Source organism: Chiloscyllium plagiosum, chromosome 3 (genome assembly GCF_004010195.1).
Source record: "Chiloscyllium plagiosum isolate BGI_BamShark_2017 chromosome 3, ASM401019v2, whole genome shotgun sequence".
NCBI lineage: Eukaryota > Metazoa > Chordata > Chondrichthyes > Orectolobiformes > Hemiscylliidae > Chiloscyllium > Chiloscyllium plagiosum.
In genome coordinates, this window is record NC_057712.1 from 4,390,346 (window position 1) to 4,456,232 (window position 65,887).

The 65,887-nt window shown below is 42.5% G+C and overlaps 1 long non-coding RNA gene across 1 annotated transcript; it reads left to right on the forward strand.

The window, feature by feature from the left end:
* The first annotated feature begins 36,291 nt into the window (after positions 1–36,291).
* LOC122548610 lies at positions 36,292–47,339 on the forward strand. The gene is made up of 4 exons (XR_006311267.1): positions 36,292–36,361; positions 36,785–36,982; positions 41,311–41,353; positions 46,602–47,339. It is a non-coding gene; the product is annotated as an uncharacterized LOC122548610 (long non-coding RNA).
* Positions 47,340–65,887: the final 18,548 nt, after the last annotated feature.

The following is a 65,887-nucleotide window of genomic DNA, read 5'->3' on the forward strand; positions in this document are numbered from 1 at the left end:
GCATTTGAATTAAATGGGAGATAGCTGCACTTAGCAGCACCAACCATCGTGCTTTGGGCAAACAATTGTGACTGGTGCAGTAGTACTTCCAGATTTTCTTTTTACTTTGCTTCAAAAACAACTGCAGTTGGCCCCAGTGAAATACATTCCTGATCCAAGCGTTAGTCTGATCTAAGCATATAATTCCATTGTGCTAAATCACTTCCAGTTCACTCCCATTATATAGAATTCCAAATGTTGGTGTAATACTTTATTGTATAAAATTTCATCCAAGAATAATAGTTTCTCCCAAAGTTTTACCAGGTTGGTAGCACGTGTAAACTGTTTAATCCTTCACACAATGACATGTCGATTACTTATTGTTCATGAGCACCAGGTCCACCTTTTGAAACTTTTTATTTTTTCAACAGGCTGAGGATTAACATCAACTTAGAACACACTATTTTTGTTCACTCTTTTGACTGGAAATTATTTTGATTTAACCTGACTGAATGACTGTGTTAATACAAAAATGTTGCAAACCATTCACCTTTATATTTAAATAAGTAGTATAGAGGCACAGAGTTATATAGACTCTTCAGTTCAACTCGTCCATGCCAATCAGATAACCTAAATTAATCTAGTCCCATTTGCCAGCATTTGGCCCATGTCCCTATAAACCCTTCCTATTCATGTATCCATCCAGATAGCTTTTAAATGTTGTCACTGTACTAGCCTCCACCACTTCCTCTGGCAGTTTATTCCATACACGCACGACCCTCTGCGTGAAAACGTTGCTCCTTAAGATCTTGATTTTGTCTAAAACTTTAATCATAATTGAGCAGTCTTGAAAAAAACAACCACAACGTACCTTTTATTAACCATTACCATCAATAGATGCATGAGAAAGTGAGGACTGCAGATGCTGGAGATCAGATTCGAGAGTGTAGTGCTGGAAAAGCTCAGCAGGTCAGGCAGCATCTGAGAAACAGGAGAATTGACATTTCAGGCATAAGCCCTTCATCATTCCTGCTCTCGATTCTCCTGCTCTTTGGATGCTACCTGACTGGTTGTGCTTTTCCAGCACCACACTCTTGACATGAATAGATACAGCCCTCCTATCTGTATCTGAGGAGACTAGTGATGCCCTCGGGGCTGCAGGAGCGGTGGTGCTATTGTGAGGTCGGAAGTCAGTAATCAGATCATCTAAGGAGTGTATTCCTTCAGTCTAGAAGCTGTTTAGGTAATGTCTTGTTTTGCTGTTTAGTTCCTGAGCTGGTTGTGGTCAAGTTGAGGTGTTATGTGTATGCTCTGTTTAGCTAAGAACAAACATGGTTTCTGTGGCCAAGTAGTGGGTAGGCAGAGTGGGTTATTTTCCTCCCACTCTTGCATAACTTGCTATTGTATAATAAACTATGATCTGTTTAAGACAAGATCTTCTTGTTCAGACTTATTATGCATTTTCTTCGATGGCTGTTAACCAACTAGGCTGTTAGACCTGAATGTGGTGCTGGTAAAGCACATCCAATGCTGCCTAACCTGCTGTGCTTTTCTAGCGCCACATCCTCGACTCTGATCTCCAGCATTTGCAATCCTCACTTTCTCCTCGGCTGTTAGACCTGGTCAAGGAGAGATGATAGTGGCAGCAAATAGTTAATCACACCCTGATAGTCATTGGCATTCCATCAGATAAAATATAGCGACAACTGATGGGCCTCACAAATACTAGGAAACAACAGTGTGAATTCTAATACACCTGGGAATACAGAATTCGAGGGGATGCCCGATTGGTGCTGAACATTTACACTTGTGAATACATTACCATTTTAATAACTTCTCATGGGGATTGTTACCAGCTGCAGCAGTTGAAAGTCAACCAGCCAAACAGACACACCAGAAATATCAATAAGATAAAGAGTTGTTCCTATGGTAAAGCCATTTATTTCAGATCTGCAAAACACATGCTTGAGCTAGAAGCTAGTTACAGCTGACAGTTAAAATGAGGCAGCGTGGTGGCTCAGTGGTTAGCACTGCTGCCTCACAGCACCAAGCAGCTGGGTCCAGTTCCAGCCCTGGGTGACTGCCTGGGTGAAGTTTGCACGTTCTCCCTCTGTCTGTGTGAGTTTTCTGTGGGTGCTCTGGTTTCTTTTCACAGTGCAAAGATGTGCAGATTAGACAGATTGGCCGTACTAAATGCAGGAATACGGGGATGGGTATTCATGGGATGCTCTTTGGAGGCTTGGTGCAGACTCCATGTGCCAAGTGGTTTGTTTCTGCACTCTTTCATCGATTGCAAAAATTCCTTTGGAGAGTGAGGATCTATCGGAAAGCCCTAACTAAAGGTTTAACTGGGAAGTGAGCAGGCACTGGAGCTGAATGAGTAAAATTAAACATCCCAAGGGGAAAGGTTTAAGTGTTAATTGGAACGGAATGATTAGGAATTTTTTTTTTAAAATGTACTTACAGCTCACAATGTGCATTGCCCTCTTAATGAGAGGACATCATCGCATTGCACAGCCACAGTTTAAAATGTGCGGGCCATGGAAGCAGTAGCTGAAAACAGTGTTGCAAGGTGTTCCAGTACAATGACAAAACTGGCATCTACTCAACAATACACAGAATTGCCCAGGTATGTCCTGTACCCAGAAAGCAGGAGAAATCCAACTCAGCCAATTATCCGAGGAGCAGGAGAATCGACGTTTCAGGCAAAAGCCCTTCATCAGGAATGAGGCTGTGAGCCGAGGGGATGGAGAGATAAATGGGAAAGGGGGTGGGGTAGGGGGTGGGCCTGGGGGGTAGGTAGCTGGGAGTACAATAGGTGGATGAAGGTGGGGGTAATGGTGATAGGTTGGAGAGAAGGGTGGAGTGGATAGAGACATAGGGATGTACAGCACAGAACCAGACCCTTCAGTCCAACTTGTCCATGCCGACCAGATATCCCAACCCAATCTAGTCCCACCACCAACACCCGGTCCATATCCCTCCAAACCCTACCTATTCATATACCCACCCAGACGCCTTTCAAATGTTGCAATTGTACCAACCTCCACCACTTCCTCTGGCAGCTCATTCCATACACGTACCACCCTCTGCGTGAAAACGTTGCCCCTTAGGCCTCTTTTATGTCTTTCCCCCCTCACCCTAAACCTATGCCCTCTAGTTCTGGACTCCCCCAATCCAGGGAAAAGACTTAGTCTATTTATCCTATCCATGCCCCTCATAATTTTATAAACTTCTATGTGGTCACCCCCTCAGCTTCCGATACTCCAGGGAAAACAGCCCCAGCCTGTTCAGCCTCTCACTATAGTTCAAATCCTCCAACCCTGGCAACATCCTTTCTGAACCCTTTCAAGTTTCACAACATCCTTCTGATAGGAAGGAGACTAGAAATGCACACAATATTCAAACAGTGGCCTAACCAATGTCCTATACATAACCTCCCAACTCCTGTACTCAATACTCTGACCAATAAAGGAAAGCATACCAAACGCTTTCTTCACTATCCTATCTACCTGCAACTCTACTTTCAAGGAGCTATGAACCTGCACTCCAAGGTCTCTTTGTTCAGCAACACTCCCTAGGACCTTGCCGTTAAGTGTGCATGAGAAGGAAGATGGACAGATCATGAAGGTGGTGCCAAGTTGGAAGGTTGGATCTGGGATAAGGTGGGGGGAGAGGAAATGAGGAAGCTGGTGAAATCCACATTGATCCCGTGTGGTTGAAGGGTCCCAAGGCGGAAGATTAGGTGTTCTTCCTCCAGGTATCAGGTGGTTAGGGTTTGGCAATGGAGGATGCCCAGGCCCTGCATGTCCTTGGTGGAGTGGGAGGGGGAGTTGAAATGTTTGGCCACAGGGCAGTGGGGTTGATTGGTGTGGGTGTCCTGGAGATGTTCTCTGAAGTATTCTACAAGTAGGCATCCTGTCTCCCCAATGTAGAGAAGACTGCATCGGGAGGAACGGATACAGTAAATGACGTGTGGAAGTGCAGGTAAAACTGATGGATGTGGAAGGCTCCTTTGGGATTTTGGATGGAGGTGAGGGGGGAGGTGTGGCTGCCGGTTTTGCACTTCCTGTGGTGGCAGGGGAAGGTGCCGGAAGAAGAGGGTGGGTTGGTGGGAGTGTGGACTTGACAAGAGAGTCGCAGAGGGAATGGTCATTACGGAATGCAGATAAGGTGGCGAGGGAAATGTTTGGTGGTGGGGTCTGTTTGTAGGTCTGCACCAACTCCTCCCATTTACCTCACACCTTGACCCATAAGCCTCATTCCTGATGAAAGGCTTTTGCCCGAAATGTCGATTCTCCTGCTCCTCAGATGCTGCCTGACCTGCTGTGCTTTTCCAGCAACACACTCTTGACTCTGATCTCCAGCATCTGCCGTCCTCACTTTCTCCCAGCCAATTATCAGTCTACTCTCAGTGATCTGTAAAGTGATAGAAAGTGTCATCAACAATGGAGGAAAGGAACACCTGCTCAGTGACACCCAGTTTGGGTTCTACCAGTGCTACTCAGCGCCTGACTTAATTACAGCCTTGGTTCAAACATGGATCATCGATAGTCACAGGTGAGATACCGGAAGACTGAAAGCTGCCTAACGTGGTGCCAACATTTAAGAAAGGTGGTAAGAACAAGCCAGGGAACTATAGACTGGTGAGCCTGACATCGGTGATGGGCAATTTGTTAGAGGGAATCCTGAGAGATAGGATGTACATGTATTTGGAAAGGCAAGGACTGATTCGGGATAGTCAACATGGCTTTGTGCGTGGGAAATCATGTCTCACAAACTTGATTGAGTTTTTTTGAATAAGTAACAAAGACAATTGATGAGGCCAGAGTGGTAGATATGATCTATATGGTCTTCAGTAAGGCATTTGACAAGGCTCCCCATGGGAGATAGGTTAGCAAGATTACAAAAGATTTACAAGGATGTTGCCAGGGTTGGAGGATTTGAGCTTTAGGGAGAGGTTGAATAGGCTGGGGCTGTTTTCCCTGGAGCGTTGGAGGCTGAGGGGTGACCTCACAGAGAGGCTTATAAAATCATGAGGAGTATGTATAGGATAAATAGACAAATTCTTTTCCCTGGATTGGGGAGTCCAGAACTAAAGCTTTAGGGTGAGAGGGAAAAGATATAAAAGGGACCTGGGGGCAACTTTTTCACACAGAGGGTGGTGCATGTATAGAATGAGGAAGTGGCGGAGGCTGGTACAATTGCAATATTTATCAGGTATCTGGAAGAGTTTAGAGGGAAAGGGCCAAGTGCTTGCAAGTGGGACGAGATTAGGTTAGGATATCTGTTGGCATGAACGTGTTGGACTGAAGGGTCTGTTTCAGTACTGTACATTTCTATGGACAAAAGAGCTGAATTCCACAGGTAAGGTGAGGTGAGAATGACAGCCTTTGACATCAGGCCCACATTCGACTGAATGTGTCATCATAGAGTTCTAGCAAAATTGCAATCAATGTGTTTTCGGGGCAAATTCTCTCCTGGTTGAAGTCATACCTTACACATAGGAAGATGGTCATGTTTGTTGGGGGTCACACATCTCAGCTCCAGGACATCTCTGCAGGAGCTCCTCCGGATAGTGTCCTAGGCCTAATTAGTAAAGGGACCAAAGGTTACGAGGCAAAGGAAGGAAAATGGGGTTGAGAAATATCAGTCATGATTGAATGGGGGAACAGACTGGATGGGCTGAATGGCCTAACACTACTCTTGTATTTTATGGTTGCCTGAGTGGCTGTGTTTGGCAAAGGTTGATCAGGAACACAGAAACATGAGGGCCCCACTTATTTCCTGGAACCTGTTTTTGCTATTCAAGAAGTACATGACTGATTAGCAACCAAACTCAATATCCTTACCTCTATCTGATAGCTTGTCATGCCTGTTTGAAAGAAGACCAACTCAAAATTGATCCAGCATCGATTGGTATCTGTGAAAGAGAATTCAAAACTTTGATCATGACTCTGTCTGGAGAAACATTACACAGTTCCTCAGTCACAGGGAATATCTTTGTTAATACTGTTCCTCATGTGGCTATGCTGTAAGGTCGTTCTGTAGCAGGAAGCTGAGTTGTCCTTTTCTCTCTGGAGGTGATTTTTTTTTAAGTTTGGAGACCATAATTATGATTGACACAATCTTCACTTCATTGAACATCTTTGTTGAGAATTTCAAATAAAACAGTTTTAATGAAGTCTCATAATTATCCCTCAGGTAATTACATCTAATGTTGAGCAGTGTGCTTTGAGTTTTACGAGCAGGATCTGCTTGGCAGTCGGTACCTTGCTTGCTGCGAAACGCCAAAATGGCATACTGTTTGATATGACCTTCCAGTCTTTGGGAGGTACAGGTTAGGTACCTATCATCATACTTAGTTAAAAATCACACAACACCAAGTTATAGTCCAACAGGTTTAATTGGAAGCACACTAGCTTTCGGAGCGTCGCTCCTTCATCAGGTACCACCGAAAGCTGGTGTGCTTCCGAAAGCTAGTGTGCTTCCAATTAAACCTGTTGGACTATAACCTGGTGTTGTGTGATTTTTAATTTTGTACACCCCAGTCCAACACCGGCATCTCCGAATCATATCATCATACTAGGACTGAAATCCATCTCCTGCATTATTCATTTGCGTAATGTGCAGAATATGTTTCTTGGTTGTATTAGATGAGACCGTGATTGAACAGCATTTTCTGCATAACCCTGTATGTGTGAAGGATTATGCTGACATTTAATTTAGGTTTGTCAATGGGCCTTACAATGTGTAGCGTTTGAACTTACGGGAAATTTTCTTTATTAATACAGGGAGTTCAGGCCGCAAAAAATCACCTTACTTAATGTCTAACTTTTAACAGCCACAATCTTCTTCATTCCACCTCAATCAGAGGCTCCTGGCAGCTGCTGTGCATCATCAATTTTCCAGGGTCTCCCAATAGTTTCAATCTTCGCAAACTGCAGCTGCTCTACGATTGGTTCTTGCTCTGACATATGGAAATAGGGTCAAAAGGTTTTGCTGTGTGCACAGCTCATAGGAAGTCTTGAAAGGTGTGAGGAGAATTAGAAAAGCATTTTAAATGTGCACAAGAAGCAGAAACAAGTCTAACTTTATTTTCCTTACTAAAGCATTTCCTGTGTTTTTTATACAATGTGAATGCATTGAAAATGGTGAGGAATTTCCCCTCCATGCTCATGATTAGACAAGACAGGTTCAACTCACACGCCTTACTCCTGAGTTTGTTTTTTGACAGAATTATCCTTACATCAATTCTTGTTGTGTAAAAGCAGACGGAACGATATGTCAACTGACCATTAATACATAAAATCTCAAACAAATCTCTGTTTTATCTTGGGATATACAGAATTTTATACACTTTGGAAAGAACCCAAGTGACAATTTAAAACAAATAAACACACGAATAATAAAGACAGTAAAACAATGTCACTGCATGCTGGCTCATTTTATTTGGCAAACGATCCTTCATTTCAAACTCTCTTTATGTAATCATATCCTCACTGCTATGAACGATTTTGCATATTGTACAGCTGCCCATAGGTATTGAGGATTTTATCCCAGTGAGATCATTGCACCTGACTTAGAAATATGTTGGCTGAATCTTGCCAGGAATCAGCTAAAGTTCATTTTCAAATTTTATGGAGGATTTCTCTCTGCGAGGCCAAGTGAGTTTTCTCATGTTACTGTCTCAAATTCACCTTATTTTCAAGAGCCACACCCCTCAGTGTTTGTCTGGTACTCACCCATTCTGCTGCTAGGGAAGTCATCGAGCCTGTCAGGATAGCTGGGATCCCTGGTGCTGTGCCATGTTTGAAGCATCTGGCCAAGCACTGATGGTGCAGAGTTACCCTTCACCTTCTCAGAGAACATTTTTAGCATGGTTGACACTTCCTTGCGCATACAACTACTATATTTCCATACCTATCGCTGTTTAATCACCAAACCACCAATCTTACCTGTCCTTAGCTACATTGTTACATTGTTCTCTTAAGCCAATGCTCATTGTTCCACAATGCCCCAGCAGTTCAGCATCTTACCATTGTTCATGTTGGGATGATCACATACAGGAAGACCTTCAAACATTTCAAACCAGTCTCTTCCAACAACAGAGCTGAAAATGTGTTGCTGGAAAAGCGCAGCAGCTTATGCCCGAAACGTCGATTCTCCTGTTCCTTGGATGCTGCCTGACCTGCTGCGCTTTTCCAGCAACACATTTTCAGCTCTGATCTCCAGCATCTGCAGTCCTCACTTTCTCCTCTTCCAACAACAGCAAAAGCGAACAGAGAAGGCACAAACAGAAGCTGCATTTATCTTTGGAAGTGGAACAGACTACTTGCCTGTCATGTAACAACAGTTTTAGAGTCAATGAATGATCATTACACCCAGTTCTCATCTATTGGAAGTGGATGTCAGTTCAGTCCTGTGTGAATTGTAGTTCCTGAAACTGTGGTGCTCTGTTGCTCAGCAGTTGATGTTTCTCCTGCTCAATGTCCTCATCCCTCATCTTTATCTTTAGAAGACTGCTCCTGTCCTTCCAGCTTGTTAGTGTCCATCATATTTCCTCTTTGCCTGCTCCACTGTGTAGAGCACAGTCTGTACGTAGCACGCTCCATTCTGAGAACACTACAAGGCCTCCTGCAGGGTAAATCAAGCATCAGGGCTCCATCTTTGGGAGCTCTATTGTATGTTCCATCATGGCCCTGGTTGAAGAATGGGTTGTATTTTATCAATACTCAGCCTCAGTCAGGGTGCTGTGTAACGGAGTCATCAGCCATGGTCGGAGATGTTAGAGCTTGTCTCCCAGTAACTATTCTTGCAATGCATCTAGCCCCTCAAAGCAGCAGGAGTATGAGCATCCTCAAGGATATGGAATCTTGGCACCTCCCGGTGTACCTGGCACAGACTCCCAGGATGTGGTCCCAATGATCACAGATAACTTGTACCACATTGCTCCACTCCTAAACTCAGCTGTCATATGATATGGGTCAAGATTAGAGTAGTGCTCTGGCCCGAAACATTGATTTTCCTGTTCCCTTGGATGCTGCCTGACCCGCTGTGCTTTTCCAGCACCACTCTAATCTAGACTCTAAACTCCAGCATCTGCAGTACCCACTTTCACCCCTGTGTTATGATATGGATCAAGAGTCATAGAGTCACAGAGATGTACAGCACGGAAACGGACCCTTCGGTCCATCTTGCCCATGCCGACCAGATATCTCAACCCAATCTAGTTCCACATGCCAGCACCCGGCCCATATCTCTCCAAGCCCTTCCTATTCAGAGTGTGGTGCTATTTTCCAACACCCCACTCTTGACTCTGATCTCCAACATCTGCAGTCCTCACTTTCTCCTATGTTATGGTATGGGCCTTTCAGTGCAATGTGTGGAGTCTGTAACACATTGCACTCATATCACAAAGAGATAGCAGGAGATTGAAAGTGAGAACTCAGACATTGTGCTCCCATTCCCACTTAAGGTTGCATACAAGAGTGTCTTAATGAATACTTACAGCTCAAGGTGCCTCTGCAGCCTGTAAGATCTTGCTTTGCTTTGGGTTTTGTCATCTGTAAGTGTTACTTTAAAAATGCCCCTTCCCCGAGTCCTTGTGCTTCACAGAGATGACTATGTTCTGCCAAATGACATCGTTGAGGTTATTCATGACCAGCACTTGATATTTACACAGTTGGATATGCTGAGCACTCCATATACACAATGATACAAATGAGAATGGCTCTGCAAGTATGTGACTGAAATTGTTGCGCTTTGAAGGGACTCCTGTCTGCCAGAAGTGGAGCCAATGTACTGGGACAGAAAACAAAATACTTACTCCCCCAAATCGAGGTGCAGTCACAGACATGTTCCATTCACAGATCACCTTAGAAGTAACCAGCACATGAAAGGTAATGCACATGAAGCTTGGTTCAGTGAATCACAGGCTCCACAATGTCATTAAGGGATTTACCTAGGCCTATGTGTTCCTTTCTAGCTGGCATTCTCTGGATGCCCTTCCTGCTGATCTCCTGCACACCTCCTGGAATTATGAATGCAGTGGTCATCCTTATCCCTGAGTCCATCTCTACAGTTTTGCCCAACATCATGATGCACAATCAAGGTAAAGGCCACTGTTGTGGTAATTACCAATGATTGCTTCCCCCCCACCCCCCCAACCCTCCTGTGCACAACTGCCTCTTCACCCTATATGGATATCCTTCTATCAACATCCTGTCCTCTCTGTCTCTATTCCCCAGCATTAAACTCCCCCATTTCCCAATAACCGCAGTCTCCCCTGCTAACAACCCCTTGACTTTGATTCCTCTGGCATTCCCCAAGACTCTGACCATAACATCCCAAGCCAAACCTTGTTCAAGTCCTTCGACTGATTATGGACATGGCCCTTGCTAACTGTATTGGGACCTCCTGACAGACAGCAGCACCCCCATGACTCAACTGAGGACGAGTCCCATATGACTTTGGTGCATGGCCATCTGGTTGAAGCACTTGCAGTGTGTTTGCAGTGTAGGTTGTAGATATGAGATTAATACAGCACAGTGTGTACGGCAAAGTCTCTACTGATTAAATGCTGGCTTCAGACAACTATAACAAGCTGCCTGGCTTTTTGTCCACACTAAATGGCAAGATAGAAGGTGCTGTGAGATATTAAGGTATGGCTGAGGGGACACAAGGCAAGGCACAGTGGGACTGTCGTGAGGTTGAAGTAGGCACAATGTGAATGCACACTAAGAAAGTGGGTAAGCAACGCTGAGGTGCATCATTGTCCGAACAATGAGCTAGGTGTCTGTCCCTGCACACAAAACACCCTTACAGCAGCATTTCAAAGAGACGTACTAGTGCACTGAAACTGCAGCATTGAAATGTAAAAATACACTGTAAGTTGGTGCCATGATGATGTGGTGAAACTGGTACATGTCAATGGACATATCTCTACATGAGGCCATTGTCCATGGAATGGTGCCTTGAGATGCTGGTGCTAAGCATCCAAGATGTAAGTCCGGAGGAATAAGTCATGACCTGGAGTCACCAGGAAACTGCTTAGTCTTTCATATTGAGAATTCTCAGCATCTTATTTCGATTGTTGGGTAGGAGATGGGAAACTGCATGTTAGTGATAAAGAGATTATGATCCATGCAAACAGACCTCTCATCATCCATGAGTGAGCATTGCTTCTTGACATCTAGGAAAATGGAACTTTTTGGTCTCAACATCAAAAAGGAACTTGCTGAACATCACACCCAATTTTCCCAACTTTTTACCATGGACCATACCGTTCACGGTCCAGAAAGATTTCACTGGATATTTTTATCTGCTTTTCCTGAGTTTTTGTTTTGTTTGTGTTTATCCAGTTACAATGATTTATGGTCCATGATAATAAATTACGAACCGTAGTGATATTTTCCTGCACATGATTGGCTGCTCAGGATTGTTTGCTGCGATCTAACAGAGTAAACAGTAAAATACTTCAGTATAATAATTCAGAGTTTGTTGTGTACAGGTGAGGAGGGCTGAATTACTCCTCTCTTTCCAACACCTCTGGTTAGATACAACAAAAAGTTAATGATCTTTAGAGCATTTAACTATATTGCACTTTTAATTACCTTGTTCAGATGTGTTATGACATACCTCTGAAACAAGTGGGATTTAAATCCAGGCTTTCTGGCTCCAAGTTAGGGACACTGCCACTCTCTTTGACAAGAGTCCTGAACTATACCTCACTTACTTAAGATGTTGAGAACTAGTTTGCCTGAAACAAAAATTGTGCTAATTACAGGGTTGAGTAAATGAAAGGGGAATTTTATTGCTCCCAAACCTGAGGAAATTAATAGAGCTGCAATGTCAAGCATACTCACAAAGGCACATATAAAATTTAAATGGGGATCCTGTTCACTTGGCTTTGTCCACCCACAAGTCTTTTTGGCTTGAGGTATTTATCTCCAATCACGGTCTTAGCTCTCTTGGAGAGTGTATAGGATACGTGTTCTCCCTTATCATTGTCTGTGAGAATGATGAAAGCAGTGGAATCGGATGGCTGCTTCTCTGCAGAAAAGAACATTGTTGGATGTCAGCCATCATCCGTGATGTGGAGGTGTCAGTGTTGGAATGGGGGAGACAAGGTCAGAAGTCGCATGACACCAGGTTTTAGTCCAACAGGTTTATTTGAAATTACAAGCTTTCTGAGAACTACTCTTTCATCAGGAGTAGCGCTCCAAAAGCTGGTGATTTCAAATAAACCTGTTGGACTATAACCTGGATGTCATGTGACTTCCAACATCATCTGTGGGGAAATAGGTTTCTGAAGTGGAACTACAGGAATGAAAGTTTTCCTCAGCTGATCCTTCAGAGTGATCTGGGGTATTGAGATATGTCAGCAGAAGAGAGGCTTTTTCTCTCCAGCTGTATGTCTCTCTGTCATGTATGTCACTTGCATGTGAACATTGGCTGTCTTTGTACAGGATTTTCAGAAAACTGCTGTAACATTTTCTGTTTCAGTTTCGAAGGTATTATGCTGATAGTTGGGTTTTCAGGCCAACAGGCTTTTTAAGGTGATTAGATTGCTCCAATTCTTGTTGAACTCTGATGTCTTAAAGCTCCTTTGCTGCCTGAACTTTAGCTTTGTTAAGGCACTCACCATACCTCCAATGTCCTATAGCTTGACCTTTGAGCTGTTGAATGTGAAATGTCTTGAGTGTACTCATGGCATGTTTATGAGATTGATTTGGACACTCCAGTGGCCATTTGTGTAAATTAACCATGTATGAACCTTTATTGTTGACCTCATCTAATTTAAATGTAAGCATATCTTTTTTTTCCCTTGAACAGCTTTTTATTAGCTGCTTCTGTTGTTGAACTACATCTGGATGGAAGATTGATGAAAATTGGAGTTTATTTCTCAATGTTCATGTTGAGGTTCTCTGTCCAGATTTGTTTTGTAATACAGGTGGAACATTGTCACTTGGCTGGAGCTTTGTCTGAGAGGAGTGAGATCTGCCCTATACTTGATTGGAGATCTATTTTTAACTCTTCAATCCAAGACCTTTCAGATGTTGTTTGTGATGTCCTTGCTAGTTGTGGAACTTTTTGTAATTTCACTTGTTTTCATTTTGATTGGATTGGTAACAGGTTTTCTTCATGTTTCCCAGTCACGGTGAAGTACTGTAGCAGATAATTCACAATCAAGACTATAGCCAGGTCTAAGATCTCGGTCTCCACTAGATGGACAACATGAATGGTGGCTTCCTTCTCTGTCTCTATGCCCTGAAAAAGGCCAACTAGGGTCAAGAACTCCTTCTTTTGGATAATCAGCTTTGTCCTTGGTTTCATTTTTGTCCATCATTTTAGCTTCTCTTTCAAGAGGAACGAAAGGCTCAGAGTTGTTTTTTTGTGTTCTGAGGTTGAGTGTCGAGTGGTCCCTGGAGCACTGAGTTCACTTTAATATCTGTTAATGAGGAGTATTTAAAGCTAACTATGCAACTCTGATTAATAAAGATGTGTCATGATTAGAAAATAACACACAGGGTTTCTCTAAGTTCTCTTCTACTGTAGTGAAATGCAGAATACTTCTACACTTTCACTCTGACTTTCAAATCTCTGATGCCTCAAAGTTGAATCAAGGATGATCTGAAAATTTTTGAGCTTAACTATGATGGAACATCTGAAAAAAATAAATGCCTCTATATCCAATATGAAATTAGTTTTCTTGCCACCAACTATGAATTTCTGCAGACCATAATTAATCCTTTGGGACTGTGCCGTCAGGTGAGCCTAAATCTTGCTGTGGGTATGTCACATCAATCAGGAAGAATTCACTCCATCCTTCCTTCCCTGTCCTGCTGGGCCACCCACCTGCTGCTATGGTCTATATTCAAGTTGCTGCTGGTGCAGCATTGACATGGACTTACACTTGACCCTCACAATCTTCCATTAAACCCGGCTGGGTAGGATTACATAATGGCATTGCTTGGCATTGGTTCTTTGTGTTTAGTGAATATTCTATGTGCTCAGATTTCCCTTATAAGTCATTTGATCTCCAATACTATTTTACACAGAGTGGCTGATTGATTTGGTTGGATGGTTAAGGTGTTTCCTTTTGTAGGTTTTCTCCTGTTCTATCTGAGCCTCTAGATGGGCTTTCTATCTGCACAGTTTGCTGCCTAAATGGACCTTGCATCTGTTGCTCATAGCTTCTGGTTATCGGTGATCTCTTTATGCATCTTCCCCATTTCTCGGGTCAGATCATTCTTCACTAAAACACTGTCACTAGCCTTCAGTTTATAAAAGAAGAACATCGTCCAAAGCCCAGCAATCTCAGTGCCCAGTACTATTTGATCGGATATCAATAAAATATGCTCACACATTGTACACGTTTTTGGAGTATATTCCACAACGACCAAGAAAGGTTACATAACTTTGAGAGTGGAACATCAGGACTGGCTATCTGCCCTACACTGACCATGCCATATCAGTAGCTGAGCACAAGAAATCGAATACCTATGCTCTCATCTCCTCACTTCTCACTTCCTGATCTCAAAAACACCTTTTAAGTGAAACAGCAATTCAGTGCCCATTGTCCGTCTGCGTATAGTAGTAATAACTCACAGTGCTTCGCTGACCTCATGTAGATTAGATACCTGTCCTGCTGAAAACCTCCATTCAGTCCACAAGCATGACCCTGAGCTTCTGGTCACAAATTTAATTCCAATCCTCACTGACCCTGACTTTGGCTTTCTACTCTGTTCCAATCAATGGGGAAAGGCACCTTGCCTTTCCATGGGTCGCTTAACACCCATCTCAACGCTGAGACCAGCAGCTTTACACCACATTGACTAATCCTAATTCTTTTAAACTGATATTGGAGAACGAGTACACAAGAACCACTACAAGTGGAGGATTTGCAAGACAGTGCTTGAGGTGGGAATATCCATTGACATACAGCCAGTGCGGTGGTCCACCTCCAAGAGTCTAAATGCCTTTTATTCAGGACCATGAGAGATTTTACATCTTTACCGGGTTTTCTTTTTGTAACCGATTGTAACATGGTCAGCTAGATGAATCTCATAGAATATGGGTTCTCTGAGTGAGGCTGTTGACCTGATCCAACCAGGGAGTCCTGGCTGACACATAAAACCCAGAGTGTCAGAGGTTCTGTTCATTCTGAGAGCTGGCTCTGAGGGAGCTGGCTCAGTGTCAAGGACTCTCCATGTATATATAAAGAGAGGCTTGGCGATGGGATACTGGTCTCTGTGGAATTATTTCACACTTCCTCTTTGCTATTCATTTGTAAGTATTTACACATGCTCTTCATTCATATTTTATTTCACTGAAATCAAATTCTGATGAAACTTCCTTAAGCTGAAACACAGGGTGGAATCTTGATCCTTCAACAAGGGTTAGTTTAGTGGCTTAAAAATGTGTTGTTGGAAAAGCGCAGCAGGTCAGGCAGCATCAAAGGAACAGGAGAATCGACGTTTCGGGCATAAGCCCTTCTTCAGATTCCTGAAGAAGGGCGTATGCCCGAAACGTCGATTCTCCTGTTCTTTTGATGCTGTCTGACCTGCTGCGCTTTTCCAACAACACATTTTTAAGCTCTGATCTCCAGCATCTGCAGACCTCACTTTCTCCTAGTTTAGTGGCTTGGAGACATTTACAGGGTAGGGATCCTGCTATTTTCTCCCCTCAACTCTGATTGGGTTCACTGTGGGAAGGCTCATCTACAGCCTTTTTGGTTCATGACCAATGAGGCGTAAGGGTTAATCTTGCAGCCATAGGTATCACAATGTGAGATGGACAACAAGTTAATTCCACCCAGACATATGTGACATGCGGCCTGACTCTGTGGTGATCCTGGCCCTCTGGTGGGTGTGGTACCTACAGCAGTCACTGCCTCCCTGATGATGCTGCAATTCATTTGAGCTGCAGCGTCTGACTGGCCTGAATCTCACAATGGGGCAAGACATCCATCCATAGAGGCCTCTTGATCCTGGAGAAGACCTGGTGCTGGCCTGTTAAATGCCTGCCTGATTATTCATATAGCAACAGAAACTGCTGGAGAGTTCTGGCAGCATCCATGGGGAAAAGCAGAGTCAACATTTCGGGTCCAGTGACACTTCTTTGGTTCTGAGTTTCTCCAGCAATTTCTGTCTTGATGTAATTAATGTCAGTTAGCCATGTAACTAGGGGACCTGAAACCAACTGTGATTTCTCTACACAGATGCTGCCAGACCTGCTGAGTTTCTCCAGCAATTTCTCTGTTTTTGTTTCAGATCTCCAGCATCTGCAGTTCTTTGTTTTATTTCATGATTCATGATGTATCCAGCAAGATGGATCTCTCTCTGGGTCTCCAACAAGATCCTCTTTGTGTCTATTATACCCAGACCACTAACTCTGCTTCCTTCTCTCTTTCTGTAGGAGCTTACTGGCTGGCTGTGCATTTTCTGGTTTTATTTCAGATTTTTGCCATCAACAGCATTTTGAATTTTAAGAATATGTGATCCTATTCATATTTCATGATTGGCTGCATTTCTGGCCAACCATGATGACAAGTGCTAATTTTGGAGGATTAGCTCAAATGATGGAGTGCTCGCTTAGCATGTAAGAGGTAGCAGGATTGATGTCCACATTCTCCAAGCTTTATTTAGCATGGTACAGTGGCACAGTGGTTAGCACTGCTGCCTCACAGTATTAAGAACATGGTATTGGTTGCAGCCTTGGGTGACTGTCTGTGTGGAGTTTGCATGTTCTCCCCGTGTCTCTATGGGTTTCTCCCAGTTGCTTCAGTTTCCTCCCCTCGTCCAAAAATGTGCTTGGGCCTTGCTCAATTTCCCATCGTGTCCAGGGATATGCAGGCTAGGTGAGTTAGCCATGGGAAATGGAGGGAAATGGGTCTGGGTGGGATGCTGTTTGGAGTCAACGTGATGGGCTGAATGGCCTGCTTCCACACGGTAGGGATCCTATGATTGTTGTCAGAGACTGCATTGAGATGGGTTGATGCCCATTGCCTTGGTGGTGCTGACATTGTCAAGTTTCCCTGCAAAGGCAAAATTTAAGATATAAAGCCAATTCCCTTGCTGCTCTCCAGCAAGCTGCTGTTTATTTAGTTTTGTAGATTGTGCACCATTGATTACACCACAGAGTCACAGCCCTGTAATGGGAACCACCATTGTTATCCTGAATTGCAATTGTTATGCCAAAAACATTTCCATACATATGATAGTTTTAGAACCATATAATGTCTCACTGTGGGGTGCTTTAATGCAGATTTTTGTGAGTAATCCCATTTCTCATTTTTATTCTGTTTTGTGAAGGGGAAAGGCTTATTGAAGTTGAAGTTATACAGAGGAATCACCATATGAGTTTGATTTGCAGATGCATAGATTTATTCCAAGATCTAAAAAGCTAGCAAGCATATTAAACTCTTTAAACAATGCCATCTGTAGTATACTTGTCTATTGCTCAAAAATCACTGGTACTTAGGAAAAAATTGAGCTTACAAAAACATAGCCATTGGCAAGCAGTTACACATGGATGAGGCAGCCTAATGCTCATTTATATAAGTTATTAACCACTCACAACAATGTTAACCACCAGAGCACAGGAACAAATAAACCTGCAGGTGAGGTTTTAAATTTCTTTCTCAATTTACTTTACTGAATAAAAACATAGGGCAGAATCTGACCAGAATTGGCTAAGTGTAATTTTCATCATGTTTCATGGAAAGTTTCTCTCCACAAGGTTTCATGAGTTTTCATGAGGTTTTACATACTGTCGTTCAAAGTTTGTGAGAAGATTTTTTAGCTCGGGTGCTCGTTGTTGTGGTTCTGTTCGCCGAGCTGGGAATTTGTGTTGCAGATGTTTTGTCCCCTGTCTCGGTGACATCCTCAGTGCTTGGGAGCCTCCTGTGAAACGCTTCTGTGATGTTTCCTCCGGCATTTGTAGTGGTTTGAATCTGCCGCTTCTGGTTGTCAGTTCCAGCTGTCGGTTGCAGTGGTCGGTATATTGGGTCCAGGTCGGTGTGCTTATTGATTGAATCTCATCCACAGATTCAATCAATAAGCACATCAATCTGGACCAATATACTGTCATTCCCAAACCTGGAGCACTGACCAGATAACACCTCACTATGGCACACTGCTCATCTGATGCTTGTCCATTCACCGGAGGTGAATGCTGGGACTGCTGGGATATCTTGCAATCCCTGGCTCGGTATTTAAGAGGCCGTTGTATACCAGGTCAAACACTGGCATTTGGGAGCTGTCCTGCACGAGTTGAGATGTTTGTTCTGCTCATGGCAGACGAGGGGAAACTAGTCCAAGAGTGTGGTGCTAGAAAAGCACAGCAGGTCAGGCAGCATCTGGGGAGCAGGAGAATCGACATTATGGGCAGAAGCCCTTCATCAGGAAGGGCTTATGCTTCCTGATGAAGGGCTTTTGCCTGAAACATCGATTCTCCTGCTCCTCGGATGCTGCCTGACCTGCTGTGATTTTCCAGCACCACTCTTGACTCTGATCTCCAGCATCTGCAGTCCAAGGGGAAACTAGTACCTGCTTTGGGGACAGCGAGCTGGCGTTCCTGGTGGATAGAGTTGTGCAGAGTTGGGTCATTGTCTTTCCTCAGGATCAGACCCTGAAGGTTTGGTCCGAGGTTGCAACCCAGGTCAGTGCGATCTCCATATCAGGGGAATATGCAGTAATGCTCCATGGAGGTCAATGACCATTTTCTCTCTGCTACCTCATGCTCACACTATCCCAGTGTCTGCATACACCTCCCACCAAGCCTCAGGTTCTATAACCCTCGTTACTGCCCTCACTTACTCTCATCCCCCCATGTCACTAACCCAGCCTGGCCTCTGTGTTGCCTCACCACTCTCTTGAGATGCCTCAGAACCTTTCTCCCATCCGCAGCCACACCAGCAGCTGTCCTTTCACTCCATCTCAGCCTTCCTCTCACTCCAGTAAAATGGCAGGAAGCCTATGGTTGGTGGGTGTCCCACATTTGGCTCTTCACCTTCCCGATGAGGAGAGGGTCTTGGGTCTCACATACCAGGATGGGGATCAGTTCTGGTGGAGACTCAGAAATGTTTATGTCACAAAGATTAAATAAGGAGCACTGTCCATTGCTGTGCTACTCTCACATTATCGAGAGTGTGATGCTGGAAATGCACAGCAGGTCAGGCAGCATCAGATTCCTGATGAAGGGTTTATGTCTGAAACGTCAATTCTCCTGCTCCTCTGATGCTGCCTGACCTGCTGTGCTTTTTCAGCAACACACTCTCAACTTTGATCTCCAACATCTGCAGTCCTCACTTTCTACTACTATCACATTATCCCCATTGTGAGAATGTTCTTAAAGTGCCATAACATTGTTCTCCTTGTCTCTGACGCATTCCCTTTTTATGTCCTTTGTTTGGTGTTATCCCCATTTCCACAGTCAGGATGGTGGTACTGGGAGACATCTCCTGCTTTGCCTCTGAGGGAGGGAGCAGGGCTGTGGGTACCTTACAGGATGGACTGACTCCCATATCCTCCCTCACTGGCTCAGATAAAACATAGAACATTACAGCACAGTACAGGCCTTTCGGCCCTCGATGCTGCGCCGACCTGTGGAACTAATCTGAAGCCCATCTAACCGATACTATTCCATTCTCGTCCATATGTCTGTCCAATGACCATTTAAATGCCCTTAAAGTTGGCGAGTCTACTACTGTTGCAGGCAGTGCGTTCCACACCCCTACTACTCTCTGAGTGAAGAAACTACCTCTGACATCTGTCCTATATCTATCACCCCTCAATTTAAAGCTATGTCCCATTGTGTTAGCCATCACCATCCTCAGAAAAAGGTTCTCACTGTCCACCCTACCTAACCCTCTGATTATCTTATATATCTCAATTAAGTAATCTCTCAACCTTCTTCTCTCGAATGAAACAGCCTCATGTACCTCAGCCTTTCCTTGTAAGACCTTCCCTCCATACCAAGCAACATCCTAGTGAATCTCCTCTGAACCCTTTCCAAAGGTTCCACATCCTTCTTATAATGCGGTGACCAGATCTGTACACAATACTCCAAATGTGATTGCACCAGAGTCTTGTACAGCTGCAGCTGGGGTCTCTGTAACAGGGCCCGGGGTCTCTGTAAGAGGCTCCAGGGTCTCTGTAACAGCCTCCAGGGTCTCTGTAACAGGCTCTGGAGTCTCTGTAACAGGCCCCGGAGTGTCTGTAACAGGCCCCGGAGTGTCTGTAACACGCTCCGAGGTCTCTGTAACAGGCCCTGGAGTGTCTGTAACAGGCCCTGGAGTGTCTGTAACATGCTCCGAAGTCTCTGTAACAGGCTCCGGGGTCTCTGTAACAGGCTCTGGAGTCTCTGTAACAGGCTCTGGAGTCTCTGTAACAGGCTCCGGGGTTTCTGTAACAGGCCCTGGTGTCTTTGTAACAGGCTCCGGGGTCTCTGTAACAGGCCTTGGGGTCTCTGTAACAGGCCCCGGAGTGTCTGTAACAGGCTCCGGGGTCTCTAAAAGGCTCCAGGGTCTCTGTAACAGGCTCCGGGGTCTCTGTAACAGGCTCCGGGGAGGGTCTCTGTAACAAGCCTTGGGGTCTCTGTAATAGGCTCCAGGGTCTCTGTAACAGGCCCGGAATGTCTGTAACAGGCTCCAGGGTCTCTGTAACAAGCCTTGGGGTCTCTGTAATAGGCTCCAGGGTCTCTGTAACAGGCCCCGGGGTCTCTGTAACAGGCCCCGGAGTGTCTGTAACAGGCTCCAGGGTCTCTGTAACAAGCCTTGGGGTCTCTGTAATAGGCTCCAGGGTCTCTGTAACAGGCCCCGGGGTCTCTGTAACAGGCCCCGGAGTGTCTGTAACAGGCTCCAGGGTCTCTGTAACAGGCTCCAGGGTCTCTGTAACAGGCCCGGAATGTCTGTAACAGGCTCCAGGGTCTCTGTAACAGGCCCCGGAGTGTCTGTAACAGGCCCCGGAGTGTCTACAACAGGCTCTGGGGTCTCTGTAACAGGCCCCGGAGTGTCTGTAACAGGCTCCGGGGTCTCTGTAACAGGCTCCAGGGTCTCTGTAACAAGCCCCGGAGTGTCTGTAATAGGCCCCGGAGTGTCTGTAACAGGCCCCGGAGTGTCTGTAATAGGCCCCGGAGTGTCTGTAACAGGCCCCGGAGTGTCTGTAATAGGCCCCGGAGTGTCTGTAACAGGCTCCGGGGTCTCTGTAAGAGGCCCCGGAGTGTCTGTAACAGGCCCCGGAGTGTCCGTAACAGGCTCCGGGGTCTCTGTAACAGGCCCCGGAGTGTCTGTAACAGGCTCCGGGGTCTCTGTAACAGGCTCCAGGGTCTCTGTAACAAGCCCCGGAGTGTCTGTAATAGGCCCCGGAGTGTCTGTAACAGGCCCCGGAGTGTCTCTAACAGGCTCCGGTGTCTCTGTAACAGGCTCCAGGGTCAATGTAACAGGCCCTGGGGTCACTGTAATGGGTTCTGTCTGTAATAGGCCCCGGAGTGTCTGTAACAGGCCCCGGAGTGTCTGTAACAGGCCCCGGAGTGTCTGTAACAGGCCCCGGAGTGTCTGTAACAGGCTCCGGTGTCTCTGTAACAGGCTCCAGGGTCACTGTAACAGGCCCTGGGGTCACTGTAATGGGTTCAGGGGTTTCGGTTATGGATCTCCGCTGCTATCACTCCTGACACATCTGTGTCTGAACTGGAGCCATGGGCCTGGGGATATGTGGTTTCCATCCCTCCTGCTCCCCATCCAATACTCTTTCGGATGTTGCAGTCTGCATCGGTCATCCTCCGCTGCCCATTCCTTTCGCTGATGGTTCTGCTCCTTCAGGTGCCCGGCCTAGTTGTGGACCTGGAGCCTCAGCCCAGCTTGTGATTCCGGGTTGGCGCGGACAGCTTGCAATCTGTTCTTCGCTCGGCAGGAGACCCCGACCTAGGGTGGGGCTGTGACCGAGTCAACTTGGCGTTATTGCCGGAGGCCTCCTCCTTCATCCTTGGTTGCCCCCTTTTTCCATGCCGCCATCTTAGAGATCAGCAGAGAGAGAGAGAGAGCCAATAGGAGGAGGAACCATAGGCTGGTTCCACAGAAATATCTACTCAGGATACTCCAGATGTGGCAAGTTCTTCTATTTCCATCTTCTGTGCCATCCTTAGCCTGGATGTGGACTGCATGTGTGAGGTTAATGCCCAAGGTTCTTCTATAGCATGTAGTGCCCACAGGAGTGGGGGGCTCACTACATGGCTGTCTGGGTCAGATGGTTATGTTTTGAATTGCATTCCCCACTGCACAGAATGAAATACATACCCTTTCCATTCCATTTCCAGCTCCAGTCTGCTCATGTTATTTTTGCTACAATGGAAGGAAACAAAGCTCCCTCCATTGACTCCATTTACACTTCTTGTTGCCATGTAAAAGCAGCTAACATCATTAAAAACCCCTCCCACCCCAGTTACAATCTCTTCCAATCTGTCCCATTAGGCAGGAGATGCAAAAGCTCAAACGCACATACCAACAGGTTCAAGGAAGCTTCTTCCCCACTGTTATTAGATTTCTGAATGGACCTCTCAAATTTCAAATCTAATACTTATCTTGCTTTTGTACACATCCTGTACAAACGTAACTTTGCATGCTTTGTTCACCCTTTCGTCTGTATGTCCTTGTATGTTATGATCATTCTGTACTGTAAACAAAACAGAACTTTTCACTGTACTGACAGCAATAAATCAAATCAGATCAAATCAAATCGAAACTACAAAGCCAGCTTATTCCACAGTTACCTCGATCACACTTCCTCACTCCCTGCTTTCTCTAAGGATTCCGTTTCATTCTCTCAGTTTCTCCATCTCTGTCTCATCTGGTTCAATGATGCCACCTACCAATGGGAGACTGCCTTTGACATAACCTTCCTTTTCCCCAACCAAGAAATCCCTCAACTGTGGTTGACAGGGCCCTTAGCCGTATCTAACGCATTTCCTCCCCTTTTGCCCTCACCCTTTCCCTCCATCCCAGTACAATAATAGGGTTCCCCTTGTCTACACTGTTTATTCCCCCAGCTTCCAGCATTCCTACCACCACCAGCAGGATATACCCCCCCCCCCTCCACTATCAGCATTCTCAAGGCACCATTCCATTTGTTATCCCCTGCTCCACTCGACTGTTATTCCTAATATTTTCTCACCCTCCCACGGCACTGACCTGTGCAATCACAGGAGTAGAAACACTTGTCCATTCACCTCTTCTCTCCTCACTATGTAAGACCCCAAACAAGCCCTCCAAGTGAAGCAGCATTTTGCTTGTATTTTGTTCGATCTAGTCACTGCTCACAATGCAATCTCCTTTACATTCATGAAATCAAACGCAGACTGGATGACCACTTTGCGAAACTACTCCATTCTGCCGTAGGAATGGCCCTTACCATCTATCTGCCTGTCATTTCAATTCATCACCTTGATCTGATAATAACACTGCTGCCCTGAGCCGCAAGTATGTCCTATAGATGTACAATGCAAACTCTGAGGAATCACACCACCTTTTCTGCTCAGGCACCACATAATACAGTCATAGAGATGTACAGCATGGAAACAGACCCTTCAGTCCAACCCGTCCATGCCGACTAGATATCCCAACCCAATCTAGTCCCACCTGCCAGTACCCGGCCCATATCCCTCCAAAACCTTCTTATTCATATACCCATCCAAATGCCTTTTAAATGTTCCAATTGTACCAGCCTCTCAACATTGAATTTCACCACTTCAGAGCTGACCTCACGACATCTGCCCTTCATTTTCTTACTCTCGTCTCCCCCCTCCTCCCCTAATGAGATCATCTTGGCTGCAACAAATACAGAAACTGCTGGAGAAACTCAGCAGGTCTGGCAGTATCCATGTGAGAGAAACAGAGTTAACATTTTGAGTGTAACATAACTTCTTAAGAACAGTCTTCAGAATTGTTTTGTTTACTGTGTTTTCAGCCAAAGGAGCCCACTTTTCCTTTCCATGTATTAATTTACACACATTTGCCTTTTCCATTTCTCTTCCACGCCGACTTAGCAAACCCTATCTGTTTTATGCTGGATCTTTCTACCATCTGCTTCTTTGCCTGTCTTCCATTTCTGTCAAAAGTACAAAAAACATCATTTTTCAACTCCTTTCAATTCTGATGAAGTCATAATGGACTCAAAATATTTACGTGGTTACTCTCTCCCCAGATGCTGCTCAGCCTGCTGAGTTTTTCTGTCTTTCTCTGTGTTTGTTTCAGATTTTCAGCAACATTTTGCTATTACGCCCTATGACAAACTGCCTGGTGTGTCTGCGCTGAAGTGCCAGGCAAGACAGAAAAACTGTGAGCCATTAGATTCTGGTTGAGGGAGAAACGAGCAAAAAGGTAAGGCAAGGCAAGAAGAATGTGAGAATCAGAGAAGGGATCTCCTATCACTAGTAACAGTACTAACATGTCATCCCCTCGGGAAAACGTCCCGAGTCTCAGAGCTTTCATCTGCCACCTGTTTCATTCTATACTGTGCCCTTTATAGGTGTTGTTTAGCTAACTCACCTACTCTATTTAGTCTCTCCCTCAATTCCAATACATAATCTAATTGTGAGATCTCTGACTCCGTTTCTGTTAATTTTTCTTTAATTAATTTCAAAGGGCCTCTCACTTCATGACCGAATATTAACTCGAAGGGAATGAATTGAGTAGATTCATTTGGGGCATCTCTCAGGGCAAACAATACGAATGGGATATCTTTATCCCAATCATTTGGGTAATCCTGACAGTATGCTCTCAACATGGTCTTCAAGGTCTGATACCAACTTTCTAAAGCTCCCTGGATTCAGGATGATACACACTAGATTTACAGTGCTGTATACCTAAGCTATCCATAACCTCCTTAAACAGCCTAGCAGTAAGATTTGACCCTTGGTCCGACTGAATCTCTCTGGGTAGCCCATACTATGTGAAGAAAGCTACTAACTCCTCTACCACCTTTTGTGCCTTGAAGCTCCATAATGGAATGGCCTCCGGAAATCTGATGGACACATCCATAATGGTTAACAAGTACTGGTTCCCACTTTTAGTTCTCGGGGACCTACACAATTAGTTATAATCCACGTGAAAGGTTCTTCAAATGCAGGTATTGGCCACAAAGGTGCTGGTTTTATTACCGCGTGGCTTACCTACCATTTGATATGTATGACACTTTCGGCAAAGGTTAACCACAGCCTTGCGCATTTCAGGCCAATAAAAGTTGTACCTTAGCCTGAGTCTGTTGTAACCTTAGGTGACCTCCTTCATCTGCTACTGGTAACACCTCTTGTCTGTAAGCTACCGGTAATACAATCTGGTGCACTTCGGCCCATTTCTCCTCTGCACTAACCTACCGTGGTCTCCATTTCCGCCTTATGATTCTATCTTACAGATAATAACCATCAGGAATATTCACTGCCTCCTTTTCAGAGTACTCATCCACATATGTATCTTTTATCGTCTTGTCTTGTTGTTGCAAGTCCCTTAGCCTTTCAGGAGTAAACACTTCTGTCTGACCCTCTGCCTGTTCAGGTTTTTCCTGCACCATTACGTCAAACAGGGTGTCCACTAATTGAACCTCAACTGTTTCATCTTTCTCTTTACTTTTCACTCAGTGTTGTGACTTATATCAGTGGGATCTGGTTACCACACAGTCTGGGATAATACCAGGATATCTCTATTTTAACTCCTCAGTTTCTTGGTCTTCCTTGGGCTTCTCCACAACAAGGGATGTCACTCTCACCTTGGATCTTGCCAAGGACAAACTGAATTCCTGGAACTGACATTCTGTCATTCACTCCCACTGTAATTTCCCCAGCACTTCAACCTGATCTTACATAGGGGAATGCCAAATTTCTGTCCATCTATCCCACAAATTACCATACACTCAGGTCACAGATCAGAAAGAGTTGTTCATATTTGTTCATCCCTTACTATCAGTGACTGGTTAGATCCTGTATCTCTCAAAATGATAACTTCTTGTCCTTCTCCCCTGTTCTTTCTGCGTAAACTTTATCCACACAGGCAAATTTTTCATAGAGATCAAATACTAACTCCACACCCAGCCTCTGCCTAGACTGGGCACACTCCTGCAGCTCCTCAGCTCTTCTTGGGGGTCTCCTTTACTACCTTAACTAATGCCACTGGCTTAGCTTCTTTTACCACATCTTTTCCCACAGTCCCTTTCTTTAATGACCAGCACTGTGTCTTTACACGTCCACTTTACCACAATGGAAACACCTGAGCCCTTTTACCTCCTTTCCAGCCTCTTGGGCTTCTTTATCCTGTGGTAAATTCTCACCAGTGCTCTCGACTCTTGGGTTAGTAGTCTAGGATCTCCCCTTCTCCCAATTTCTATCCCTCACAGAACAAAATTCTGGCCGGAAACTTGTCTTATGCACCAACATGTACTCATCTGCTAATTCTGCTGCCCTTCTCACTTACTGAACTTTCTGTTCCCCCACCTGAATTCTTACCATCTCTGGAAGTGAGTTTTTAAACTCTGACAGCAGAATAATCTCCCATAGAGCCTCAAAAGTCCTATCTATATTCAAAGAATGCACCCATCGATCAAAATAGCTATGTTTGATTTTTTCGAACTCAACCTAAGTCTGACCTGATTCCTTTTTGTGTTTCTGAACCGCTGTCTATATATTCCTGGTACCAATTCATAAGCACTTCAAATAGCCTGTTTAACCTTGTCATAATCTCTTGACCCCTCATCTGACAGTGTGGCAAATGTCTCACTAATTCTGCTGACCAGTGTAGGCTGACCTAGCATTACCCATAAATCCTCAGACCACTCCATCTACCTAGACAGTTTTTCAGTTGAAATAAAGAAGGCTTCAACATCATTCTCATCAAAATGTGGCAGAGTTTTGTAACATTTATATATATATATATATATATATATATCACTATCTTCTTTTTTAATCTCCAACCTGTTAACTTGACTTTATTGTCTAAGTTGCAACTTCTCAAGTTCAAATTCTCTCTCTTTTTGCTCACCTAAGAACTTTCTCTCTGTCTTTTTCCTCTCTCTCTTTCTTCTCTATTTCTCTCTCTCTTTCTTCTCCTTCTCTTTGCTCAGCCAAGAACTGTCTCTCTCTTTTTCCTCTCTCTATTCTCTCTCTTTCTCTTTCTTGTCTCCCTCTTTCCCCCTCTCTCTTTGTTTATCTCCTAACTCCAATTTCCTCAATTGTGAAATTGGTTTTTCTCCCTCTACTGCACTTGTCTGTTTCTCTGACACACTGAAGTGTTCGAGTAACTCCCTTCCAATTTCAGCTTTACTTTTGTCCTTGGTCAAACCCAAATCTAACTTATTTGCTAATTTTAAAAGTATGGACTTTTTTTTTCCTTCTAGACTTTCTTGACAAATTTGAGAACCATCTTCAATCCCAGAATCTTTTTAGTAATTTTAAGAGCCATTTCTCTCACTTTTATCATAATCAGCCACAGGTCACCAAAATTAAACAAATTGTCTCACCAGCATTTTATTCAGAGATGCAGCACACTAGCTTGCAAGTGTTTAAATCTGCTGGATTTTTCATACCCCCAAGCCTATTCAAATCAGTCTAAACCAGTTCAAATCACGGACCCAAGCCCCCAAATTGTTATGGCATGGAGTAAACCTTCCTGTTTAATTTAAAACCTGCAACACAGAAAATATTTATCCCATGCAGTAATCTTTGAAAATTTGATAGGCCAAGAACTAGTTAAAGTAAAAATGAACAATATTAGTTCTTAAACTTTAACAGCAAACAATTAACTAACACCTATTTATAAGTCCTTATTCTAACCTATATTTTACCTTTCCCTTCTACAATACCAGTCCGATAAACCCCCGCCCCCCCACCCCAGATTAAGATTTACCAAAATTTAATTTTTCAAAAGCTAGCCAGAAGTCAAATCTTCTTTTCTTCTTCTTCGGGATTTCTGCTTCACAGGTCACTGATTGATAAAGGTATCTTTGAGAGAGCTATTTTTCAGGCAGTCTTTTCACATGCTGGTGGCTTGGCAGTTCTCCTCCCAACTGTTCAATTTTCCCTGGCCTTATATCTCCCAAAACATCAGATTGTGTCATTCAGTTTTAAGATTGTCAATATACTAAATTCAAATTAGATTGGAGTTTGGTATGTTTTGGGGGTATAATTTAAACTGATTGGCCTAATTCAAATCTGTTTTTGTCTCCAGGCAACTAGCTACACTGCTACCCGAGTAGCTGTAGCACGTTACATTATACCTTATTGAGAACGCTTGCTGCTATCGCTGTTAGCTTTTAATTCTCTTAAAGGTACTATATACCCACATCTTCATAACAATTGAGATTGCCAGAATAATCTTTCCAAGGACATCAACACTGGAGATGAGTATATGGAATTCAATCGTTCCCATTCTCTGTGTCTTTTCAGAAACTAGACTATGATTGAGCTAGATTTGCATGGTTAGATTTGCATACTTTCTGATACACTGCCATTACTGGATGAGACGTGGCCAGCAAGTTCCAAGTGAGGTTGGCATGTGAACTCCTAAAGAACCGACATTAAGTTTTGTTCAGAAGTGGCTTTCTTTAGCTACCCTGAACATTGTCGAGAAGATGCATGTTGTGTTCAGTGGTGATAAAATAAATATTTAGCCAGCCACCCTCCATCCTTAAACAGTGAGGCTTTCTATGTGTCACACATTAATTGCAAACAACGCCAATAAAAAAGGTTTAAATCATCTGCCTTTGCTTTATCTTGAAATAGCATCTGGTCAGTCAGATACTTCAGAAGCAGCAGTTTCACTCAGGTTCAGTCAGATCACAGTTAGTCCCAGTTTGTGCCAAGAAAGCTCTCTTTGAAAGGCTATCTTAAAAGTTGATATTAATAAATATTAATTGATAAATGGAATTCTCTCACACAGGAAGCTGTTGGGGCCAATTCGTTAAATATATTCAAGAGGGAACTGGACATGACCTTTTCAGCTAAAGGGATCAAGGGGTAATGGAGAGAAAGTGGGAGTGGGACACTGGCATTGCATGATAAACCATGATTGTATTGAATGGTGGGGCAGGCTCAAAGGGCCAAATGGACTAATTCAGCTCCTATTTTCCAGGTTTCTATGTTTCTAAGTCATGCTCTCGACATGGAATTTTGCATCCCAGGAGAACATATTAAGAATTAGGGTAACAATGTTAAGGGGAATACAGGACCTTAAACCAATTGAAATGTTAAAGGGCTAACTAATCATGATGCTCAAATGACCAAAATGTGCCCCTGAAAAATACAAATTCTAAGATCAAATGTAAGTTCATTACAACTATTGTTTGCAGCAGCAAAATATCATTTCTTTCTTTTCTGTCTCTATTTGTTAAGAAACATACATTGCCAGTACTCAGCAGCCCAGAGCGAAGTCAGACTTCACAGCACTCAAAGTCTTTGTTATCATTGTATCAGGCACAGCTACACATCCTGCAGGATAAAATTACAAAGGTTTTGTTTTGTGACATAAATCATGGTACACCAGCAAGTAATCATGGAATTATACTTTTATATCTTTATTTTGTGGTAATCAATATTTCTTGAAGGCATAGGATGATAGTACCCCAGAAATCAAGGATATTGTTCTTGGCTCCAGTTCATGTCTTCCTTGACTATAAAAACATAACTATTATTTGATTAAAAAAAGGCCATAGCCATTTAGTTTCTCTTCTATCATCTTGGCAGCCACTTGAATGATTATCCTTTATTGTCACATGCATTTAATATAAAATACAGTGAAAAGTGTGCACCATCACTCACACATAAGCACCATTCACAAAATAACATAAAGAAAGGTAACTTAAAGAGAGTCCAACTTTTCCTTCTCCGCTGCTACACCATATCGCTGTCAGTGTCCCACTCTGGGCTACACCAGCCCACGCCATGTCCCAGAGAGAGTGTCCCACTCTGGGCTACACCAGCCCACACCATGTCCCAGAGAGTGTGTCCCACTCCAGGCTACACCAGCCCACACCATCCCCCAGAGGGAGTGTCCCGCTCTGGGCTACTCCAGCCCACACCATCCCCCAGAGGGAGTGTCCCGCTCTGGGCTACTCCAGCCCACACCATCCCCCAGAGGAGTGTCCCGCTCTGGGCTACTCCAGCCCACACCATGTCCCAGAGAGAGTGTCCCGCTCTGGGCTACACCAGGGAACACTATCCCCCAGAGACAGTGTCACGCTCTGGGCTACTCCAGCCCACACCAAGTCCCAGAGCGTGTCCCACTCTGGGCTACACCAGCCTACACCATGTCTCAGAGAGAGTGTCCCGCTCTGGGCTACCCCAAGCTACACCATGTCCAAGAAAGAGTGTCCCGCTCCGGGATACACCAGCCCACATCATGTCCCAGAGAGAGTGTCCCAATCTGGGCTACACCAGCCCACACCGTCCCCCAGAGAGAGTTTCCCCATCTGGGCTGAACCAGCCCACACCGTGTCCCAGAGAGAGTGTCCCACTCCGGACTACACCAGCCCACACCATGCCGTGGCCAGGGGCCCACTCCATGTGGAAGTGAGAGCCCTGCTCCAGGTTTCCCAGGCTGACCGACCGTCTCTGCAGCCGCGCTGCCTCTGAGAACACCAGCACCGCTCCAGAGCCCAACGAAGCTGCCTCTTGCTGTAGAGCTCTCTGTATCAGATACGTTTGAGGAAGAAAAAAGGTTGAAACGGAAAAGAAAAATACAGATGAGGAGGACAATCCCAGACACAGGATCCTGAACGCTACCTACTCTGCTTTTGCCATTTTGCTCACAGTAATAACATTATATACTAACTGTGGCAATCATTTTAAATTAAATCTACAACAAACCACACATGAATGAAGGAAAACCTCAATGAGAATAAACAGCTCATCCCAGGCATGTTGGATATACTTGCATATTTTATCTTAAAATGCTTTTTCTTTCTCTGAAAGAATATAGTTAGTTGCATTCAAACAAGACAATACCAACTCCTTCCATTAGCCTTCTGGGAGCCTGTTATATACTCTGTCAGTGAAGTATACTCTATCAATGAAATAATGGTCTGAATTTTCATAAAGGCCAAGGAATTCTCTATCATTTTGAAAATGGTGCTGAAAACCAGAATCAAAAAGGCTCTTCGATAAACACTGACCATTTTCCAAGGGACGGCAATGGGCTGTAATGTGCACACTGATGATTATCAAAGGCAAGTGTACATGTTAGAGTGCAATTGCTTTAAGCTGATCTGATATTCACTTCTAAAATGTCAAATACGTGTCTGAGCTAACATTGAGATGTCCTGTGACAGAGGTAAACTGCACTTCGAAATTGTTAAAAGTAAATGTAAATATGTGTTTAAGAAGTGCATAAACTGTTTGGAACTGTCAAAAACATCATCAGAACGAGTTTTCAAAATGAACCCTCACAGATCTATGAAAAAGAACTTCCAAAAGGCACTATTAAGCTGACAAAGCGTTTAGATAATTGAGAAAAACTCTTCAATTTTCACTCTATCAGAGAACAGGAGTGTGAGTACCATCTCTATAGGATTGGAGCTGCATTACAGCTGTTCATTAATGTGCTTGCCAGCTCAGAGATAGATTTCCTCTTCCAAGCGGTTATAACCTCTTCAAAGTGGGATTATGAATTTCAGTGCTTGTTTTCTGTAAGGGACCAAATAAAGTTTAATATAGTGAATGAGTTTTTAACCATAGTTATTTTGTTTTGAAACAGTGATTTCATCAAGACAGTTAAGAATTCTATTTAATCTCAGATTGAGTCCTATTGTCTGCCCAGATACTGGGTGAGTTGATATTCTTGGATGCAGGATAAAGGTTGGTGAGTGGGAAGAACTGGTCAGCATTAAATTGGCAAGGGTGCTATAAAGGGCTGACATAATGTACATAAATTGGTATGGAACGTATGAGGGGCCCTGGGTATAGGTAGAGGGACAGATGTTGGGATGGTTGGTAAGGAGGTCTTTGAGTGTAGGTGAGAGGCGCAGGATGGCATTGAGACATTTTAGTGTTTGAGCAATGGCAGCCATACCATTTCTCAGCATTCTCTTTCCCAGTAAAGACATGTGCGATTTACATGATAGTATCTCATAATCTAATGATATACTCTTGTCAGACAAGGGTATGCTACATTATGGAAACAAAATAGGTCAATGACAATAAAATACAAATCAGTCAGAGGTTCAAGAGTCGAATGATTGTTCTTGTTCCCCTGTTCTAATGAACTTTCTGCATTCCTTTCACCATTCTTGCTCTCTTTCAAGATCTTCAATATCTGTTGAGTGCTGCATCGTCAGAATATTTTCAGTGCAGTGTCATCAAATGATTAATAAAGTGGAAGGACTGTCTCACCATTTCGACTCAATGTTGACTTTTAACATCTTCCTATGTCTGATATACTTTACCCATTGTTAGAAAGCATTGAGTTATCCATAAACATCCATAAGCAGAAATGTTATCTAATGAAGCCCATACAGCCACCAGGGACATGGTGCAACATACAATCCCAATGTTGAAGCACTGGAAATTTCAATTGTTGAGTATCTAGTGGTTTGGAGGGACTGTGGCCTCTAATAGCATTCTTCCAAGGTTTAAAGATCACATTTGCCTGTTGCAGATTGCCATCTGCGATTATATTAACTTGGTGCAGATTAAAAAGGACACTAAACGTGACAATTAGCAGAAGAAAGCATCGAGATCGCTGTTGAAGGCAGACCCGATAGCTGCAGTTGCAATGGAACAGAGTAGATCAAAGTGGAATATTTTAAATTGTTGAGCATTGACAGTGAGCAACCACAGATATAAGATTAGTAAGGGGCTCACAGATGGCAAAGAAAGAGAGAAAAATCACATTGCAAAATTCACTTTCTGTGTCAGTGACCGAGATAGAAATTATTCTCCTGATTTTCATCAGATCCTGCTTGTCTGCTCTAACTGTACTGGAAGTGCAGAGCAAAGCCTGCTCACATGTAAAGTGAGTTTTCAGTATATTTCTGGCAAAGTTAAAGCAATTAAACTGGAACAGCTCTGAACTTCCTCCTTCTGATTTAGACTTCTATGTCATCTTTAAAAAAGTTACATTTGCCACAGGCTTATACCAATTTGCTAGCTGTGCTGATCACTTCAACGTTTTATTACGTTATTAGCAATTCTGACATTCTTTGCCCATCTCTAGTTGTTTTATTGTTGATTGTTAGCTATAGCCAATCAACCGCATTGTTATGGGCTCATGTCAATTAAAGGCCAGACTAAGTAAGGTTTCAAGCAGTATGAGTGCACCTGTTAGGTTGTTATGTCAATCCCAAGATTTGTGATCACTTTTTAAATGATGCCAATGTTTTTATTTGCTGATTGAAATATTAACATGACATTTTTTTGTTTATTCATTCATTGAACAGAGACATCACTGCCTGGGCCTAATATTTATTGCCCAGCCTTGTTACCCTTGAGAGCTGCCTTCTTGAATCACTGCAGTCCATGCTGTAGGTAGACCCACACGCTGGTATGGAGGGAGTTCTAGGATTTTGACCCAGCGACATTGAGGGAACGGTGATATATTTCCAAGTCAGGTCGGTGAGTGGCTTGGAGAGAAACTGACAGGTGATGGTGTTTCCGTATATCTGCTGCCCTGGTCCTTCCAGGTGGTAGTGGTTTTGGGATTGGAAGCTTTACTAGAACACAGATCTTCTTCAGTGCTGAAGAAGAGTTATGCCAAACACAAAGTGTTAGCTCTGTTTCTCTCTCCACAGATACTGCCAGACCTATTGAGGTTCACAGCATTATCAGTGTTTGTTTCAGATTTCCAGCATCTGCAGTATTTTGCCTTTATTTGTGTGTTTGGAAGGTAATATCTGGTTGGCACACACAACTGCTGCTGAGCATCAGTCAGTGATGGAGGAACTGAATTGTGTGCATGTGGTGCCAATCAAGGGAGTGGTTTGTTTTAAATAGTTTGAGCTTCCTGAGTTCCTTTGCAGCTGCACCCATCCAGGCAAGTAGGGAGGATTCCAACAAACTCCTGACTTATGCCTTGAAGATTGGGAACAGGCTTTGGGGAGTCAGGAGGTGAGTTCCTCATCACAGAATTCCTCTGAATTACTTTTGCAACTGCAATTCTCATACAGCTAGTCTAGTTTAGATTCTGGTCAATGGTAATCCCTAGAATTTGATAGTGTAAGATTCAGCAATGGTAATGCCATTGATTGTGAGGGGCAATAGTTAGATTCCCTTTGTTGGAGTTGGTAATTGTTTGATATTTATGTGGCTCGATGTTATCTGCAACTTATCAGTCGAAGCTTCTCTGCTGTCCCACCCATTAATCTACTTTAACAGTCAACTAATAGTCAGTTCTGACTTCATGTAAAACTCGAGTCTTAAACCTTCTCACAGGTTAAATCTGTGCAGCTGACTCACAGTTTCCCAGTGTCAATTTGCGGGTGTGTGGGGGGGTTGATCTATCATTTCAAGGCCCTGAATGCCTGGCCAAGGGGCACACATCAGAAGGTGAAGCCCACTGACAGTCAATCCCCTGCTTTTACTGCTGAATCCACAACACTCTTAGATTGCCTACAGTGTGGAAACAGGCCCTTCAGCCCAGCAAGTCCACACTGACACTCCAAAGGATAACCCACCCAGACTCATTCCCTTATTCCTCTACATTAACCCCTGACTAATGCACCTAACACTGCAGGCAATTTAGCATGGCCAATCCATCTAATCTGCATATCTTTGGATTGTGGGAGGAAACCAGAAAGCACAGAGGAAACCCACGCAGACACGGGCAGAATGTGCAAACTCCACACAGACAGTTGCCCGAGGCTGGAATCGAACCTGGATCCCTGGCGCTGTGAGGCTGCAGTGCTGAACCACTGATCCACCATACTGCCCCAGGATGCTGTGTGTTATAAGCATACCTGCCATTACCTACCTGTGGCTTGGCCTACTCCTTGATTCTGAGCCAGTTACTGTCATTCTGGAAGGAGCCACAACCTCCCCAAATATTCATGGAACTTCTGCAGTGCAGGAAGAGGACATTCGAGCCATTGAATCTGCAGCAACCCTCTGAAGAGCACCTAATCCACATCCCTACCTTATCCTCGTAATCCCACAATTCCCACAGCTAACCCACCTCGCCTGCACATCCCTTGACACTACAGGACAATTTAGTATGGCCAATCCACCTAACCTGCACATTTTTGGATTGTGGAAGGAAATTGGAGTTCCAGGTGGAAACCCACGTGGACATGGGGATTCTACCATTTAAAAGACCTGCTGGACTCTCATTGAAACTCACATTTTCACAGATACCATTCCCTTGTTGAACTCTTCCTCATAGAGGGGTGGGTTTTTGAGCCTTTTTAAGGTTGTATCAGGGAGAAATACTTAAGAACAGTCTCTCTGGCTAGAAGAAAGCAATTTTGCAGCTGTGGAGTTTTGTTTTGTCACAAGAAAATTGATTTAGTAATTATACAGTGAATCAAAAACATTTTTCTTAGTCTTTCTGTCTCATTACAGAATACTGCAAAGCTTGGATAAAGTGGATGTGAGGATGTTTCCACTAGTAGGAGAGACTAGACCCTGAGGGCACAGCCTCAGAGTGAAGGGTCAAACTTTTAGAACTGAGATGAGGAAGACCTTGTTCAGCCAGAGGGTGGTGACTCTGTGGAACTCAATGCTACAGAAGGCTCTGGAGACCAAGTCATTGAGTGTCTTTAAGGCAGAGATAGATAGGTTCTTGATTAGTAAGAGGATCAAAGGGTATGGGAGAAAGCAGGAGAATGGGGTTGAGAAACATATCAGCCGTAATTGAATGGTGGAGCAGACTTGATGGGCTGAATGGTCTAATTCTGGTCCTACATCCATGTTCTTATGGTCTGTCAATCCCTCTCTTTTATTCTCGTGTTTTTTATTCCTTTACCTTTATTCCAGTCTCTGTAAATCAATTAAATTTAACTTATATTTCCTGCTTTATATATTCTCTCCATATTTCAATGAGATTTGATCAACGTGAATGCCTAAGAGTTCCATTGTTACTGAACCTGCTCACAGACTTCATAGATCCCTGGCAGATGGCACATGCTGGAACACATGTTGGATTTGTATTAATCTCTGCTGACAAGGTCACAAACCAAGGTGGTCATTAATCATTGAGGCTAGTGGCTGTTTATCCATTACTGAAAACAAAACCCTGGCCACAGCTTACATTATTTTCCAGAACACTGGGTGACAGAGTGTCCTATAAAACTGTCTCCTTGGCAGCCTCATAGACAGTGTTCTGCCTGAATCACAGTGTGTGTTTAGAGCCAATTGTGGGATAACAACATGGAACTGATTCTTACCAGAAAGTGGCAAAGTGTAAACTTTGGTGAGTTTTAGAAACTGTTTTTCTCTCTCTGAGCTCTAGCCTGTTTCCTCATGCTGCCTTTCAAAACTCACCTCATTGTGCCCTGTGATGCCCTAAGCTTGGTGTATTCTCTTATTAACCAGAGATGGAAGAAGTATTCACTGCTGCCAGGATTTCCAAGAGTTTTGGCATCAGTGGCATATTTAAAGCTCATCCTTGCATCTGGTCAACTTAGAGGTGACCATCCTTTGTATCTAAGGTGATAAAGATTCTTGCCTTTGTGGTGAATTCCTTCAATAGTTGACATGTGTTAGTTCTTTAGATTCATGTTTAGATTTTTTGGGTCAATGGATACTCTCTGCTCTCCGGGCTCTTTGATTGTTACCATGCTGGAATGCACTCTGTAGGATTTGTCACTTTCTTGATTTCTCCCTTCTTTTGCAGCTCATCTATCCTGTCTTGCAGGACTTCCTTGAGAGAGGCTGAAACTTTGCTTGGCAGACACTGAATTTATTTTTCCTGACTCTGTGAACACATCTTTACACTCACCTGGGATATGTCCCACAGTCAATGGTTCAGTGTGCTGTGACACATCGCAAATCTCTTTGAGAATTACCAGCCCACACTTTAAATTTATTCCAGGTGAGATTTATTGTATTTGCTTACTGGAACCTCACTCCAATTATTGTAATGGTCTTGCAGAATAATCTGTTCTCCCATGTGTATATGGTGCCATCACATTGTCTTAACCTTAAATTTAAGGACTTCCTTTTCGGATCACCATGTTGAATCACTTTACACAGGCTTTTGAGGGTCATTATGGGGATGATACACCAGTACCTATCTAGGACAAAATGAGGACTGCAGCTGCTGGAGATCAGAGTCGAGAGTGTGTTGCTGGAAAAGCACAGCAGGTCAGGTAACATCCGAGGAGCAGGGGAATCAACATTTTGGGCATAAGGCCTTCATCAGTATCAATCTGACACTTTATTTTGACTTGAGATTCTCCCTCTGTAGTTCTCATTCCAAAGGTTACAAATTATGTCTCACTTATCTCCTTCACTGAACCACCTGTAGTACGGCACAGAATGAATCATCAGGATCTCAGCCGATACCTCTCCAGTGACCATCTGTACCTACTTGTGCTTTCTTTTAGCCAAATACTAAAAATAATTTAACTTCTTGCAGTGAGAACACTGCTTTCCCTGTGCTGAGCACACCATGGACCCTTTTGTATGGTATCTTCTGCAGGATTTGCATCTGTCCCTTTGCCTGGAATTGTTCTGTCCTGAGTGCATGAAGTATCTGGTAGTATAATGCAAGACCTGGCCATCAATATGCTCCAGCTGTTGTTTTAAAACTTCTGCATGATGCACAGCTCAATTGTTCTCCTGAATGCAAATTTAACTTCTCCTAGTAAGCACGCATGCACTTTTGAATTCCTTATTCATAACATAATCCTGTCTATAACTAGCTTATCCTTTAATTACTCAAATTCACAAGTTTCTGCAAGTGGAGTAAATGATGTTACTTATTGATGACTGGACTCATTTTTTCACTTTGTTCTCCAGCATTGACTACCTAGCGATCAAACACAAGTCACTTGAGGCTCAAATCATGCTTCCACTGCATTTACAATTTCTGTCTTGTATTTTTTCAGCCTTTCAGAGAGATTTAGGATAGAATATATTTTGAAACAGTCTCTTCTCAACATTGCTAAAAGTGAAATCACTTGACTTATTCTGATATGTTCAATAAATCTGTAGTTATTGCATAATTCTGTCATTAGATGGAAAGATTCCCAATATTGCTTCATAGCCCAGTCATTTGAACAGGAACTGAAAGGGGAAAGGTCACAACCACTTTCTCTTGAGCAGTGTTTTCAGACCTATCTTTGTGTTTTTTTTAAATCAGGCGCAGCTCTGTAGTTGTGCTTTAAATGTCAGCTCCAGACATTCACCTCAGTGTCTCTTCTGACACATGTTTCAAGAGCGCAACACAGCAATGCGTTCAACATGAGGATTTTATTGAAGTGAAACGTAGAATGTCTGCTTATAGGGTGGACAAAATTAAAATTCACACAGCACATTGGCTTGTGCTTCCAAATAAACCTGTTGGACTATAACCTAATGTGTGATTTTGAACTTTGTCCACTGCAGTTCAATGCCGGCTCCTCCACATCATGCTTACAGGGTGTGTGCCTCATAATAGAGGTCACATCACTGTGGCAGTCTAGAACATTTGTACATGATTGTATTTTTATCCAAGTAGGTTTTACTCATTTGTTTTGGGATTGCTTGGCTCTGTCTATCACATGTGTGTAATCCTGTGTTGTAACAGCATCAGGTTGCACCTTAGAAACATTTAAGAAGCTATTAGACAAGAGAGTGAGTGAGAATTGAGTAGAGGGTTAAATCAGGAAAGATTGCAATAGGGTTAAATGGAACATAGATGCCAGCATTAACAAGATGAGCCAATAGCTTCTTTTGGTGCTGGATGGTTTATGTAATTCCTGTGTTCCCTGTTTAATATCAGCATTTTGTTTCCTAATTCTCCCTTTATCCTTGATAATTGTGCCAGAGCAACTGAAGCATTCCTGAGTGGTGCTGGCAGTAGCGTATGTAAATCAGTATTTCCCATTCCCAATAAGATTTTGAATTTCTGCAGAAATGGCATCAGGTAGTGGAAGGGGAACAATTGTGGGCCTCCACTGATTTGAATCCCTGAATGTACTCAGACAGAAAAATCCCTGGGCAATCATAAGAAGGAGGGAGAGTTGATAAGAATTCACAGCCAGTGTACCTCAAAGTTATTGACGACGAAGTGTTCATAATGTTATTCGGGGGCACTTGTGCAAAATTATTTGCAGAGTGACATTTTAATGGCGGAAACAGTTTGTTTTTTCATATGAATAAACCCAGTTGTTTCTGCCCCGTGTAAACAAGGCACAGGTGATGCTGTTAATGGCAAGTTTGAAATATACTTGAACACAATTGGCTCATTGTCATTAAGGAGATCTCGTGGTGCACAGAGATCCAGCAGCTTTTAATTATGTTGTATAAGATTGTCAGAACCTGAAAGGGTTAACGAACATCACAAGATAAGCTGATGAAGAGTTATTGGGCCTGAAATGTTAACTCTGCTTTCTTCTCACAGATGCTGCCAGCCTTGCTGAGATTTTCCAGCAATTTCTGTTTTTGTTTCAGCTCTCCAGCATCTGCAGTTCTTTATTTTTCACAACATAAGCTCTACCCATCTGATATAAAGTACTGGTCCTCGGAGGAAGTAATCAGTGTACTGCAGTGATTGTTACAAGTGTAAACAGCACGTAGCTATAATAGTGTATATTTCCCTTTAAGTTGAGCCTGATGTCTCATAAAAGACAGTCATGTATCTTATGTAACGAGTTATTAGATAATACATTGTAAATCTACTTAATGTTCATCATGATTGAGTCTATCCTCTGTCTAAGATGTCAAGTGGGCATCCTTGCTCACATGGGTTTCAATAGCCTACATTAATGACAGCAAGAAGGATTGCTGTTGGCAAATCTACGCAGAATATCCAAGACCATTTCAACATTACAAAGCAATGACAGCAGTGAGGATTTCCCCAATGTGAGAGTTTCAAGTTCTATTCCAGGACCTAATGGCCAAAGAACATATGCTCCTAAATGACCAAACAACTTGTGTAACAATATACTCTAATACCAACCAGTAAGAGCAGGGTAGATTCCTGGTCAGCAATGTAATGTGAAGTTAAAATAATTATTATCCAAGGCCAGCCAGCTGCTACACAATAGCATGGAATTTGATGCCTGGTTTGGCTGGATTGGTTTCAGGACCTGCCTCCTTGCTGTACCTGTTTGTAAAACACCTTTGTGGGTCAGAACTGTCTTTGGCCAGAGAACTGAACAAGGACAGTTATCACTAATTGGCAGGTTACAATGCTGGCTATTACATTTTTAATGCTTTTAGACAGAATCGTGTCTGGACAAATGCCATACATCTGAGCTCATTCAGCCTCACAAGCCACTCTGGAAAAAACCTGAAACCATGATAAATAGATTCCTGTGTTTACACGTTACCATGTTGATCATTCTTGGTCATTTGGAGAGATAGCACTGACACTGACACTGACACCAACTTCCACAACCCATTCTCACAGATGACTCAATAAACCCCCACTACTTCCTTATCAACCTGTGGAGAGACACGCTCAGCACACTCATTCTGCCTTTCTATTTTACACTAAATACTAAATAACTGCCTGCACAATCTCATACTGCCTACATGATCATTCTCTCACACATCCAACTCTGCCATTTCATTTGCTGAACATACATTAAGTGCCAGCCACATCTTAATTTCCTCTTTGCTTCACAACACACATACAGAGAAAATGCCTGTCAAAGACAGGTAATTGGAAGGGCTAACCTCATCCCATTGAATGTAGTTTACAGAAAGGTATTAATCTCTTCCTCTGGGAAGTGGTGACTTCTCACATAGCTCTGTTCCTTCAGAAGCACATGCAGAATACTGGAAACAAGCAAATTCCCTGCTAAGATTTAGGAATAGATTGCAGTGGGTGATAAATGAAAAAGTAATGAATGGACATGAAAACAGGGTGGGCAAGTCTGATTCACAAATTGAAATTACCCTGACTGATGTGTTAATGAATGAATCGACGTTTCTGTACTTTACTCCTGGTTTCTAAACAGCCATCTTAATGTATTGCTGTGGCTCAGGAGTGAAAGCATCCTGAACTAACTCAGGAGAAGAGTGCCATTTTACTTCACAGCAAGCACTGATACAGTACAGAGGTGTCCTACAACACTCACTACATGCACACTCTGGGAATGAAATCTTCTGCTGTTGAAGTTAATGAATCTTCCAGACCAATTACGTAAAGCCATGTCATATGTTAATTGTATCCTGCACATCTGAGAATCCTTGTTTTCTGTCTTACAGACTTGAAATGTGAGTTACTAATTTAAGGATGCACCTGAGTGGGGTAAGCACGACTGATTGAATGTAGTAATATGTTGTTGAATGTCTGATGCCACTGACAAGATGGTGTTCCTGATGAAAATGAGTTGCAGACAAGAGTACAAATGATGGTATAGTCAGCACACATGATATGGTGAGAGTTAACGGCAATACACCCTTCTCAGGCATTTTCTGAAGGGAAAATCCAGCTTGGATCCAAATCCAGCTGCAACACTGTGTCCTGTTCTGGTTGCTAGGTTAAGGGAAGGTTGTGATTGCACAGGGGAGTGTGCAGAGGGGACGCACCAGGATGTTGCCTAGGGTGCAGTGTTTCAGGTATGAAGAGAGTCTGCATAGACTGGACTTGATTTCCTCGGAGCAGAGAAGGCTGAGGGGGTACCTGATTGAGTCTAGAAAATATTGAGGGACATAAATAGGGCTAATAAGAAGGAACTTTTCCCCTTAGTGGAGGGGTCACTAAGCAGAAGGCGTGGATTTACGGTAAGGAGCAGAAAGTTTAGAGGTGATTGAAGAAACAAAAATCCACTCAGAGAATGATGGGTATCTGGAAATCACTGCCTGAAAGGGTGGCAGAGGCAGGAGACATCACAATTTTGATACATATTCACTTTTTCATACGATGGTCAAGGCCAAGCACTTGGGAATGGAAAAAGTAAGTAGGTCTTTGATGACTGGCATGGATACAACGCACCCAAGGGCTTCTTTCTGTCTTGTCAAACTCTCCAACTATGGCCTTTTGTTCCTTTCCATGCTGATTTCCATCACTGTAGTGTTGACAGCTGTGTATTCAGCTGCTTTGGGCTGAAGCTTTGTAATGCTTTCCCTAATTCCATCTCATTCTTCCCCTTTAAGGCATGGTTTAAAAACAAACTCTTCGTTCAAAATTTGGGTCAACTGTTCTCATATCAGGGAGAAAGTGAGGACTGCAAATACTGGATATCAGAGTCAAAAAGTGTGGTGATGGAGAAGCACAGCCATTCAAGTAGCATCCGAGGAGCAGGAGAGTCAATGTTTCAAGCATAGGCTCTTCATCAGGAATGTGGCTCCCCAAACTCCGATGCTCAAAACATCGACTCTCCTGCTCCTTGGATGTTGCCTGACTGGCTGTGCTTTTCCATCACCACACTTTTTATTCTAATATCACTTCAGGTGGAAACACTTCCAAACATGATAAACTAATGTTCCAGTGAGATGCCTTTAGATGTTTTACAATGTTGTTGTAAGGGTAAAGTTGTCAAAACCTTGGCAAACCATAGGGCTCTCTCTCGTTAGAGAGAGAGGACTGGTTGGTTTAACCTGAGGGTTACCCTGCCTCAGGCAAGGGAGCGACTGAGAAGGAGAGTCCTTCACTGGAACCTCAGCTAGTGCAGGAGTTGAACCCATGCTGTCACTCTGGATCAGAGACCAGCAATCCAACCAACTGAGCTAACCAACCCAGAGGTTAAAGAACAAAGAAAATTTACAGACAGGATCAGTCCCTTCGGCCCTCCAAGCCTGAGCCGATCCAAATGTACTGTCTAAACCTGTCGGTCAATTCCTAAGCATCTGTATCCCTCTACTCCCCATCTACTCATGCATCTGTCCAGATGCATCTTAAATGAATCTACCATGCCTGCCTCTACCACTTCTGCTGGCAATGCATTCCAAATGACCACCACCTTCTGTGTGAGGTACTTACCGGGTGTATTCCCCCTTAAACTTTCCACCTCTCGCCTTGAAAGCATGACCTCTTGTTATTGAATCCTTCACCCTGGAAAAAAGCTTGTCTCTATCCACCCTGTCTATACCTTCATGATTTTGTAAACCTCAATCAGGTCCTCCCTCAATCTCCTTTTTTCTAATGAAAATACACCTAACCTACTCAAGCTCTCTTCATAGCTAGCACCTTCCATACCAGGCAACATCCTGGTAAACCTTCTCTGCACTCTCTCCAAAGCATCCACATCCTTTTGATAATGTGGCGCCTAGAACTGTACACAGTATTCTAAATGTGGCTGAACCAATGTCTTGTACAATTTTAACATGACCTGCCAGCTCTTATACTCAATACCCCGTCCGATGAAGGCAAGCATACTATATGCCTTCTTGACCACTCTATCCACCTGTGCAGCAACCTTCAGGGTACAATGGACCTGCACTCCCGGATATCTCTGCCCATCAACCTTTCCCAAGGCTCTTCCATTCATTGTATAATTTGCTCGAGAATTAGACTTGCCTAAATGCATCATCTCACATTTGTCTGGATTGAAAGCCATCTGCCTCTTTTCCACCCAACTCCCCAGTCTATCTATATCCTCCTGTATTCTCTGACAGTCCCTTATGCTTTCTACCGCTCCACCAATCTTTGTGTCGCAAGATCATTGTGATCTGTATATATGCTTGGTTAGTAATGAGTTGAGTGTTACTTGGACTCATGCTTTGTGGTCTTCACATCTTCCTCCATTTCTTCATCTTTTTTTTCAAAGTGTCAAAGCAATGAAATCCTGTAACGAAAAGTGGTGACTGAGGATCGGCAACTTCTTATTCTGGACTAATTTTGGGAAGAATTTCAGTGAAAGGATCTTGTGCCCTATTTTTCTTGACAACCCAAATTTATAGTTATCTTCAAAAGTCCACAGATGTTGTGTCTAACTCTGCCTACCCTGTGGGCAGGAACGGTTAGCCACCCATTTTACACCACAGCCCATTTACTTTTTCATTGGCCCCAGCCTTTGTAGTCTTCACTGTCTTTTGTACCCCACTTTTACATCACTGAGAACATTATTTATTAAGCTGAGAGTCAAAGATAAGAAAATCTCAAAGGTCCTTTCAGAACTTATTGTAAACTATTTTCTCTCAACTTAAGTTAGCATCACTTGAATGATAGAGACTGTCTTCCGATTTCATTGCTGTTTTTTCAACTTTTGTGCCATTCTTAATAAACATTAGCGCAATTTGACTTACAGCATATTTTCTGGCTCACCTCAGGGGACTATCACTGTCAATAGTGGAAACACAGCACATGGATAAGAAATGTTAAGATCCACTCTGTGCTATGTTGTGGATGTGAATTATGATCTGAAATAGCTTCAGCATCTGCAGTTTATTCTGGGGAAAAAATTGCTTTGTGAATAGTGTAGGCGTTCCTGTACTTTAGGGATTTGAGTTGCTGTTGCAGCTGCATCTGATAACAGCCACACCCACAGTGAGTTGCCAAAGGTGGGAGCAGAATTACATGTCCCATTAATCTCACGCATGCACATTGTCCATGATTAGTTTTTTTTACTGATATCTAATTTAATCAATGGGCACAAGTGAAGAAAAATATTTCACCTCAGCTGATTGTAAAAAGTGATAATCGAGTGGCGTAAAGTATAATTTATTATTGCTAAGGAAACTATCACAATTAACACTTTTCTCTGAGGTAACATCACAAACCACTGGCATTTCAATACATACTTTATTTCAGTAGTCATCAGACTAACATTCTCCTGGTTTCAAATGTTTTTCTCTCACAGCTACTTGTTTTACATGCAGAAATCATTAAAGAGCCTGTATTCTGTATACATAAGACACGCTTTCTCAGCCTCAAAAAACTCACTTAAGATGATTCAACTTTCTTCCAAAACCATGTTACATATCAAAATTCTTAGCACAATTTAAAGTTACATTGGATCAGCATAATTTGATTAGTGAGAGATGATTTCAAAGCTTGAAGGTACGTCACCTATGCAGTCAGCACCCCCTTCAGTTTATAATACAGAACACATGGCGCTTGGGAGGTAATAGACATTCCAGAATGTCAGTGCTCTCTATCTCTTTGTGCTAACATGGATCATCTGTCACTTAATTGTTTGTCTTATAAATGATGCCTATAATAGGCAAAGTGGAGACTTCTTATATATCTAACAAGGAACACTTTTAATTAGCATTTTATGCAACTGAATCATGTTAAATAGTTAGACATAAGCCTGGCAGCTTATTTTGCCTTTCATATGCATTTCATTACCAGTTTGCCAAGACATTCTATCTGTGCAGATATTAATGTTTATATATGCACTTCATTTCTTATGAAGTAATTTCTAACTCAAACAATAGTCTATTTGGAAATGTTTTATGACTTGAACTATACTAAATTCCTTTTGTTCTGTAAAATTCCCACTGCTGCAACCCATCTTGTGCACAAAACCAGGTGCTTCTGCAAACAAAGGGGGATTCAAGACCAAAAAGTAAAATGTAGAAAAACAGTTACTAATCCTTCAAGGAATACACCAACTTTTAGATCCAGAATCATCACCAGAAATCTCCATTTGTATTCTTTCCCAAATGAGGACTGACAGTGCCCTGTTTGAGTGATCTCTGATGGTTGTGTCTTGATGTTTATTTTGACATTCAGCCTTTTCTTTTAGCATAAACTTCCCAAAGAAACTTTCCCGAATTAATTAGAGGGTGAGCACAGATTATATTAAATTGGACCGTTTCTTCAGTTTTCTGCTCTACAAAATATGATCTTCACCATGAGGGAATCAGATCCTGAATCCAGCCCAAGCTAAAATGGGCATTAAATCCCATGCTGTTGACACTAATCTGATCCATCAGTTATCCTGGCTCCTCAGGTGTACTGCGTATTTGGGCAGCATGTATATTTACATGCGTGTTGTAGTTTGGAGTTCTATAGAGTGATGAACTCTATTTCAAGTGATAAACTCTAAGTTTCAATTTTCGTTATATTACTTAGCTGTCCAGAAATCTCTCCCACTCTTAGCATATGTCAAGCACTGGAATCATTCTCAGGTTGATACTGCACCTTTGTTGGTCACAAAGTCCTGGAGTGGGACTTGCACTCAAAGCTTCTAACTCAGAGGCAGGAACCCTACCGACCTGGCCACAAGATCACCTTGTACATCGCATATAATGCTAATTTAAATGTTCATCAGCAAGCTGTGCTGAGTTAAAATTTTACTCAATTTTTCATTGCAGTGTATATATGGATTGCAGTCCATAGAATGAAAATAAAATAAAATAATTGAGGATTTTATTCACTTCTTATTAAGTTTCGAGTTCTTTACATTGGGAGTAATCATAGTTACATAAAATTAACAGAAAATAAATCTAGAAATTATCAGATAATTAATAAATAAAATTAAAACTGATAATGTTCAAGGTCTATTTCAGGTGATCAGCACCTGGAAGTATTCAAATTCATATTTTGGATAGGTCACTTTATGAGAAATATATCCCACTCTGAAATTAATATTTTATTTCTCTTTCAGGTGTTGACATACCTGGCTTATTTCAACAAATCATCTTCTCTTTCCTGAGGAAAGTATCCTGACACTGTGATGAAAACATGGGCCACAGAGCAGTGCGGAGTGTTAAGACCACACAACAGGACCATTGTCATGTACTGCCTCATAAAATGTACTGTTACAGGGTCACTTCTTCTCCTCCACACACCCTTCAACCATGGAGTCTTGGTTGCTGTTTGTACACATCAGCAAATCACGGTACACTTGCCATGATTTTCCATTCATTAATTTTAATGACAGATAATAGTGGGAACCACATCCATGAGATCCAGATACATTTCCCAATGGGGGGAAACAGTGCCAGGAATATGCATTTGAAAAAATTGGCTACATGTATCTATCTACTTATTTTTCTCATTAACTGAATTTTCAGGTAATAGACAGTTGTCACATACATACAACAAAGAAACAAAGACTGGAGATTAAGGGCATGAACTTGCCAGAATGTTCCACAAAGTGAAAAGAAACAAGATCTTGACAATGTTATAGCACTGCTGTCCATACTTTGCTATGTTAGCTTTGTTACACAAGTTTTCAAACTTTTTTTGTCTTGAACGCGTCAAGTACGGAAAATTGATATTCCTAAATTAATTTTTTTTTAACTCTTTGCTAAACTGGCTGAAGAAATTAGATTATTGTCTTTAACAAAATGGAAAAATAGTTGGAGCTGGTCCTGCTCTGCTTTTGTATTTTTACTGGAAACCCCGACTGATGCCTATGAACTGGGTTTCACTCAAAGTTACAGCAGTGGAGTAGACTCAGGAAGAAATTCCAGGCATTGGTAGTTAACTTCACTTTTGGGGTCAGCCATTAAGTATATTTGAATTTTTGATCAAAATAACCTTAAACATTACCTATTAGAAGAATTTGGCATCTGATTGTTAACATTCCTACAAGGCTATGTTGAAGTAATTACCAATGGCAGACTAATGCAGTTAATGAGTAAATTGGTCAGCTTTTCCTTAAATTTATCAAATACTTCTTTTTATGATGAGTAGATCAATGTGGCTATTTATGAAATTGCTTGGATATAATTGTTGCGACCATAAATGGAAAAGAGTAGAGCTGTTGTGCCCAATTTTCATCTTGTTAGTGACTCACATTGGGTCAGTAATGGGACAGTAAGGCTGGGATATCCAGGGGAAATTAGTTTCTGATGGAATTTCCGCTGATTTTCATCCCATTCTGTCTTCTGTTCAGGCTCGGGGTGTACAGAACTTTTATTCCAAAACAGACAAAATCTTCATTCGTGCATGTCTGAGTTAACAGATTTAGAGCGAACAGATGCCAATGGAAGAATGTCAGCTATGACCAGTTGGCAAGACATACTCTCACATCTGTAGAGAGATGCAGCAAACTTCACTTTGGCAAACGTTGTTGGGGGAGGCTCCACTTCTGAAATGGTGGCAGATTAATGTATTGGCACCAACGAATGATTTCAAAGCTATAGGCGCCTGATTAAGGTAATTATCCCTTGAAGGGCCATACATTACTGATATGTAGACCCTGCCAGCACAGACAAAAGAAAGTAAACTCATTTCAGCCATTCTGGGTGTACTGGCAGCTATTTTCCATGTTTACCCCGACGTTGACATTTAGTTGAAAATGGAAGGCTTTCCAGATCACACTCAGTACAGTGAGTTGTAGGTTCTGCCTGTTATTCTAGGCCCATCCTCCAACTTGTGTATTCCTTTTAGTATTGCAGTCACTATCAAACTCATCATCAGGTTTGAGTCTCCCCACCTAATGTTTTCATATCATAATTTCAGTTCCTCCTTGAGTCCCAGTCCTAACCACATACCTGTGTGCAACATCATTATCCAATTTCCACTCATTGAAGCCAGAGGGATGGTGCGTTCAAAGACACTTGCTACAGTACCCTCCTGACATCATGGTATGTCACCTCCCAGCCTCATATCTAGAGATTCCTCCTTTTATACAGACTGTCCCCTCTGCATTCCAGCCTGTTGGCTCCAATGCCCATGCTTGAGTTTCCCACTTTCTCAACACAGTACTGTCCCCTGATGACCGCATTGACACTTACTGCCCAGGCTTTCAGAACAGACTGTCAACCACATTCAGACTGACTTGGAAATATAACTCTGCCTGTGGAACGGACCAGTCCCTTGACTAATTTCTTTGCAGCTCCTCAAGTGACCTACCAAAAATCTTTGGAATGTTTAGACTTGACCGTTACCCAATGGTCAGCCTGGTCTCTCTGCAGTTCATGATGGTGTCTTGGCTGGTCTCTCGGTGGCCCGTGATGGTGTCTTAGTTCAGTATATGATTGGATCGTGTCCAGGTATGTTCCTGAGACACCAGGGAGGGGGATCGGAGATGCAGCAGTTTCAGCAGCGTGGTCGTACCTGTGACAGTGATGCTGAGAACAGGCAGCTGAGGTCATCAGGAGAACAGAATAAGCAGAGGTCTCATCATGACTGTTGTAGTTTTAACTTATTCCTTTTTTTTGTAGTTTAAACTACGAAAGACTTTAATATTAACGATTACATTATTTCTTTATTTTTCGACTTATTCTATGAAATAGTGCATAACATTTTAACTTTGTTTTGCTTACGACTTTGTACCTAAGCTTTTTGTACCTAGGTACCTTGGCACCTAAGATGGTGTTTTGTGTAGAGACATTATATATTTTCACAGTATTCCTGTACTTGAGTACATGTGACAATAAAAGCTAATATTTAAATCTAAAAATCTAAATTTAACTCATCAGGCTGGAAGGGCATGGATTCCAGGTACTGGGCCACACAGTGTGTCTGACTGGCTGTGGCCAATCCCCAATGAGGTTGGATTGTCCCCAGGACTGTTTTTAATTCCTATTGACTGAATTGAGGACTACTCCCCACATACTTTCAGATATGGTCAGTATTTGATTGAAGCACTTGCAGGGTGTCTCCCTTGTTAGCTGCTGGCAGTTAGTGTAAGTATGACACTGACATTCCATAGTGCCATACAACATATCCAGCCATCCTCTTGAATGCCCTCAGTGCTGACAGCTGTGCCAAGCTGCCTGGCTTTTTCTCTACACTAAATGACAAGGCAGGACAGTCAGAGCTGCTGCAGCCTGAAACTATCAACTGGCCAAACAGGCCAAGCAGGACTGAGAGTGTCCAAGTGAGCACAAAATGAGCGAGTGCCCACAAAAGCAAGCTAAGAACTCCAAGAGCCTGCTGTTCCAATGAATACGATGAGGGTCTGTCTGTATATGAAAAACAGCTGAGCAGAAGTGTTATAGTATGTGGTAATGGAGTTGGTGTAGCATTGAAGTGTTCACCTGGATTTTAATTAAGTCCAAAATGTCCCTTGATGATGTGATGCTTTGTCAAAGTCAATCTCTATGGATGGAGGGTGGTCTCTGCCCTGAGATATTGGACAATGCTGTCCAACCTGAAGTCTCGGAGAAGATACCAGTCAGCTGTAGTTGGCAGGTAATTACTCTGATTTTCCAGTGAGGAACTGACACTGGCTGATGTTTCACCAATTCCTGGGAGGATAGTAACCTAAATGTTGAAATCTAAATCAGATTAACTAATAATAAGATGGTAATGCAAGCAAGCATGGACCTCACTGATTATTGCTGAGATTCTCATTGACTGTTAAAATATTTAGACAAAAAATAGACTTCTTTGTTTGTTGACATCAAGAATCTAAGTTTTCATTCTGGCTGTATTTTCTCAACTTTCTCACTATTGTCCACATTGCTCAAACACTGGGAAAAATTCTGCCCTTGGTATCTCATTTGACAGCTGATAAATTGTGTCATTGACTGCAGGGAGACCTGTACCACAGTTCAGCAGAGAGTTTATGATTGTGCTGTGATGTGCCCTGAAACCTGGACGCATTGTATTGCAGGTTCACAGCAGTGTTCATCATCTTTCACTGTCATGAAATGGGTTGAAAGTAACCCTCTCCAGCAGCATTTCATGCAGCATTATCTCAACTTCAGCAGACAAAGAAGGCATCACATGGTGGCCAGTGCACAATTGCCTACAGACTTGTGGGGTCAACTGTGCTGTTGTTATATTACTGCACTGATAATTCACAGAGTTGGATTAAAAAGAAAAAAGTGAATCCAAATTTATAATGAGGCAGTTTCGGAAATTGATTTTAGAAAAAGAAATTGGAAACAAAACTTTGCTGCAAGTCGCGGTGACTCTGAATCCATCAGGTTGTCACTAAAATCCAATGGGTTTCCAATGGGGGAGAAAACATGGCGTAATTAACCAGTCTGTTTTATGTGTGACTCTAGTCCAGTATCAAGGACTTTCAACAAAGTAAAGGATCTCATTTTCCATTTATTTCCATATTTTCCCACCTCTTTCATCATTGCCCATGTCATTCCAAAGCTGGGAAAATTTCATCCTAGTCTATGCCGGTTTAACATCCAGAAGGAGAGTAAAACTTCAAGTTGAGTTAACAGCCTTGGTTCCCCAATTTCGGTGTCTAAGGTTTTGGATGAAAATGGGTCTTCATGTGGTCCAGTAGAAAGAATATTCCTGGGCCCATCTCACCAAAAAATTTATTAATGGAAACTGAGTTCCAGGACATTGTAACTCATGGGAGCTGATCTTTTAATACCTTTGGATTTTACTAAAACTTATCATCTGGAACCCATCACCTCTTTTGTCCAGTCTTCTTTATTTTCCTCAGTGCATTGCATGTGTGGACATAGCAGTGAAGTAATTTCCCCACACATGGAATATTTCATCAATTAGCTCTTTCTTTGATTTGTTTAGAAAATTACGACTTGGGGAACCCCTCCAGCCTAATTCAGTAAAAGGCAGGAAAGGAGAGGAAAGGAATAAATCAAATAATACTTCACTATCTCATGATTAAAAAAGGAAAAGTAATCATGATTCTAATCCACTATCATTCCCCTTTCATCTGTGACACCAGACTTAACTACACACCATTGTAGCTTAGCAAGCCACCCAGTCAGTTGTATCAAATTAAAGCAGTCAGTGATGAAGTAGTAGAGATGGTGATGGTATGGTAACTCAATGGTTAGGATTGCTGCCTCACAGCAGGTTCCAGGATCCAGGTTCAATTTCAGCCTAAGATGACCGTCTGTGTGGAGTATGCAGGTTCTCCCTGTGTTTGTGTGGGTTTCCTCCCATAGTCCAATGATGTGTAGGTTAGGTGGATTAGCCATGGGAAATATAGGGTTACAGGGGTAAGGTGGGTCGGCATGGGATGTTCTTCAGAGGGTCAGCGTGCACTTGATGGGCCAAATGGCCTGCTTCCTTACCATAGGAATTCTATGGTTCTATGAGTAGAAAATTACAGACAGAAATCGTTAAAAACAAGTCCTAAAGCTTGCTCCCAATCAAAATTTGCAAACTCACATAGCCAATGAGAACATTTGCCTTTATCAATGTACTCAATCTACTTTGATTTCTTGAAGATTCAAACATTGAGCATGTGATGTTTCTCTGGGGAGAAAGAGAATTAAGAAATATAGCAAAATTAGATAATATAGAAAGAGGGACTACGGAAAAGTAGATATTTTGTGGAGAAACCTTAGATGTTCTCGACAATTCATTTCTCTTTAAATATTACTTGACTGATATGTCAATGCTTTGCACTTTATACATTTGCACCTGTGCTTTATGTGAATAGATGAATAGATTGCTACCTTTTACACAGGGGAAATACCATAAATTCTATACTCTCTGGTGGTTAAATGATTCGTTCTAATTTGTATTGTCTCCTTAGAACATGTACAAATTATGATTTAAAGATAACAGATTTTATTTTATCCAGCTGTTTTTGTAAATTTAATAAGATAGGCAGCTTAACAAATGTCCAGTGACAAGGCTCCAACAGACTTGAAGGATTAGCACTAATGCTGAAGAAAGCCATATTTTCTTTTGTTGGTTCATCTGATCTTGCCACAAAAATATCCGTAATTAAATTACAAAGTTGCCACTTACTTGAAACTTCAGTTAAACCAACGAAGGTCTGAAAACAGCAAAGACAGGACCAGCCCAAGCAAAGAAAATAATCAATAACTACATGAAACACATCGAATGTAGGAAAGGATGTAAATGGCGTGCTGCATCTCAAAACAGTGAACAAATGTTCCAACCACCCAAGCACACATTACAAACACTGTCTGATCCTACCCTGCCACAACAACGGGTCAGTATTCCAGCTCCACATTGATGGCTGAAGACAAAAAAATGTTGGAGATCACAATTCAGGCAGCATCCATCGAGAGAAATCAAGCTACTGTTTCATGTCTCTATGACTCTTCATCAGATCAGTGGGCATTGCTTGCTGTCCTGAACAAAGTTACTCACCACCAACTTTTCCTTGGAAAAGTTAGGCTGTAAATTTATTCAGAATGTAATGATCTTAAATCTGCATTATCTTTCTGTTATTAAAATACTAACATGTTAAATAATTATCATAGAGAGAGAAATAATTATGGATTCACTAAATTCATTGGAGGAAATCCTCTTGCCCGGGTGCACCACCTAACCCCTTGTCGTTTGAAGTTCCACTCTGAATTTTAATCACTCTATGTACATTTGTGTTCATTCCAATCAGCACTTTTATTATCTTAATCCCATAGTTTATCAATCGATATCAGTGTAAAGATGCTGCTACAAATATCTGCTAATATACACTCACAAGATGCTTTGATTCTTGAGAGACAGATAAGATCAGACATTTCATCCCTGACCAAGCGTATTTTTTGACTGCAGCCAAAAGCCTCCTGCATATCCTATTCTTACAGTCTTCAGTCAGCCCAGGCCTGCAGTGAGTTGACTTTTCCATGGGCACGTGCTTTCAGCTTCAACGTACTCTTTAAGCCCACTCCCCACCACCTCCGACCCCCCAAACCTCCCCAGAGGACCCCACCCCCCATCCCGGTTGGGGATAATCACAACAGCCTGCATTATATTTGCTGAGGGGAACCACATTCGTGCTGGTCTTCTGTTCAGGGTTCTGTGTGTGTAGGTGCAGTTTGTGCTGGTCCTTTTTTCAGGGTTCTGTGTGTGTAGGTGCAGTTTGCTTGATTTCTGCGTAAAATTCTAGGCAAGGTCTGAACAAATGTTCTGGTCATTGTCTGACCACAACCTAACCTTCTTCCTGTAGGCTCTTGATACACCAAGCAACCACTTTGTGTAATACTAGAAATACATTGTTCAGTCTTTAATACAATACTTTTATGACATCTAGAAAGAAAATCAGTCTGTAAATCACTTAAAAATGTGACTCAATGAAACAATCTACGAAAATTATCAACAATCAAAATACTAACATTTGTAACACCAATTGTTGGGTAAGTTGTGTTCTGACAATTTCATTACAATCTTGTTATGTTCTTATGTTACAAAAATCACTGGTTAAGTTACAGATGGTATTCTTTTAATTTGCAGACAACTAAACCACACCACCTGGAGTTTAGTATTAATGTATAAGTTGCTGCTGCCTGCTTAGTAACACCTTTAGACATATCAGAAAAAAAGCTTGCTCAACCTTCTCCCCTAACTAAGAAGCCATTTAGAAAGAGAGATATTCTCACTTGTCAGACTTGAGAGGATTCTGACATATAGAGAGATGGGAACATTCAGGACCATTGAAGTATCCCCACAAAATATCTTTCTCAAATTTGCCTGTCATCCTATTTACTTTGACATTATATGTCTCTGCTTTATGAGTGAAGCTGAGTCTATCAAGATGATGATATAATTTATTTTGTGTATATGGTTAAAGAAAGGTTCTTTAATTCCCCTGTTATTATAAATGAATGATTATTAATTACAAAATATTGTTCCACTAAACATTGGAATACACATTCCTAGATGGTTAATCACATCTGAGGCCGAATGCTAGCATTCCAATCATCCCACTGTAATTTTGCCAAAACCACCTTTCAGCATAAAAAGGGTCCTTTCAATTAGTTATTCCTCAGTGCTCGGCACATATACGTCTGTATGAGCTGTTAGTTTGAATTAAGCTCACAAGTTACAGCACATGTCTTTGTTGATCAAGCCTGTGCTATCAATACAGCATTATGAAGCAATCTCAGCCCGAATTCCATTTTCTGGAAATCATTCTGTTAGACAAATGTGTTTAACTAATTGGACTATAGTCACCTCCCAGGGGAAAGATCTTGGTATAACCAAATTGTCCCCGATGGATGTTAACATCTTTTAGTTCATAGACTGCATGGCATGGACTAATACATATCTATGTCAGATATTATATATCTATCCATCCCATTATGTGAGTTCAAAAGTCAAAAGACTTCTTTACACTATTCATGCGTTTAATTATCCTATTCTTATTAATAAAATTGTAAGTTTTCTGACCAAAAGCACCCTGACAGAATGATACTTTGCTTTGCATATATTGCTCCTTCACTTGTAACAAAATCCACCATTGTCAGTATGGTGTATATCATGGTCATGTCTATTGGAGCCGTTGGGGATGCCTTTGGTAGATTCATTGCTTCAAACTCTTCTTATTGATACAAGTCTGAAATATTGGTACTATGTGGTGAAATGCCCACAATAAAAGGCTTGGCAGAATCGCTACGTAGTCTTATTAAACAGAAGAGATTTATTACATGGTACTTAATAGCCAGTTACGTTACATTTGAGTTAAATGATAGTCTCTTGTGCAACTCAGGCTGGACTCAAGTGTAAGAGTAAATAGCACATTGCTGTTAGTTACGTAGAACTAAACCCTAGAATGACTGGACTTCAACAAACTGGTAACAAGCTGGATAACTGTTGCCAGAAATAATCCTTTCTATCCTGAAGAATGAACTTATCTGTGACACAAGTTACCTCTTTCAGTTATACAGTTCACTTATACAGTTCACTTTCTTATACAGTTCTTATACAGTCTTATACAGTTCTTATACAGTCTTATACAGTTCACTTTCCAATTTCCTTTATTCTCCAATCTCTCCTTGCCCTTCATTGTTTTCATCACCTCCTCACTGGCCTTTTGCACTATCCAGAGCTTTCTTTGACCTTTCCATATTTTTAAATATTGAAATGTTTGTAATTGATAACTTGGTGTGTTGTGCTGCTTTGTGACAAAGGCAGTCACTATGCCCTACGCCTTAATGTGGAGAGAGCAGGTTCTACCTCTATCAGTTTGTTATTCCTCTTGTATCACTTGCTTTGTGACTTGGAAAACTTTCTCTTCTGTCTCAATCTGTTCATATGTCCATGCTGTTGGCCCCACAAATCTGGTAAAAGTTACACAAAACTTTCCATTGACTTTTTTTTTATGCCTGCGTACTTATATTGCATAATATTCATGAAATTGTACATCATCCTTCTTCTAACAAATCAACATAAGTTAACATTGTGAATAGGGGACAATCAACAAAATTGATCTTATTCTGAAGAAACTTGTCTGTACGTCACTGGCATGTGTAATGCAATTTTGTTCCGAAATCAATAATAATGCTAATAGATTACATTAACACATATACATCTGCAAAGCTATGTTGTGTTCTAATATTAATGTTTGCAAAAATGACTGACAGATTCATATTGTGCATAAATTGCTTAATAGCTTTATACTTCTAGTTCCACTTGAGGATTGTTTAACTTCAAACCTTAACATTGCTTCCTTATGTCCTTACATATTTCCCATGTTCTTTCTTCCCTGGTTCCAAGTGCTGTTTGTGTGTTGATACAAGCAATAAATCTTGATCAGGCATATGCTGGAAATGTGAAACAGAAACAGAAACAGAAACCGTTGGAGAAACTCAGCAGGTTTGGCAGTACCTCTGGAGACAGAAAACAGAGTTAACGTTTTGGGTCAAGTGACCTGAGCATCTCAGAAACTAAATTGCGCACCACTCTGCTTCATGACTTCATGATTTACATTACTAAGCAGATAACCCTGTGGGATTGGCTGCCCAACCATCCTGTTTGGGTGTTCTCAGTTGGTGGAGTGCTGAGAGTGGGAAACTTTTTGAGAGACTTGGATGGACAGCACTCCTCTTTCTGATCGCATAAGACACATTTTAAAAACTTTAAAGCCTAACTTCATGCACTTCTTCTGGTCCTGATGGTGTTCCCTGTTGGTTTGGTCCTGGTGGGATATCCAATTAATCCCCACAGTGTGGCCCAAAAGATCCATACCGACTCTACGAAGAGTAGCCCACCCAGTCCCATTCCTCTACCCCTTTAATCTACATTTACCCCATGACTAATGCACCGAACCTACACATCCCTGAACACTGTGGACAATTTAGCATGGCCAATGAACCTAACCTGCACATCTTTGGATTGTGGGAGGAAACCGAAGCACCCGAAGAAAACCAATGCAGAGACGGGGAGAATGTGCAAACTCCAGTAGTGTTCATATTGGGGAATTACTAGGCTCCATTCAGACCTGAAGAAAACACAAACTCATTATTTGCTGCAATCCAACAGGGAGTGACTTGCCTCCAAAGCTGTGCACTCTGGGAGAATTCCAAACACGTCTGACCAAGTGTCCAAACCTGGCTGATAATATGCTCACGTGACTCGCTGTTTCAAGGGACATTGTTCCAACACAACATACAGCAACTATAATGCGTTACAGATATCTGCTTTACTTTCAAACTTTCCCTTCAACAAATAACTCCAGTATTTACATAGTTCCAAGACAATGTATGTATAAGTGGTAACACTGTTTACAAGGACACAATACACAGTTCCATTAGCTACAATAAATACGAGGCTGTGTTTAATAACAGAGTATATTTGGCTAGCGCCTGTTTTGCACTGACTGACTTTTTGCTTCTGGTTCAGGATTCATCTCAGGAATACGGGGACCCTCAGATTATCCCTAGGTGATGCACAGACAGTCCCTTCTGCAGAGGCTGCTGTCCACACTGGCTACGGTGGGTTGCTCTGGTGATTGTATTCAGCCTTCAGGAGGTAAGGCAGAAGCTCCTTCTTGAGGCTGTGTGCTGATGGGTGTTTCGAGTTCTTGGTGGTGTGCCACTAACAGCTGGTGAGCTTGCCCTCACCACACCATCACCTCCCAGGTCTGGACTGTGTAGGCTTTAGGAGCTGTGGCTAATACCCACGTGTCCGTCCTACTGTAGGCCCAGGCTAGTTCTCAGCCACCCAGTCAAAAAGAGAACAAAGGAGTCTGTTTCTCTTTGTGACATCTAGGCTCATTGACTCTTTTCGACAATCTTGTACATATCTGCAGGCAGCAACAGATCAAAGGTGGTTTATTGCTTCCTTTTAGAAAGCACATTTATCAGCAAGTTCATGGTAGTGGCATGAGGCTGTCTCGGTACATACCAGTGAGCTGTTGATTCAATGAAGTGGTGACCCTTTCTCCCTTTAACACTTTCAAAGAGTGCTAAAATGACTGCAAAAATCTTTCTGTAAGACTGTTGGTCAAGGGATGATGGGACTTAATGTGCCAAATGCCATGACATTGCATGCAGTCGGTAAATTCCTGCACAAGGAATCGAGCTCCATTGGCAGCGACAACCGGCTCTGGTGCTGTGAGGCAGCAATGCTAACCACTGAGCCACCATGCTGCCCATATCTCAACATTTCATCCAGTTTCTTAATGGTCAGGTCTGTAGAAGTGGAATTCATTCTGGCCACCTTGGGCCACTCTAAAAACCAGCACCAGTAGCATCTGAATCTCAATAAGGTCAGTAAAATCAATATGGACATATTACTATGGCATCTTGGACCATTCCTAGGAGTGTCACGGCGACAATGACGGTGCGTTTCTGATTTTTTTTCTTTAGTCTGGGCATCTATATTCAACGATAAAAATAGCTCCTGGTGAGCTCCTTCATCCTCACCACCTCTGGATGGGTCTGGTGTGACTGCACCAGCACCTTGGACTGTACTCTTAGAAGCTGATCATCTTCTTCCTCACAGTAGGCAGCAGTTCAAAATCAATAATTCCCACTTCCAGGACATATATGGTTTCCAGATGGCCATTTTGCTTAAAACTGGCATCATCCTACATTTGTGCCACCATCATTGGCACATGTTAGAACAGGGAGAATCCTCAATCCATTGCCATTCACTCGAGAGCAAGGGCCAGCTTGGACAATGCCTTGTGCTTGTGTGTCACTCCAACTGCCTGTAGTTTACATCGTATGTTTGCACTGAGGGGAATAGAGCCCCCATTCCCGAAGCTGCCTCACTGCTGTTGAGGGAGTATCAGTGTCGGTGCTGAAGATGGATGTGGGAGAATAATGAACCATGAGTGGCAGCTGGAGAATTGGTGGTAACATTTCCTCATAACGAAATGATGCTGAGGGCTTCTTTCTCCAGCTGTGCAGTCCAGGGCAAATCACATAGATCTTCACTTGTTCCTTGCTAAATTGACAACACATCAAAATGGAGGTTACACTGAGGCAGCTGGTCTCACTTATTCATGAAACAATTTACAGCCAAAAGCTGAGAGACCTGTCACTTGAGCTCCTTTCAGACTTTACATGGAGCAGGGGGTAAATGGATGGGAAATGGAAATGGTGCAACTGGGAAACTTGGCTGCTGAGCTCCCCCTCTCCATAAGGTAGAAGGAAATTACCCCGACCTATCTGGGCATTTGTGACTACAGAAACTAAAATTAAACTAGTGGGCTGTGAACAAGTTGGTGGATTGTAAAACAAGCCAATGAGACATCTTAAATAAGTGCCATAGTGTCTCTTCGCCCATCCTTGGAGGAATAAAGGGAGTCCACGTTAAACTCAAATTGAAACCAGACCGTCAACCTGAAAGTCTGAGGGCATGCACTGTTCTATGCTCCATCTGTCAGGCAGAATTAATGAGGCTGATAGACACTGACGTATTCAAATGAGTAATGAACAGTGATTGGGCAACTCTGTTATTACCTAATTTAAAACATGATAGATCAAACTGAACCTGCAGTAACTTCAGAATTACTGTTAATCCAACGCACTGTGCAGACACATACCCATTGCCCTGGATCAAAGATCTGATCAGTGGCCTGGCAGGGGACCAAAGATTCACAAAGGTCTCAGGTCTATCAGCAGATGGGGGTGGCTGTTGAATTCCAACACCCACTGACTATAGTGACTCATCAGGGCGTGTTTCACTGTAAAAGGCTCCCGTTTGGGATTACCTCATTCCAGAGATCGACAGGCCATATCCTATTTGGACGAAAAGAGGTGCAATGCTACCTCAATGGTATATTCATCTCTGACTCCACAGAGAACAGTACCAGAGGAATCTGGAGAAGACTCTAAAATGGCACCATGCACATTGGTCAGGAGTGAAAGAAGAAAAGCATGACTTTTTCCAGCACTCACTTGAATATTTAGGGCACATCAGCAGCAGTAAGGGGCGACACAAGACACCAAAGAAAATGGAGGCTCCTAGGCCTACACATGAGTCCCACTTAAAAACTTTCCTGGGTCTTGTGAAGTATTAAGGCAAATTAATTCTAAATTTGGCAACCCCTTTGAAACCTTTGAACAATCCTCCATGCAAAGATCAGTCTTGGAAATGGAATGTGGACTGTGAGTGAGCATATCTCACTGTCACTTAGGCACTCCAGAGCTCAGACATTCCAGTTCACCTTGGCCCTAGGTTTAGAAGAGATTAGATTCCCTACAGTGTGGAAACAGGGCATTTGGCCCAACCAGTCCACACTGAGCCTCCGAAGAGTAACCCAGCCAGACCCATTTCCCTCTGTCCAATGCACCAAGCACTATGGGCAATTTAGCATGGCCAACTCATCTGACCTGCACATCTTTGTGAGTGTGGGAGGAAACCAGAGCACCTAGAGGAAACCCATGCCGACATGAGGAAAATGTGCAAAGTCCACACTTCTACCACAGAAGTGATTCCAATGATCCAAAAATGTTAATCCTTCTCCCATACACCAGCTCCTCAGCCATGCATTCATCTGCTCTATCCTCCTATTCCTGCCCTCACTAGCTTGTAGCACCAGGAGTAATCCAGATATTATCACTCTTGACGACCTCCTTTTTAAATTCCTGCCTAACTCTCTATATTCTCCTTTCAGAATCTCAACCTTTTCCCTTCCTATGTTGTTAGTTACAATATGTACAATGACTCCTGCTGGTCCCTCTCCCTTTTGAGAACATTCTGCACCCTCTCTGAGACAACCTTGATCCTGGCACGAAGGAAGCAACACACCATTCTGATTTCTAGCTGTTGGCTACAGAAATGTCTGTCTGTGCCTTGGACTAGACCCACCTATTTTGTTAATAATTTGAGGTATACAACCTGGAACATTTTTCATTAATAGCTTTCTTAAATTTAATATTGTCTCTTTAGGCTCCCCAACCCCCGAACCAAATGTCTGGTGCTGGATCATGGTGACATTATACTCTTTCACCATTCCTAGGTACAAGTGACGATATTAATTAAATCCAAATCTAATTTCTAATGCTGAATATAGGTTTTTTTCTTCCTTTCCTGTCCCTGAGTCTCCTTGCATGGTGGACTCAACTGCCTGGGGCCTCCAGATTTCCTCCCATTTAAAGTTAGTGAATAACAATCCTTTGCTCTCCTCTCTCTCTCTCGCACATGGAGACTGATTCTCCCTCATCGTTATTATTCTGTATTGGGCAGTTACTAGGCTCCAGTCAGAACTGAAGAATGTACAAACTCATTGCTTGCTGCAACCCAACAAAGGTGGACGTAATTCTGAAGGGACAAGCGCTGTAAGGACTTTCAACAAATCGGGAGAAACATACGAACCTGATTAATGACTTACCATTGTGACTCACCTCTTAAAGGGACACTCTTCCAACATATCAAAATCTGACCACAATACAGAACAGGTATCGATGATGTCATTTCTAAAAAGGATGCTTCAAAATTAGGACAGGTGTCAGCGAGTCCTAGCAAGTCAGCTGTCAGTGGATATGAAGGGATTTAGTCACCAGTGGAACTTGGACTGCACAGGAATGGGGCAGAAACCCAATGGCTGTTAGCATTAAAACCAACGTACAGGTCAACTGAGAATTATCTCTCTGTCTGCCTAATCTTCTTCTCTATGTCTCTGAGCTTGTTCTCCACCTATCCCTCCACCACCAAACCCCCCCCGCCCAACAATGTCATTAGCACAATTAATGCCTTTTCCTAGATCTATCTGAACAACTGGATTCAAAACATTAACTGTGTTTTCCCTTCACAGATGCTGCCAGACCTGCTGAATTTCTCCAGCAATGTTGGTTTTGTTCCAGTCTCCAGCATTTGGAGATTTTTGTTTTATTTTACTTAGAATTAGCACCTGTCTTCATTACTTTAAAAAGCTTACTGGGAGGAGTCCCTGATGTTGACTTGTGAAGGGGTTAACATTTACACAAAAGCAATCATTAATGGGAATTTCACACTGAATGGAATGTTACCCTCAACATAAAAATCCCTGTTAAAGTTGGCCCTTTGCTGGATCACCTCTGTGAGATGTTTTTATTCCTTCATGTCACATGGGTGTGACTGGCTAGGTCAGTATTTATTGGTCATCCCTAATTTCCCAGAGGGTAGTTAAAAATCAACCACATTACCCTGGGTCTGGAGTCATGTATAGGTCAGACCAGGTAAAGATAGCAGTTTCCTTCCCTAAAGGACATGAGTTAATGTCTGCAAAGCAGCACTTGAAGATTTACTACAGATTTCCCACCAGAAATTGCTAAGGTGACATTTCTGTTGGATCTTACTCTGCATGCCCACTAATGAGTTGAATGGGCAGCAGTATCTTTATTTCTGGAAAAGAGTCCAGACATCCACTGGAGATCAAAGATTCAGTCCTGGAAATGTACATCAAAGGCTGGAAGCCAGTTAATGCTGAGTCTTTTGACATGTCTGTGAGTGCCAGTATCAGAATCCAGAAATGGGAAGGAAGATGTCACAACTCAGTTCATGGAAGTCATAAATATTCAGCAGGGCTGCCACTAAACATGCTTCTGATTTTACAGCACTAATGTCACTGAATTTGAACAAATTAATTCAACACCAAATTTTTGACATAAAACAGTCAACATGAGAGGGGAATAGGTCCTCGCAATTCATCCTAAACTTGGTCTCTTCTTACTGAGAGACAGCACGAGCTGCTTTTCATGTTGCCTAAATGTAAATCATTCTTCTAAGGGAGGAAATGTAATAAATACTCTTTTTATAAACAGATCCCACAGGAGAATTTATTTTACAAACATCTAGCTTCAGTGTGCATCCAATTATCACACAGTGATAAGGCCCAGCAAAATTCTTTGTTCGTTTTAAATTCAAATATTTAAATACTTTGTACAAATTCAATGGGCATTTTTATTTAAAGGTTAGTCAGAATTATTTATTAACCCTTTCATTTCCAAAAACACAATGCATGTTAGCAAGATGTGTTCTTTAATGTATTCTGCTGCGTGATCAACATGAAAATGAGACACATTTAGAGAAATTATTTGATTTCTATTTACATTGAATGTGATGCAATCAATTGTATTAATTTGATAAAATACAGATAACCAGGATGATGATTGTTGACAATTACATATTATTGAAAGAACAATTGGAATTGAAGCTTGATATGTGGACCTTTGGGGAGAAAAAGTAACCTAAACGTTCATAATGAAATGTTTAAATTGTAAGAACAATTATAACATCAAGCATGGATCTGTCACATATCAGACTGGCAATGAATTCCATAACTAAAAATGACTGTTGCAAGCTAAATCATGGTCTGTGTTCAAACATGACTCTAAATATTTGACGTTATGTCAATTGAATTCACCTTGGTATACTAATTACATCGAGCTGGGGTGTGTATAAAATGTTGACATATCTAGGCAGTTCTGATTATACACTGTCAAACCAAATTATAATCATTTATAAATTAAGGCATTAAGTGAGCAAAGAATTTGCCATCTCTCTGTTAAGTTGAAAGTGTTACATGATCTCCAGTTCAGTGGTCTAGCAGCATGCCTCTTTGCTTTGGGGTTTGTAGCGGACTGGTGTGTAAGATGTTCCAGGCTCAAATTCTGGTTGAGCCCGGATTGTATTATTAAGGGATATGGGCCAAAGGCAGGTAGGCAGAGCTGGGCCACACATCAGCCATGAGCTCATTGAATGGTGGGATTGGCTTGAAGGACAGAATGGCCTACTCCTGTTCCTATGTTCCACGGGGTAAAGTAGCCAGGCCATGGTCAGCAATGACTTCTCCTATAATTTCACCTTTTCTGAGTGATCACAATCCATCATTAGTCCTTGTTCCTTTCTGCCCCTGAACATATTTGCCCAAAAGGTACAACAGAAATAATATTGAGGGTTTCATTTGATTAAAGACTGGTGGATTTTAATCAGCTATATTGCAGAATTAAATTTGTAATCATAGAATTCCTACAGTCTGGAAACAGGCCATTCAGCTTGTCAAGTCCACTCCAACCCTCCGAAGAGCATCTCATCAAGTCCCTGTAACACTGTGTTTCCCATGGCTAGTCCATCTAGCCTGTAAATCCCTGCATACTTTAGACCAATCCACCTAGCCTGCACATCTTTGGACTGTGGGAGGATATCCACGCAGACACAATGAAGAATATGCAAATTCCACACAGGGATTGAATCGGGTGCCTGACACTGTGAAGCAGCAGTGCTAACCATTGAGGCATTGTGCCTCCATGATGGTGGACTTTCCCTTTTCATTCCTGCCCAACAGTATTCTGCCATTTTCCAAAGCACAGCTTGAATTAGGGAAGAGTCTGACAAATTCATGCAAAACACAACCTCATAATGTAACTCAAGCTTGAATGCTACATTACCAACCTGCTGGGCGGAGTAACTGCATGTATGCTCCATTCAGTGACAGCTGGTAGGACAGGAGAAAATCTAAGTACAGGTGACAAGTGCTTTCTTGTGCGATGAGGAGAAAAAGGTGCAATGCTCTGAGCTGTCCAGAAGAATATGGGCCCATGCTTTTGCTAACAATCAGTAACTCAATCTCCCAGATCCACCATTTTCTCAGATGGTAAGTTCAACTGGTTCAGAGCTGGTGAGACGCATTGGGTTGGCATAGGGGCAGCACGGTGACTCAATGTTCAGCACTGCTGCCTCACAGTGCCAGGGACCCGGTTGTCTGTGGGGAGTTTGCACATTCTTCCAGTGTCTGAGAGGGTCTCCTCCCACAATCCAAAGATGTACAGGTTAGGTGAATTGGCCATGCTAAATTGCTCCATAGTTTTCAGGGATGTGTAGGTTAGGTGTATTAGTCAGGGGTAAGTAAAGGGTGAGGGGTGGGTCTGGGTGGGGTACTCTTCAGAGCCTCATGTGAAGTTGTTGCCTGAAGGGCCTTTGTCCACACTGTAGGGATTCTATGATTGGGTCATCTGTTTGTAATAAATAACTTGGTGCATGTATATTCACTCTGTCACTGGGCCACCTAAAAGGCGAAAATCAACACAGTAACTGACCCCAGATTCTAAAGAACAGCTGAATGTTTACAGCACAGCAAGAGGGCCAATCAGCCTATTGTACCTGATTTAGCTGAAATGATCAGCCAGTCCTTCAAACCGAACTCCTCAGTACCTGGTCGATAACCCTGCAGGTTACAGCAGCTCAGCTGCAGATTCAGGCTCAGTTTACTCAATTGTAAGTTCCTGCCTCAACCACCCAAGTGAATAGCTATTTCTAAACACCAACCCCCCTCACCACCACTCTGGGTATGTAAGGGTTTTCCTCATATGCCCTCTAATCCTCCTATGGGTCACCTTAAACCAGTACATCCTGGTAATTGATTTCTCTCCTAAGGAAACCAATTCTTCCTGGTCCACTCTATCCAAGTCCTTCATTATTTTGTACACTTCAATTAAGTCAGTTCTCAGCCTCTCCTACTCTACGGCAAACAACCTTTGCCCATCCAAAGTTACCTTATACCTGCCATTTTGAAGGTCTGCTATATGTGATCATAATTGAGATTAATTGACCATGATTAGTATTTAATGTTATTCTGGCAGTTAGAAGAGCAAGTGATTGTTGCAAAGGAAAACTTAAGTTTGCAGATGACATAAAGCTTGGAAATGTGAATTGAATTGAATTTATTGTCACGTGTACCAAGGCACAGGGAAAAGCTTTGTGTTGCGAGCAATACAGGCAGATCACAGAGTTAAATAGCATTGATAATAAATAATAGGTAGACAGTGGCAAAACAAAGACACAGGAACAGGCAAATGCTAAAAGTTAGGGAGTCCACTCAGTATTCTAACAACAGTCGGGTAGAAACTGTTTTGAAACCGGCTGGTG